Source organism: Gigantopelta aegis, chromosome 4 (genome assembly GCF_016097555.1).
Source record: "Gigantopelta aegis isolate Gae_Host chromosome 4, Gae_host_genome, whole genome shotgun sequence".
In the NCBI taxonomy this organism is placed as follows: Eukaryota; Metazoa; Mollusca; class Gastropoda; order Neomphalida; family Peltospiridae; genus Gigantopelta; species Gigantopelta aegis.
Window position 1 is genome coordinate 106,075,637 of NC_054702.1, and position 72,089 is coordinate 106,147,725.

General features: G+C 38.9%; 2 protein-coding genes across 2 annotated transcripts in view; both read left to right on the forward strand.

Moving 5' to 3' along the window:
- Positions 1 to 12,686: 12,686 nt before the first annotated feature.
- On the forward strand, positions 12,687 to 49,307 carry LOC121370142 (bypass of stop codon protein 1-like; the record flags this gene model as incomplete). The annotated part of the gene is made up of 3 exons (XM_041495255.1): positions 12,687 to 12,772; positions 46,474 to 46,540; positions 49,248 to 49,307. Coding segments are annotated over exons 1-3 (213 nt in total), but the record flags the coding sequence as incomplete, so codon positions are not given.
- A 4,436-nt stretch (positions 49,308 to 53,743) lies between these two features.
- Positions 53,744 to 72,089, forward strand: part of LOC121371673 (potassium channel subfamily K member 1-like) — a 41,750-nt gene continuing 23,404 nt past the window's right edge. The window contains exon 1 of the mRNA XM_041497740.1: positions 53,744 to 53,935. Within this exon, the coding sequence (XP_041353674.1) occupies positions 53,752 to 53,935 (184 nt within the window). The 5' untranslated portion in view covers positions 53,744 to 53,751. The remainder of the gene's footprint in view (positions 53,936 to 72,089) is intronic.

The following is a 72,089-nucleotide window of genomic DNA, read 5'->3' on the forward strand; positions in this document are numbered from 1 at the left end:
GTGCTTACATCCAATTAAAGTTTAAATTCGCTGTTATGGACAGTACTATGCACCTTCAAAGACACACCTACAACTATCTGGGTTATCATCCTACGTCAGACGTCACTGATTTATGGTTAGAGAGAAAGAAATCAGTGTAGCGGTTTTATTCCTCATCACTGAACTGTGCACGCACTCTGGTTTGGAGTCGGTACTGAGATATGAACCCAGCACCTATCAGTTTTAAACCACTGTGTCATCGAGACTAGTTTAATACTACAGATTAAAATTTAGCAAATTCATCGACACTTGTAATACAGAGAGAAATGAGAGCTAATTCGTCGACACTCGTAATAATACAGATACAAATGAGTGCAAATTCATAGACATTGTAATAATACAGATACAAATGAGTGCAAATTCATAGACATTGTAATAATGCAGATACAAATGAGTGCCAATTCATAGACATTGTAATAATACAGATACAAATGAGTGCCAATTCATAGACATTGTAATAATACAGATACAAATGAATGCAAATTCGTAGACACTCGTAATAATAAAAATATAAATGAGTGCAAATTCGTAGACACTCGTAATAATAAAAATATAAATGAGTGCAAATTCATAGACACTGTAATAATACAGATACAAATGAGTGCAAATTCATAGACATTGTAATAATACAGATATAGACATTGTAATAATGCAGATACAAATGAGTGCAAATTCATAGACATTGTAATAATACAGATACAAATGAGTGCAAATTCATAGACATCGTAATAATACAGATACAAATGAGTGCAAATTCATAGACACTCGTAATATTACAGATACAAATGAGTGCAAGTTCATAGACATCGTAATAATACAGATACAAATGAGTGCAAATTCATAGACATTGTAATAATACAGATACAAATGAGTGCAAATTCATAGACATGAAAGCTAATTCGTCGATATTCGTAATACAGAGAGAAATGAGTGCAACTGTATCGAGGTTCGTAATAATAGAAGTAGAAATGGGTACAGATTTATTTACATTCGTAATAATATAGACAGAAATGGATACAAATCCATCGAAACTCGTAATAATACAGATAGAAATGAATGAAAATTAATCGACAAATTCAAATTCATCGAAACTCGTAATAATAGAGAGAAATGAGTGCAAATATATCGAAACGCATAATGATATATAGAAATGAATGTAACTTCACGAGATTTCATGTGATTTCGTTGTTCAGCAAACCCAATCACAAATGGAATCTGCAAACAACCATTAGGCTAGATACTCTTGGTCCCCAGTTACGTTCTTGTTCGTGGTTATTGTCCATGTATTGTGATTACTTCACGTGATTCTGTATGGCGTCTGTACACATAACATCGGTATGGTACACACGGCGAATCTGTGAGAGTGGCTCAATTACTGTCACAGTTCGCCATGCAAGTGTTATTTGTAACACATTCTAGTGTGATTTTCAACCCAAACACGCCCATCAGATGTCATTAGCTGTATACGTGCCTTGGTTTCCCACCGAATTGCAATCAATAAATAATGCTTTATAAACTGAATGTGTTCTGCCTGTATTCTATCAAACAAAATAACGTGTTTAATATATACTGCTCGTAAAATGTAGGGGATATTCCCCCAAAATTATCAAAACTAACATTGAAATGATTTCAACATTTATGGCAACATTAACATATACATAATTTACACGTGTACTGGATTTAATTGGTTACAACAACATGAAATAGGTTTTAAGTCTCACAATAAATGTAATACCAGTCAGGGGTGGGGTCATGAAAATCACATATTGTCAATATCGTGTTGGACCTCCTCTTGTGTCAATATATGCATTACACCTAGGCGGCCTATCTTCATTTGTGGAACCTCATGCCACTCATCCTGCAGTGCCCTGCCTAATTTTACCATCATTCGATGTGGTTGTTGACGCTGTTCAATACGTCTGCTGAGGATATCCCACATGTGTTCTATAGGAGAAAGTTCAGGGGGCAGTGCTGGCCAAGACAAGGTCTATGACAACACAAATCCTGCGCCATGACGATGTGAAAATGGTAGAACATGACGATTGATGATGTTATCTCTGAAGTACAGACCTGTGTCTCTCCTTGACAAACGTGGCGATCTGTCATAGTTATGCCACTCCACACCATTTTCGACCCACTTCCATACCGATTATGAGGTACCAAAGTATCCTCTTGGCAGCGTTCACCTAGCCTGCGCCAAACCCTTACACGGCCACCATATAAGTCCAGATTGAAGCTGGATCCTGCGACGCAAGCACCTCAAGCGAGCACTCAACCAACTGAGCTAAATCCCGCCCCAATTTGTGAATTGAGACATCACATCACATGTTCGTGATCGATAATGAATTGGCTACACTGTGTATAAATTGTAATAAAATATCCTAAATATCATAACATGTCAATGTTATTGTTAAAACTATTTCAACATCCCCTACTTTTTATGAGCAATATAATTTAACGTAAAGCATGACTAATAGCTGTAGGTGAGTCAACGCAGATGATGCTCGTGCGGGTCTGTAATATTTATACATACGCTGAAACGAAACTCCGATGTCATTATTATTACATAAAGAAAATAATCAATAGTGTATCATATGGTATAGTTTTTTTTATGTCTGTTTTAGTGAGAGGATTGTAAGTTGTAAGCTTAAACCGTAATAATGGGAACCAGTGTTTCATTACAGTCTCTTTGTAGTTATTATACACTTTTACTGGTTTCAATCCCAACATCTTCTCTTAAAATGGGACTATCCTGAGTTTTCAGACCTAGAGAGAGAGAGAGAGTACCGTTTAACATGTCTCTATACCACTAAGGTTTCGAGCACCATAGACCTAGAAAAGCTTCTGGTTATTCGCACAACAAAATAAACACACGTCCTTCTTTTTGTTTTCTTTTTAAAAACCCACCTGTCTTACCATAACATGTTTTACATATAAAGCATTATATGAATACATACATTGAAATGATCTTTGTACGCATTAGGCCATATTTCAAATTTACTTTGATCGTTGGAAGAAATAATACATTCGTACGTACGAAATTATTATAGACAAAAATCGATACTAACAAAACGCTACGATATCCAGAAATGTCTTGGTTATTCAGATATTCATATTCTAAGCAACAAAATGTAACTAAATTGTAATTTTAATTATGTAATTTTTTTTTAACAAAAAGTGTGAAAACCTTTTAAAATGGCTATAAACTCAGAACAATCCCTTTAAGACAGTCTTGGACGTGGCAGAAGGAGCAGGAAGAATGTATCACCCCGGGGAGTGGCAGTCCTCATATAGACAAAGCTAATGGTAATGATTCATGTTAGAAGGAAGAAAATATTTTATTTAACGACGCACTCAACACATTTTATTTGCGGTTATATGGCGTCAGATATATGGTTAAGGACCACACATATATTGAGAGAGGAAACCCGCTGTCGCCACTTCATGTGCTACTCCTTTCGATTAGCAGCAAGGGATCTTTTATATGCACCATCCCATAGAAAAGATAGCACATACCACGGCCTTTGATGTCGTGGTGCACTAGCTGGAACGAGAAATAGCACAATGGGCCCACTGACGGGGATCGATCCCAAACCGACCGCGCGTCAAAAAACACAATGGACTCTGTCTTGTGACCCCTGCGCGTGCTGTAACCTCACCGTGGTGCAGGGGTGTAACATTCTCTTTGAGAATGGCCAATACAGCACAAATTGAAGTTTTGAGTAAAAGTCAGTATCTATCTGTGATATTTGTATTTGTATTTTTGCACAGTTCTTTACACTGTTTGTATTTATATCTTGAATTTTTATATTGATGTTAATCATCACCTTATTTGTTTGCATTACCATAGTTTGACACCAATAGCCGATGTATTTTTCGTGCTGGGGTGTCGTTAAAACATTCATTCATTCATTCATTCATTGAATGGGTTTGACATAGCCAAGTGATTAAGAGCTCGCCAGATACGCGTTCAGTGCACCACGGCTGGTATATCAAAGTCCATGGTATGTGATATCCTGTCTGTGGGATGGTACATATAAAAATATTCCTTGTAACTAATGGAAAAATGTATCGAGTTTCCTCTCTAAGACTATGTCAATATTTCCAAATGTTTAACATCCAATAGCTGGTGATTAATAAACCAATGTGCTCTAGTAGTGTCGTTAAACAAACCCAATTTTAACTTTAACTGTCTTGTGCCGGTCTGCCATTTTGTGTACTGCAACGTTCTTGTACTGATGGGCGTAGGTTCGTTTCCTCCTTCAGCGTTTTACGCTGCGTTTTCATACCTCGTTTCGGGCAGGATTTAGCTCAGTCGGTTGAGTGCTCGGTTGAGGTGCTTGCGTCGCAGGATCGAACCACCTCGGTGGATCCATTCAGCTGATCGATGTTGTTGTTTTTCGTTTCTGCCAGTGCTCCACAGCTGGACAAAGGCCGTGGTATGTGCTTTTCGGTTTGTGGGAAAGTGCATATAAAAGATCTCTTGCTGCATTAGGAAATATGTAGCGGGTTTCCTCTAATGACTACCAGTCATAGTTACCACATGTTTGACATCCAATAACCGATGATTAATTAATTAATGTGTTCTAGTGGTGTCTATGAATTCCATTACAGCAAAAGATGCATTTTTACCGACCCGTTTCTCGCGGCATAAAACGGTTAGGTGGAATCGGGCCTCTCCAGCTAAATGTCTACACGATGACTGTGTGATCAGTCTGTGTGTGCTAATTGACAATTCATACAGTGATTGAATACGACTGTCATTCCTGTGAATGCTAAAATTGATTGTAATCACATTATGGTGTGTGTATGGCGTTCCTGACAGCGGAAACTGCAGTACAATACTTCGTGATGAAAGAATAATTACTTCCATACTGTTGCAGTTTTATATCGATCACATTATTTTATTTAGCTATGTCAATACGCTTGAGAGAAATGTAAGACAAAACGAAAAAACTGGTGATGATAGGTTTTGTTATAATACCCCAAAGGATTCGTTTCTGTAAAATAATTGGATCTAGCTCAGTGGGTAGAATGCTTGCCAAAAGGTGCTTCTTTTGTAGGATGGAACCCCTAATACGTTTTTCTTTATCCCTAAAAGTGCCCCACCGCTGTTATATCAGTGATCGTGGAATTTATTGTCATGTCTGTGGTGAAAGGCATATCAGATATCTCTTTCTGCTAATGGAGAGAAACAAAATGTAGCGGGCTTCCTCTGAAAACTACGTGTCAAACTTATTAAAATTAATGTTTGATAACAGAAGACAGATATTTCAAAAACAGCTCATCAACAATGGTCATTTAATGGGCTCTGTCAAATACAATTCTATGCCATAAGTTTCTAGCCTGTATTCTTGTTTTCTCCTTTTGCACATAAAACCGATTCTTCGTTGTCTTTCGAGGACATTGACATATTCCCATCCATTTACCGGTTGTCCTTAAAGATCTTTTCCCGGAATCATGTTATTACTCCGCGAGCGTCCATTAACGAATACAGATAATGTAAGAAAAATCAAATCTGACAGATCCGGATTGATATAGGGGTCGAACCGCCGAACACAGATGATTATGTAGCCTGCGTAAGGCTAATGATTTGTTATTAGTGAAACCGTATGCTTGTTGGCTGGAAAACACCAAGCTCGGCACCACGAACAAATAACATATTAATTCGATCGCGGCTTCTGTCTCATAAAATGTTGAAATGTATTCAACTTGGCAGGTTGGGGTGACGTGGAGGTGGGGGTAGCTACGCGGTATAACTCTTGCCTCAGGTGGGATGAGTCGTTCGACTGACCGCCTTCCGTTTATTCGATTTGTTTCCTTGCCCATGACGACTACACCAAAGGCCGTGGTATGTGCTGTTCTGTCTGAGAGAACACGTGTAGCTTCTTTTTAACCTGTAACCTGTATCAGCAGCGAGTTTCCTATCTAATTATGTAGACCAAGTGATTCAGTAGCAAATGTTAACCACCAACTAGCCATAGTTTAAAATATTCACAAGTGTCGGTAAAACATATCCCTTTCCTTATTCTGATCTGCTTTGAAAACGTGCTCGGAATATCAGCTAGCAATATTGTTAGTGTCATAGTTGGTCTATATTGTCAGAGAAGACACCTGCCATCACATAAATTTCTCCTATTAGCAACAACAAATATTTTATATATCTACTTTCATAAACTTTGCCAAACAAGACAGCATATACCACGACCTTTGATAAACTAGTCACGAAGCACTGAATGGAACATGTAATAACTCAATTGGAGCGTGAATCGTATTTATAACCACATAGCTACATTATATTCCTATCGATCATCTCAAAAGCCACAAATATATATATATTTTATTTATGTTTATTTTTTATTATTATTATTTTTTAAATCAATAACGTAATTTTGCCTCAGCTTTGATCAGAAGTTTTGGAAATAGTACAAAATGTAGTATTTTTCTATGTAATTTACTATTTTGTTGCTAAATTTAAAATATCAATAATTACAACAATAACGAACCGTTTTGTTGTTTCTAATATCTACAGGAAATTAAAATATATAAATCTCCTTTTTTATTCCAACCAACTAATAAAAATATTTTCATTTCCGATGGCTTTTGGTGAAACGACAAAGACGGTTTATTTGTTAACAAAACAAAACTGTAAATTGCACATTACTTCCAAATGTCTGCTTTTCTAATATCTAATTTCTTCTTACTCATTACTCCCCCTCCCTCCCCTATCGAGAAGAATGCAATTCCACATTTAGAAGACACAAACCGCGGATAGAATTTATGTGGTTTGTTCGTGGTGCCAAGCTTGATTTTTTCCCCCGTATTCCCAAAAGTCTAATTTTCTACATTATTATTACATCTGACAGAGCCTTTTTAGAGACTGCGTATTAAATACATTCTCTTGTTTCGAATACCAGTGTCTGTATTTTCAGTGTTTTTGCGGTCGTATGCTAAAGTTTGTAGCAATCATTGTTCTATTTTTATTTAGTAATATATATTTTTTGTACGTACAGAATTACTGGAAGGTAACATCTGGCTTGTGCTGCTATAAACATTATTACGACTACAAACTCTTTGTTTGTATAGACACTGACATTCTAAACAGGGAAATAGCTTCAACATGTAGTTTTAGTCATCTGTCAGTCGTTAACTTGTTACAAGGCCAACAAACTCAGGACAGTCACTTCAAGGCTAGAACAGTCTCCAAGAACACATTTCCTGTAGATGACGAATACTCAAGAGAAAAAAGTTAACAGTTTGTTTTGGTTAATGACACCACTAGAGCACATGTGCTAATTCTGATATATATTCCTAGAGGGAATCCACTACATTTTACAGTTAGTAGCAAAGGGTCTTTTCTACTTACCATCCGACAGACGCAATAACACATACCCAATAGGCCCCACCGATAGGGGGTGATTCTAGACCGACTGCTGGTGTTGAATTGTGTTTGCAATGTTTGTGATAATATCCAAATAAGGTCCCAATACGCCGTTCTGTATACAACCAGGAAGCTTCAGTACACATGGGCTACACAAGACGGCTTTTTATGTCATCTGTTACTCTGTCTTTCTCTGTCTGTCTGTCTGTCTGTCTGTCTGTCTCTCTCTCTCTCTCTCTCTCTCTCTCTCTCTCTCTCTCTCTCTCTCTCTCTCTCTCTCTCTTATATATATATATATATATATATATAGATAGATAGATAGAGATATAGATAGATAGATAGATAGACTACAGTCGTAGAGTACTCTGTCAGTTATCTAAAAACTAACAATATGCCTTTAAAGGGTAATAAGGAGAGAAAAAACCCAGTTTAAGAATATTTAGTATAGACTACTCTACTAACCATAACTGGGTTTGGCTGTCGGCATAAAGTCAATACAACAAATCATGCGATAACACGCACAGTGCAGGAATACGAATTGTGATTTCTCAACATTCAGACCAAAATCCAATGCAATCAAGTGTTGATTTCATTTCATAGTCGTTGGCGCGCAATAAATGATGTTATCTAGCCTAGAGCTCGACGACATAGACCGGATAGCAGAATTCCATTACGCACACGAGTTGCACTTCCGAGGGGACCGTGTTTATCCGTGCATCTTCTATCATATAATACTACGATTAGGCGCAAGGTCCATTTCTCCGTAATCCGTATGCGTATACGTAGACGTAATCGATAATGCATGCAGTAATCGGATACGCAGACACGTACAAAGACATATGAATGGAATCTACTCAACCTATTTGCATTGATAATGATTTTTACGGATTACAGATTCCGCATTACGAATCATCAAATGTTTGACATCCACTAATTAATCTGTAAGCTCAAGTGGTGTCGTTAAACAAAACATATTTTAACAGCAAGAGATCTGTAATAATAGGTTTCCATAGATAGACTAACATACATGACGGCCTTTCATATGTCAGTCATGGACCAATACAGTTCGTAGGCCCTAGTTTTCGCTCGGTGGCGGGGTGCGAACTTACCCGATGGCTTTTTTATGCCCTACATATTTCTGTTAGTAGCAAAGTGTATTTTGTAGGTAGTTCCCCACAGATTTGACAGCTCACACAATGGCCTTTGATATACCAGCCGTGGGATACTGGTTGGGACGGGGAAAGCCCAGTCAAAGAATGCGTCCATCAGGAAGAGTTGATTCAACAACCAAAGCACCTTAGCGACAGGACTGGATCCCACATAATCCTAAATTACCGGCCTCGGTGACGCAATGGTTAAGCCATCGGACTACAAGCTGGTAGGCACATGGTTCGCAGCCCGGTACCGGCTCCAACCCAGGGCGAGTTCTTAAGGGCTCAGTGGGGAGGTGTAAGGCCACTACACCCTGTTCTCTCTCACTAACCAACTAACAACTAACCCACTGTCCTGGACAGACATGTCAGATAGTTGAGGTGTGTGCCCAGGACAGCGTGCTTGAACCGTAATTGGATATAAGCACGAAAATAAGTTGAAATGAAAGATCCCACCTAATCCTAAAATGGATTAAATAGAATTAATGAGAATGTTAAAGACAAGATTATTAAAGACCTACTAACTGGGCCTATTGGTTGGGACGGGCGAAAAAACAACGAGATTCAATCCCACATTCCAGACACACCAGGGAGTGCTATACCGACTGAGATAAATTCCGCTCATCCTTTGCTGTTGATGCTAGTGTGGTTAACTGGGAAGATTAGTGTCACGGGGATTCTATAATTCCCGTAACCGAATAAAACACGATTATCAAAATGTCTCTCCTACTTGTATATCTATTAGATCTCTCTGTAACAGGCTGTTAACCCTAGTATGGCTCGTCTCTAGGTATGATCAGAGATACGATCTTATATAAAGTATATATTATTATAGCACGTTAGTTCTCTAGAAAACACAACAAAAACACAATACACTTTGGAATCTGTATTAATCTACGCTGACAAATGTACAGCCGTTGTAGTTAATTAATAACAGCAATAATAACAACCCAGAACTGATCACTTAATTAGTTAATATCTAGGTGTCTAGTTACACAATATGCGAATCACTTCACCGTTACACCACACCCACACGCGTGACAATTGAGAAACGCTTCCCGGAGAAGTTAATTAATAAAGGAATTACAACACCATTCCTAACTGGTTAATTTTTAGTTAACCCTTACTACTCGTTCAGTAACGTGTGATAATTTAGAAACGCTTGCAGGGGAACTTAATTAATAAAGGAATTACAGCTCTATTCCTAACGGGTTAATTTTTAATTAACCCTTAACTACTCTTTCAGTAATCTTGTAACACAGAATTAATACTTATCACAATAAAGACAATAACCTACAGTGTACCTAGGTCCGCTAGGATGACTGGCTAAGCTTTATATTACCAAATACTCGTATAATGTTAGAACAAAAAGTCTACGATTTACTTCGTCAGATGACCGAAGACACTGTCTAAAGAATATTGGTATAATACAGTATTAAAATATTTAAAGTCACATCAATCACATCAAGGTTATACACAGAGCAGAAATGATATTTACCAAAGTCCAAACGGACTAACGTTCCCTCGGAGACTTCCTAATTCGTTCTCCTCGATATCTCTAAAACACTAGCTATTTATTATAAATCAGGATTTTGCCTGGGTGTACAAGGCGGTACCTCACGTATCATCTCATATTCTACATCTACTAGAGTCGATATATTTCTCTCTGATCGTCAGTCTGGCTGTCGCCAACCGCGAGCAATCTCCTGGCCATAAACAGCACTACCGGAGATATTACGTAACTACTAGCCACATGGCCTCCGCAACTGGCCGAGGGTGTGTATTAGGCGTACCGATCGAGGACGGTCGCGCAGAAGTCTTACGTAACAAGTTGCCCAACTGGGCTACGGGCAATAAACTGCACACGGCCCTCTAACACAATTAAAATCGCCACAGGCGAAACAAATTTAAGAGCATGTTCCGTGACAATTAGTCTTGGACATAGCTTTGTGTGGTCAGAACAGCGTTTATTAATTAGATATAAATACGATAAGCTTGTAACACCAGCATGTGACATTTAATTAAGATCTTAGACACGAATTCTATTTGAACTAATATGTAATAGGTATGAAAACATTAAATACGAAACTGTCGCATTATAAATATTTAAAGACGATTCATAATGTACTTGAGAAAAAAATTACACGGAACACCATGTCTACCATCAATCAATTACACAGCTAACGGAACATAATCAAAGCAGGCCTAATTTTAGGTTTCACTTGCAATTGTGAAAATTGATAGCCACTTACGATAGTCAAACGTGAAATTCTGATTCGTTATTTATTGCTGACAATGTGTTACGAAAAATGTCAGTTATTGACTAACTACAACTGTCAGTGCCGTTACCAATACGTTATATATTCATCCAACCTGCTGCTATCTTGTTATTTTTCATCCATGTGAATGTCGCTTTGGTCTAAGACCATGCATAAAATAAAATTAGATCAAAGTGATATATAGGATCACGCCCCACACGCACCAATCTACCGCCAACCCCGTGTGATTTCCGAAATAACACTCATTAAAAATTGGTGATCCGTGTAATGTATTTGACAATTTACGGACGTTAACGATGTTTTCTCTGTGACAAACGAATGCTATTAAGTTATACAGGCACATCGGGAATATATAGAATGTTTCAGATATTATTAGCTGGCCACCATTTATTATAAAGTTTATGACACTCTACGACTTGTTAATATAAATTATTGTTTTAACATCATCACATAGGTCTTAGAAGTGGCTGTCGAAGATCATCACCACTAACCATCACCATTGCAATCACAATCATAGTCATCATTTTGTTTTATTATTTATCATTATATTCTTTGTTCAAACACTATTTCTCGTTCCAGCCAGTGCACAACAACTGGGATATCAAAGGCCGTGGTATTGTCTATTCTGTCTGTGGGATGGTGCATATAAAAAGAGCGCATGCTACTAATGAAAAATGTGGCGGGTTTCCTCTCTAAGACTATACGTCTAAATAACCAAATGTTTGAAATCCAACAGCCGATGATTAATATCAATATGCTATAGAGAACAAAATACATTGTGTTTTTTCACTGACATAAGCTTGTTGGTGAAGTGTAAGCGAATATTGTCGTCCCTGTGACACATGTTGATACAACAACGTAATCCTGCTGTTTGTGCCAAGATCAATAGAGTTCGGCGAGTTGTCCGTCATCCCCTACGAGTCGCTTGTCGTTCATCGATTGTTTGTATCCGTATTCACTCCATGTCAAGTCCCAACTACCGAGACTCGCCACATCATTCCCATGTGATTCTTTTATTTCCTTTATCAATATACTTAAAGGTAATTCGCGCAAACTCCCTTTTCCCATACGTGCTTAATTTCCGTATTCAGCACAGTCGAGGATCTAAATGATTGTACCAATGTCTACCGTAAACTATTTATTTTTCAATCCATGACATTGATATGCAGGCATTATTGTCGCGTCCAGTGAAGAGTGAATGGCTGTCGCGATGCACTGTTCGTATTACTATTTTGACTTACATATATGTTGTATGTGATAAAATATACTTACAGCCTACTCTTCAGTGAAGTAGATATCTAGCAATGTAACATTTGCATTCTGTGATACAGTATTCGTGATGAATTAATTTATTAAATATCTTTTGACCTAACGTAGAAGCAGGATTTACCTTATTGTACTGGGTGAAAAGCAAAACCTCTCCTTGTGTCTCCTTTTCTGAAACACACACACACACACACACACACACGCGCGCGCGCGCACACACACACACACACCATCACCACCACCACTAAAAAAGGACGTATTTAGTGGACATCAAAGCAATAAACTCTTTTTGATCAACTTGTTCCTAACATCAGGTTTTTATGTATCAAATCATAGTATGTGAAATCTAGGTCATACATGATGATTGCACTTTTATCAAGTCCACATATAATAATGCCACTTTAGGTAATATTGCACTGCTATCATAATAACAACACGTATATAGACCAGAATGCTAGAGACCGACAAGACAGTCACACAATGCAATAATGTCTTCGAAGAACCTCCAACAATAGAATCATGGAGAGCAAGAAAACAAGAGGATATTAACACGATCCTCAGAGGGATGATATGGAAATAGCTAGGATTCCTAGGACACGGTGTGAGAGTGAAGGCTCTAATTCCCGCAATGAAAGCACCGAGGTGGACCTCAGAATGTAAGAGAAAAAGAGACCGTTTAAAAATAGATTGGCGAAAGATTAAAGTTGATGTAAAGAGAGATGCAGGTGGTTGGTTTGACATGAGTGCTGAACCGCTGTAATTAAAATGTATGCGGTAAAAACATAAAGGAAAAAAAAAACCCAATATAGTCCACAGCATAGATAATTAGTCGCAGACACTAATTTTAACCCGTGAAAATAGACATTGAGTTTGGCTGATCTATAAAACCTGTAACATATTTGGATACAGTTACAAGAGAGAGAGAGAGAGAGAGAGAGAGAGAGAGAGAGAGAGAGAGAGAGAGAGAGAGAGAGAGAGAAGAGTGTGATATATTGAAATGGGAAAATACCCATTAAAATTGACTGGGGCTCGTTTTCATAACCGTTAATACTCAGAAGTACGTACGTTTTTAAAATATGAAAAACGCAATTCGTGGTGTTAGAAACACCTGGATGACCAGAAACACTTCGAATGTAAGTAATGTCTGATTACAGTTATGAAAAAACGGTTCTAATTGTGGAAAAAATCGTCATAGTGTTAACAAACACTACGGTCTGCCATTTTAAAAACTCCACGACATTGCCAATTGCCGTGGTTAATTGCAGGCGTTGCCCAGTGCTTAAAGGAACCTAGTTAAACACTTGTATCATCAGACGCGAAGAGGGCCAGCGAATATAATAATACCCACGTACGTTTTGCTTTACATAATTTTGCCTATTTTAGTTCGTAACCATTCTGAACGTCTTGCCCGTGGATGGCCAAATAGCGAAGAAAAGTCGAAGGATCTATTACTACCAGCTGATCTCCAGGGATATCCCTGTTAAACTATTACTTCCAGACTAATAAAGCTGCTGTTCCAAGTTCGGGAATGTGCTGATATCCCTATGTTTCCTCCCACGTTCAAAATCAAGAGTCAAATTTCCACTATATAAAACATGTAATTATTTTCCTCAATTCCTGTCGTAGGCCTATAACAAAAATAGGTGGGGGTTTTTTCCTTAAAAATCAATACAGTAATGATGTCTTAATGGTGTATGAGTACATACTTATCATCGTGTCTATTCTGACCACCTAGGCTTTAATTGGTTTTATCGAATATGCTTTGTTGATGAGCTACTATGGAAAACACAGTTTGCGCATCACTTCAGGGCGGATCTAGGAATTGTATGGAGGGGAAACATTAATGTAGTGTTGTTTAATAGCATTGATAAACAAGACCCCTCATCTTAAATAAAGGCAAAATAAATTATTTAACCAAACAAATTCGGGTCTCTTAGCCCCCACCCCCCCCCCCCACCCCCTTCCTCTCAACCGAAATTCACGTCTGAACACTAGCGTGTGTTTGCAGCAATCACAATAAGGTTGGACATAATGTCCTCATTTTGTCCTTGAGCTACAACATAACAAACGTACAACTGAGTATCGCTGGCTGATGCCAGTAATTGGTGATGCCTGGTTTGTTACCTTCATCCGCTTCCAGTCACCACATTAACCTTTTAACACAATCAAGTCCAGATGACCCAACTCTCACCGTAGTTTTCACGTAGTGTATATCTGCCTGGCGGCTATTAGCGACGTATATTGGTTTCGTGTAATTTGACAGATTGGAATTTGAGTGACTGGAGACACGTACATCAGCTAGAAAGCTCTTAATATTAAGAGTACGTCGACCACTGTCTGTCGTTAGGCAGATACTTTATTAAACCAACAATTCTGGGCGTGGCATTTTATGTTAATGCTGATTTTCATTGAATTTGTATTTTATTAAATTATTTCTTAACAGACAAAATGATCTCGTGAAAGAGGATCTAGGCAGAATTTATTAACGAGCGTCACCACGTGTTTATTTTAGAAATTACGTTTCCATATGTTAAAGTTTGTTTTGTTTAACGATATCACTAGAGCACATTTGGTAATTCTGACATGTGGTCTTTGAGAGGAAACACGCTACATTTTTCCATTAGTATCAAGGGGTCTTTTATATGCACCATTTCGCAGATAGGATAGAACATATACCAGTCGTGGTGCACTGGCTAAAATGAGACTTAGCCCAATGGGTCTACTGACGGCGTTCGATTCCAGAACGACCGCGTTTTACCATTGGGCTACGTCTCACCCACATACGTTCAGATGCGCATGCATATTGAGATGTGTTTATGTTGACTTAACACGGCAATATGCACAAACCATACCTTAGATTTTGAAACAAAGACATTAGGTCGGCTGCTCCACAGTAATGATCTTGATGTCAAAGTCAACTATACACTGAAATTAATATTACCATTGTCGATTTCTTTCGCTGACGTAAAAAGTTTAACTTTGTAAGGGCAAGCGCCGTAAAATACCTTTTATCTTATCTGGAGAAGACTATTCAGTTTCCTTTTAACATGATTTTAAGGACAAGTAAGAAATACATCATTACATTCGTTTACGTCAGATACTATTTCTTTTAAATATTACCCAACTCGCTATCACTCAATGGATGCGTTTTGAAGTATTCTATTTGTTAATCAAATCTGTACTCACCGACAATTAGAGAATACTCAACCAGCTACGAGGCAATACTGTGTATTTTGTACGAGTTAATTCATATTGTCCATTCCGAGCCTTTGACGAGGGAAGGACAAAATCAGTTCAAGAGTATTGCTGAGTAGCGAGTTGGGTATTCTATTTATTACCCATTATCAATCTTTATCATTTATCTGTTATTGAAAACAAGTTTGCAAGGTGAGAACAAGACAGCGTTGCGTCGTAGCTGTGACGTACATATCGCTATTGATGTCAGTTAATCGTTGACATCACTGCTACCATGAAAACTATTCTTGTACTTAATTAACCGCTGCACGCACTAAAATGATCAGCTGACTGTAGTGACCTCAAAGTCTACAGTGAAGCACTGATTATGACGTCAAAACGTATCTAGGGAAAGAAATGTTTGTTTTTTTCTTTCCCTAGAGAAAGACCATTTTTCTTTCCCAACTTCTCTCTGCCCAAATGATGCGCGGTAGGCCTAGGATCAATCCTCGTTAGTATTTCTCGCTACAACCACTGGTCCACACACGGTGTAACAGAGGCCGTACTATCCTGTCCGTGGATATATCAGAGATCCCTTGCTGCTAATCGAAAAGAGTAGACCACTGTGTGGTAGCAGCAGGTTTCTTATCATTATCTGCGTGCTCCTTATAACCATTTGTCCGACGCCATGCAACCGTAATTAAAATATGTTGAGTACGGCGTTAAATAAAACATTCCTTCCTTCCTTCTGTTGGTCGGTACATACGAAACATATTGAATATCCAGACACGTAAGAACCGGGTGAGGGGTGGGGTGGGTGGGTGTGGTTCGAGTGGCACCGACCCCACTCAACGACAAAACTGTATGGGGTTCTTTGGTCCCATTCTATATAAAGATAAAAAATATGACTTGACCACACACCCCTCAGACCACCCCCACCCCATAGACATCTTTGTTATGGTTCTGTTATCTCATGCTGCTAATCAACCGGAGTAGATTACATGACAGTCATGTCTTTCTCTCCGCAAGGCTCAATGGGTAGGTGTAAACCACTTGCACCGACCAGTGATCCATAACTGGTTCAGCAAAGGCCATGGTTTGTGCTATTCTGCCTGTAGGAAGCGCAAATAAAAGATCCCTTGCTGCTAATCGGAAAGAGTAGCCCATGTAGTGGCGACAGCGGATTTCCTCTCAAAATCTGTGGTGCTTAACCATATATCTGACGCCATATAACCGTAAATAAAAAATGTGTTGAGTGCGTCGTTAAATAAAACATTTCTTTCTTTCTTTTCATGTCTTTCTTTTTGAACAGTGGACCAAGTAGCCCAATTTCCTTCTGCTTTACACCTACTTGACACAAATGTCGCTAAATTTTCTCTTTTTTGACGTCTGGAAGATCCAGCGAACAAATTCGCCTTGACAGGATGGCGTGTTTTGGCAGTTTGTATTCGCTTACTTCCGCTTCTTATTTAATTTAGTTCTCCTTAGTCTGCTGCTTCAGACGTAAATGGCTGGTTTAAAAGAAGACCTTCGCAGCGAGGCTGAAGAAATAACGTCAATAAAACAGCTTCCGTTCTTTTTCACTTTTCACGTGAATAATCCGGAAATCGAATCAACAGAGCATACGCGGTATCCGCTGGTGTTTCGTTTGTAACAGACGAATATACGGTGATTGCGTTCAAATTCGGTATGCGATAAATAAATGGGTCATTTACATGTACACGCTATTTTCATCCTATGTATTAGTCTATTTCTAGTAGTAATATGAATACCCCGAGTCTTGTAGTCTTGCATCTGCCTTTGCCAAGATTAGAAACTCGTTTTGACAGTTATTTTGAATAAGTAGTTTATGCCTGTTTCCCCGTGGGTGTTGTCAGCTAACGGTTAAAAGACATGAGTTGTGTATGTTTAGTATGCTGGAGACCCGGTCAGTCTCAGTCTCACATCGATCAATCGGTCGGTCCTATTAGGTACAGTCTGGACCCAGTCCCCTGTCGGTTAGCTTTAAATGATTATATTATCTACGCGAATCAAACTGAACAGTGGGCCTACAGCAGTACATGCCATTCACATCGAGTAGGCTTCCAAGGGTAATTAGATTCCACAGGCTTTTGAAATTTTGTAGTGGCATGCTATACCAGTCTTACTACTGGCTTGGAGTGGCATACTTCTTTGTGGCGGTGCAAGAAGGTTGAAGACTCCAATAAAGGATCTCCTCGGAATGGCTGTCCTCCTATAGGCGAGACATTAGATAGAGATTCGTAGAATCAACCAATGTTTTGCTAAATGCACATTCGACTACGTATTATGCAGAGATACGAGCTTGATCACGTATTACGGTTTTGTTGATCAGATTACTACAGCAATACTGTTTTGGAAAGAATGTTTGTTTAACGTTATCCCAGCACATTTTATTTCACGTCTAACATATGATATTTTTTGAATGCATTTCTCGGATTTTAAATTTGTTGTGTAGTGGAACCAAACGGCATGACTCGAAATTGGAAGAGGCCGTCAGGTGTGATGATCGCCAGGATGTCCTTAGCTTTCTCCGTTAACGGAATGGCATAAAAACCCTTCAATAGGTCCAATTTGGTGATGTATTGAGCATGTCCAACTCGGTCGATGCAATTGTCAAGGCGGGGTAGAGGGTAGGCATCTGCCTTGATGAGTTGATTCACGCGACGTAAGTCAGCACACACCCGAAAACTGTTATCTCCCTTTTGAATCAGTATCACAGGTGATGCCCACTGACTGTTTGATGGTTCCAGAATGTCATGTTCCAACATGTAATCTACCTCCTTTTTCAGTGCCGCACGTTTTACAGGGTTTATCCGATAGGCATGCTGTCGAATCGGTGTAGCGGTGGGTTCCAAGCGCACATCCTGGATTAAGGTATTGGTAACCGTTGGAAAGTCCTGACAAATGGAAACATTATCTTGTATCAACGTAGTCAACTTTGCTCGCTGGGGGCTGTCAAGGTGCTGTAGATAGGAACTCAAGTCTGCTAGAATCTGGCTGTTGGTTAACTTGATCTCTGCAGTCTTGACGTCATCACAGGCAATTGAGTGACTCTCAATTTGGACAGGTAACACTGGAACTATCGGCAGTCTGTCAAAATAACCTTTTAGCAAATTGATGTGACAATACCTACTTTTCCTAACCCTATCAGGAGTGTTGATCAAATACCCTGTCTCATTAACCCATTTGTGCACAACATAGGGCCAGAAATACCTGTTCTGTAATGAACCCCGTTTAATGGGAAGGTACAGCAGCACTTTATCCCATGGTTTAAATTCCCGACTCCTAGCCTTCCTATCAAACACTGATTTTATTTTGCTCTGAGCATGGCTCAGTTGCTTCCTAGCTAGTTCGGTCGCTTCCTAGCTAGTTCGGTCGCCTGCCACCTCCTATCTCTAACTCTCTTATTCATTAACACTCCCTTGTCCATATAATAACCGGACATTTGATCCTCCATCTCACCCTCTGTTAACAATGTAGTGCGAGCTGCCAACAAATTTGGATCAGCCCCTGCTCTAGGATTAACTCTTGTCTATTACAAGGTAAGTCCCCTCTATCAAACACAACTGGTTCATTTACCCTCTGCGGGAGATCAACAGGTTCCACCACATTTAGTTCCTCAGTTGACTTATCTACCATTTTACTGATAACCTCATCCACTCCAATTTCATGGCTCACACACGTATCAGACAAATCACAAATATTCTCTGGGTCTCGTGTTACGCTTCTGGCCATAGCCCTAGTCATTACACACGCAGGATATCTAGTCTCATCAACCTCACACTCTTCTATGGGTAAAGGGCTGTCTTCAATTAACAATTTGTCACATTGCGGCTGGCAACACTGACTAGTCAAATCGTTACCCAACAAAACTCCTATGTTTTCAACAGGCAAGTCCTTCACAACACCCATAACGACTGGTCCCGTCACAAACTTCGAACACAATAAAACGTTATGTAACCGGACAACCATTTTTTCTCCAGTAACCGAGGTTAAGGCCAAACTACGTCCTGTATCTGAATTCCCTATACCAGCTAAATAATCTGACGTTATAAGAGATTGGGTACACCCTATATCCCGATAGATTGATATTGCCTTAGGACACAACTCTTGTTTCACATCACAAACCATACCAGTGGACACATACGGGTTTACTTTCTCTGCCATGGGACTAACCATTAACTCTCTCGCTAACGGAGCTGACCTCACTAAACCGACCACTTGCGCATTATCGCGTTTCCTTTTAAAACAGTCCCCGACAAGATGGTTATCCTTTTTACAGTAACTGCAATGTGGACAAAAAGTTCGTGCATTGGCTGATAATGCAGGTTTATCCTTACTTTGCCCACCAGGTGCATTCCTTGCCTGACTAGCTGACCAACTAGAAGACTCTCCCCGATAGTTACTTTCCCGGGGAAAACCTGGCTGAAATTTCTTCTTATCACCCTGTTGTAATGAGCTACCCTGTACTGCCTGAGCTTTGTGTATTAACACGTAATCATCTGCCACTATGCCTGCCTCCTCTATCTTTTTGACATCACGATCCTCTAAATGAATACGTAAGCTAACTGGTAATCCATTTTTAATGTCCTGTAAGATCAACAACTCCCGTAACTCGGTATATGACTCTACCTGATGAGAAACCACCCATTCATCAAACATCCCTGCCTTCTTAGCCACGAACTCACTATACGACTGACCCTGCGTTTTCTTCAACTCGCTATACCGTAAACGATAATCCTCAGGTCGTAACTCATAAGCCCTCAACACTGCCGCCGTAACTAGGTCGTACTGACTTGCTCGCTCATCACTCATTGAATTATAAGCTACGCTAGCCTTCCCCTTAAACTTAGACACGGCTAACAATGTCCACTTAGACTGCGGCCAATTTAGCTGCTTAGCGGGCCGTTCAAAAAGTTGGAAGAACATATCTACCTCCTGGTCGTCAAATACAGGCACTGATCTATAAACCTCCGACATGTTAAACCCATTTCCTGCCTCCCGTCTAACTTCTTCAGTATTCAACTTTAACTCATGTTCCACTTTTAATTTTGCTAACTGGAATTCTCTATCCCTCTCTCTCTCTCTCTCTCTCTCTCTCTCTCTCTCTCTCTCTCTCTCTCTCTCTCTCTCTCTCTCTCTTCTCTTTATCTCTATCTCTAGCTCTATCTCTCTCTCTCTCTCTCTTCTCTATCCCCCTCTTCTCTCTCTCTCTCTCTCTCTCTCTCTCTCTCTCTCTCTCTCTCTCTCTCTCTCTCTCTCTCTCTCTCTCTCTCTCTCTCTCTCTCTTCTCTCTATCTATATATATATATATATATATATATATATATATATCTAATGCACGTTCTTCTCTTTCGTACTAAAGTGTTTTGAAAGCTAATTGTTGTTCCACACTTAACTCATTTATCTCTATCTCTGGAACAATCTCACTGTCTTCCATAACAGGCCTATCACCAAAAACTTCCTGGATAATAATTGTCTTTATATCACCTAATGTTTTAGCTAATGTTAAATCAATTTCTCGCTCACCCGCGATTTCAACTAATTCGGCCTTACGTGCTCGCTTAATCTACACTACATGAGCGTAGGCCTATCCAGCAAATTCTTATCCATGTTTAGATATGACACACTTATTATTAATTAATTTTCTAGTGAACAACGTTGCTACTTCTGGTAATTTGTAACAATAATTTATAAAGCCCCCATTTACAAACAATACTTTTTAAATATGCATGTCCCGTTTCAGATCCGGGACGAGCGCCCCAATTTTTACTCCTGTTACGGGGATCCTATAATACCCGTAACTGAATAAAACACGATTATCCAAATATCTCTCCTAACTGTATATCTATTAGATCTCTTCGTATCGGGCAGTCAAATACCCGAGTGGCTCGACTCTAGGTATATCAGAGATACGATCTTACATAAACATATATATATAGCACGTTAGTTCACTAGAAAACACAACAAAACATAATACACTTTGGAATCTGTATTAACCTTAAGCTGACAAATATATTTGCCGCAGTTAATTAATTAACAACAACAATAATAATAACAACCCAGAACTAATCACTTAATTAGTTAATCACTAGGTGTCTAGTTTACACGATATTCTAATCACTTCACCGTGATACAACACGCACACGTGTGATAATTGAGAAACGCTGCCAGGGGAACTTAATTAATACAGGAATTACAACTCTATTCCTAACTGGTTAATTTTTAATTAACCTTTTACTACTCATTCAGTAACCTTGTAATACAGAATTAATACTGGTACTTATCACAATAAAGATAATAACCTACAGTTTACCTAGGTTCTCTGGGATGACCGGCTAAGCTTTATATATTTTTAGAACAGTGAAGCCTACAATTTACTTCGTCAGATTACCGGAAACACTGTCTAAAGAATATTGGTATAATACAGTATTAAAATATTTAAAGTCACATCAATCACATCAAGGTTATACAACAGAGCAGAAATATATATTTACCAAGTCCAGTCGGACTAACGTTCCCCGGGAGCCTTCCAATGATTCTCCCCGATTTATCTAAAATCCTAGCTATTTATTACAAAAATCCGAATATCGCCTGGGGGAACAACGCGGTCCCTCACCTATCATGTGAATTTCCACAGCTCCCAGAGACGGTATATTTTCTTAGATGACCAGACATACTGTCGCCAGTTCGCCAGAAATACCCCGGTCATAAAACAGAACTCGCGAAGGTATTACGTAACTACTGGCCACATGGCCTCCACACCGGGTCTAAGTGTGTATTACGACGCAGCTCTACCACCGTCGCGCAGGGGTATTACGTAACCACTCTCCACATGGCCTCCACACCTGTTGGTTGTTTATTAGGGGGTACGGTCGCGCGGAGGTATTACGTAACCAAGCTGCACACAACCCTCTAAAATAATTAACATCGCCACAGGCGAAAAGATAAGAGCATGTCCCGTCACACTGAGGTACACTGAAAAAATATAAGTAAATAAATAAATAAATGATGACAAGATGGGATATTCATCATAATGATGGACATCAGATTTTTAGACGTGTAAAAACAAAAGTATATATATATATATCGTCAACGTCCCTAACTGCGTCCCGTCCCGTCACATGACCTCACATGTGCCAGATCAACAAGGCCAAAGCATTTAATTTTTACGATTTTTAAGACCCCTGTTGTTAGAATTTGTTTTCAGTTATTACATTCGATCTGCAAAAGGTATGCTACATTTTTGTGCCTCTATTGTAGTGAATAATATTCATAATCCATTCATAATAATTGTAAATAATTTTGAGTGTATAAATTGTGTTAATTTTGAATCAATTCATTAAAAAATGATATTTTACAAACTATTCACTGGTATAAACGTAATGCCTATCAGTATTGACATCAAGTTTTAGCGATGTGTGTTGATAAAACGCGGACCGGACCAGAACGCTTGACAAATTTAATTTTTTCGTTTAAAAAAATATTTAACAAAGTGTTCGTCAACTGTGCATAGTTAAGAAACATATATTTTTTCATGTAGTGGCCTTTAAAATGGAAAATGACGAACCACACATGCGTGTTACGATACTTTTTGCAAACGCATGCGCCTGAACGCAGTTAGAAACGTCACACTCTTTCCTGTTTACCGGAGTGTGTTTCACTTTTGTTTACTAGAATGGATTTGTTTTACATCCACATTGTTGATTTTTTTTTACGTTAATTGATTGCAATCTATTTTGTTTCACGTATCGTAGCTGAAAAATGTAAAATAATATTTCCGTAAATATCGTATTCGTGTTTTTGTCATTACGTGAACGCAGTTTGGTGTGTGTGTGTGTGTGTGTGGAAGGGGTGGGGGGGGGGGGGGGGGGTCATATTTGCATTTAAAAACATACATTGTATATAAAAATAAAATAAAATCGTAAAAACATAGATTTCAGCCATGGGACTGTAGTTTTCTGAAAATAACATAAATTTGTAAACATTTGGTCTAGATTAACAACACTGGCAAAAGTCTTTTTCTTTCATCTTAAAAAACGAACAACATATTATATAACGAAATTCATCACCAATGTAGTTATTTGTACATAAAAAAACATGTTCTATTTGTCAAAAGTATTTTTCCCATCTCCCTGGTTCAATGGGATAGTAATGATTCGAGAGTCAATGTTTTTTCCCTTGATTGGTTAAATATGTATGTGATTTAAACAGTGACCTGTAACAAGATGCTTTGGATGAGTTAGCAGTGTCATTGTTCCATGTTTGTAAGAACTGATCATGTGTCGTACAAAATCTAGTGGCAGATAATGAATAAATCAATGTGCTCTAGTGGTGTCATTAAACAAAACAAACTTTGACTTTTAACGTAGTGATTATCCAGGATTTGTGACTATTCAGAACACTTCAGACGATCATGAAAATAAGCATTTACTCATCTCCAGATTAGATTACCAATATTTTCTCTATGGAGTTTGAGACGAGTTATGTCTTGACAACTGTGATTGCAATATTCATGACCGGCGCCACCGGAGAGGCAGAATGTGTTCATCTTTCTCGATCACTTGATATCATCACTGTTTTGACAGTGATTCATGAGTGCTAGTCATCAAAGCTGCACGTACTCTAATGAGCTCTGTCCTGTGCGATTTTTTATTTAGTAAACTAGTCTATGAGTGGCAGTCCTCTTTTGAGCGGTTCAAGAAATTGCTGTCCTCCTGTAGACGAGTCACTAAACAGAGATTGATGGAATCAACCACTACTTTGCCAAAGCCCATTCGACTCTGTAGTATGCAGAGATACGGTCTTGATCAGAGACAACAGGTCAGGTTATAGCGTTTAACGTGCACATTCGGAGAACGCTGTTATAGCGCACGCCTGTCATGGGCGCAGGTGTCGGCCCAAGCCGGTTCCTCCATCCAGGACAGGGAAAGGGTTCGGGGTGGGTGGGAGGAAGGATAGCCTGCGCTGCAAGAGAGCACCAGCAGCCCGACTGGGGGCGGTAGCGGGCGGGGACGGATAACGGTTTTGTCGTTCATATATAAGCCGACAATACAGTTAAAGGGACTATCATCAGTTTTCAGCCCCAGCAAAGACTTCTGTTCATCCCCCCTCCCAATAAATAAAGCACACATCCTGCATTTTCCTGTTTCTTTCTTAAACACTGACCTTAACTTGCCTTAAACAAAACATTATAAACACATTTGGAATGACCTTTGGCCGAATCATTTCAATTTTAGTTTCAAAAATCGATTTTGATATACTACAAAACATCACAATATCCAGAAATGCATTGATTATAGAGATATTATTATTATACAAAACAAGTGTACGTAAATTGTAATTTTAATAATGTAAAAATATTTTATTTACCGAAAATCTTTAAAATGGCTACAAACTTAAGATAGTCCATTTACAGTAAAATTCGCATGACTAGGTGTTGAATAATAACTATTTTAAAGAAGGCACTCAGTTATGGACAGAAATAGCTAACAATATTGCAAAACGATCATGTCTCATTACTGAATGCGAGATTGTTCCTAAAAATATAATACAACAAAATAATTTTACATTATTTTCATTAAAACGAAATATTCCGCATATCCAATAATGAATCTAGGTTTTTCTCCACTCACCCATGCTACTCCTAATTCTACTAATAATCCATAAATCCATCGCATGTAAGAAACAAAAAAGTTTATTTTGTTTAACGACACCACTACAGCACATTGATTAATCATCGGCTATTGGATGTCAAACATTTGGTAATTTTTACATATAGTCTTAGAGAGGAAACCCGCTATATTGTCCCATTAATAGCAAGGGATTTTTTATATCCACCACCCCCACAGAGAGGATAGCACAATTGCCAAGAAAGAGTTCGATGATGACTCAATCTTTGCAGTCTCGCTCTCAACATCATTAAGGGGACGTAAATCTGGACGACTTGTCGGCACACTTTAGACCGACTCGGGATTGCTCAGCTAATTTTAATAGTCCAAGAGTTATGGCGCTTTAATAACTCGTCTGAGGCCAAAATGTTTTAATGATGTTTTCTAACTCAGAATCTTATGCTGAATCCAAACATCTATTTCATATGTCTTTCTGTCTGTTGGGTACAAATAAAACTTTTCTGCGTGCTATTTGTTAAAATTTTCAAACAATCCTTTTTAGTTCCGCTGTGACGCTTTTCTTCTATCGATTTCTCCGACACCGTTCGTCAACCGTCCATCCGTCGATTTATTTTGCTTTGAAGTCTATATTTTCCTAGAATTTTAATTGGATATTTATTTATAAAACTTTAAAACAAATTTTCTACTAAAACTACCTTGAAATTAGAAAGGTACATAATTGGCTTTTTAGAACGTTAGAATGTTTATAATTAAAAACTAAATATTTGAAAATTTGAAAGTTTAACTTCTCCAAAGAATTTTGATCAAATAGATCTTGAACAAATAAATAGTTAGATATTTATAAAATTTCGGAAACTCAGTACAATGATTTTTAGCGGCAGCCTACACATATTAATATAGACAATTAGGAAATTTTGAAAGTTTGAATTTTGATTAAATTTTAAAAAGGTTAAATAGAGATTTAATATTAAAGGTTTAAACGTCTATCTTCCCCTAGATTTTTGTTTTTAATTTTGAACTTTTAAACAGAAATTTAACATTGAAAATTAAAAAATCTGTTTTCTGTGAGAGGTTTTTCATTGGATAGTTCTGAAAATGAACTTTCTCAGGAGCGGTCTTCACAAAATAATCGAGAGACATTTTGGAAATTAGGAAATTTTGAATTTGTATTAAATCCTGTTTTTAATTTAAATTGAAAAATGTAATGATACGATAATTCTCTGGGGCAGCCTCCACAAACTATTGGTGAGTCATTTTTGAAGAACTTTCGACATTTTAAATTTGTATTATATTTAAAATTTAAATATACATTTAACATTGAACATAAAGTCTATCGTCTCCTAGAATTGTGTTATAAAACCCAGTACAGTGATTGTCATGCATAGTCTTCACAAATTAATAGAGATATATTAGAAATTTAGATTTTGTTAATTTTTTTATTAAATAGAAGTTTAACATGGAAAATTTAAAAGTCTATCTTCTTCTAAATATTTGATTGGATAGTTCTGAAACTCAGTGCAGTGTTTTTCAGAGAATAATAGTCTTAACAAAGTAATAGAAAGATATTTAGGAAATTTAGAATTTTTGAAATTGTATTAAGTTTTTAAATAAATTTAATTGTAGCATTCTATATTCTCCAAGAATTTAAAATTAAAACATTTTAAACAAAATTTTAACATTCAAAATTTAAAAGTATATCTTGTCGTAGAGTATTGATCGGATAGTTCTGAATCTGAACGACAAAACCGTTATCCATGATTGAAACCGTATCTCTGCACAATGCAGAGTTAAAGAGGTATTTTGCAAAATAGTTTCACGAATGTCTAATTAGTGCCTCGTCAATAGGAGGGCAGCCACTCCCGATGATATCCTTTACTGGACAGTAGATCATTCCTGCATTGCTCGAAGAGGACTGCCACTCCAAACTAGTTTAATCAAAAGTAGCACAGGACAGAGCTTATTGGAATCAATATAGCTGTGATGATATGCACACATGAACCACTGTCAAAACAGTGATATTACCAGATGTTCGCAAAAGTTGAGCATATCCGAACCCACCGGTGTCATACGTCATGACTACTGCTGTCAAGTCCGTCACTTTGTGTAGTGGTACTTGCAGAACTTGGAAGACTTCCTTCATGTATTGGTCGAAAAATAAGAATAGTTAAGTACTGGTTGAAACTTTTAGAAACAATTAACTGTATTTTGAACTCACTATATGATGGTATGCTCGAATGTCAGAATAGTTCTAATTGGCTTTATCATGTTAAAACATTACTTTCATCACTAGGTTTTGGAGGTGTTTGGCATAATCAGCATGAATGATTTTTTAAAGTGTACAAATACGTTTAACTGATAACTTTATTCAAGAGAGAGAGAGAGAGAGAGAGAGAGAGAGAGAGAGAGAGAGAGAGAGAGAGAGAGAGAGAGAGAGAGAGAGAGAGAGAGAGAGAGAGAGAGAGAGAGAGACTGCTTGAAAACTCTCCTAAAGGTAATGTATATAAGCATTTAATAGATCCGTTTTGTTTGCAGTACTACCTTGGAATACCATTACCAGATTGTTACACTATCTCTTATTACAAAATGTCGTGTTTCATCTCATCGGTTATTTGTTGAACAAGGTAGGGATTATGGTATTGAAAGGTGGCAATGGAATGTCAGATGTGTAATCAGAATGATATAGAGGATGAATATAATTTTTTTAAATGTCCATTATACATGCAATTACGTTCAATGTATATTAAGAAATACTATAGACGCAAACCATCTGTGTTTAAACTTATGCAATTACTATTTGTTCAAAACAGAAAAGAATTATGAAAAATGTGTAAATATCTTAAAAATGCATTATCCTTACGTTCTAACATATTTAACTGTCCATCCTCCATATATGTACCACTTGTAAAATGTTATTGATTTGTGTATGAAATGTATGTCTATGAGATGAAAACGTATGCACAAACTTGGTACCATAACACAACCTAAACAGTGCTATGCTTGATGAAGATATTGGCTTTGTGTGAATGGCTCACATTTGTCCATGTTTACCACTGAATCATTAAGATTTTGTATTACATGTACTTGTAGCAGATAATATGTACGAAGACTTTGAGACAACTCTATTCCCAAATGAACACTCGACAGCATGTGCCAAGTAGAGTTCCACGGTTGCTAGTCGATTCGTACCATGGCCATTTCGTACCATGGTCATTTCGTACCATTGCAAAACGTTATTTCGTACCATAGTCATTTCGTACCATGGTCATTTCGTACCATTGCAAGACGTCATTCCACTACAGCAGCCAAAACATGTAGTATCTTTTGTGTTATTCTTACACACATTTTCACAAATCTCAAAATATGACTCAGACATATTTAAATGGATAATTATTAAACTTGACACACGGATATTCTAAGGTGGTTTAAAAAAAAAAATTAATGACTTATCTAATACTTACAAAATTGAACATTAAAGAGCGGAGCTCTGCAGAATGACAGATATGCCTATCTTGTTTATTTGAGAACGTTACTAAACAAGTAGCTATTTGTGCTATTAAGCCTGTCTATTTTCATGTGACTAATTGGTGTTTCCTCCATGAGTTTGTCTATTTTCATGTGACTAATTGGTGTTTCCTCCATGAGTTTGCAGTTGTTACCCTGTAATTTTATAAAGTTTCTTATTGATTTTCTTTATTTATTACAGTGCGTATATTCCAGCCACGCGAGCATTAAACGATGACAATGTGGCGATTAAGTATAGGGGAATGGCCGAGTAACTCTCCATTCCTGACAAATAATAATGGAGGCGATGCCAGCTAGGGCAGATACCATTATTTTTCACGAATGGAGAGTTATGAGGATATTCCCCTACTTAAAATACAACAATCAATAATTATATATGTGCATACCACAAGTACACCGTTTCATTTGCGGGAAAATACAGAATTTGCGGGAAAATAGAGAATTTGCCGGGGTGTACGAAATGTCACATGACTTGCTCGACTGGTTGTACGAAAATACAAACTGCGGTTGAGACCGACGAAACTTTCTCCAACACGCCTCACTGATTAAATTTGTTAAAATACTTGAATTCATTATGAATAAGAATGAATGAATGAATGAATGAATGTTTAACGACACCTCAGCACGAAAAATACATCGGCTATTGGGTGTCAAACTATGGTAATGCAAATAAATAAAGTGATGATCAACATCAACATAAAAATTCAAGGTTTAAACAAAAACAGTGTAAAGAACTGTGCAAAATACAAATACAAATATCACAGAATTTTACGGACACCGAATTTTACTCTAAACTTCAATTTGTGCTGTATTGGCCATTCTCAAAGAGAATGTTACACCCCTGCACCACGGTGAGGTTACAGCACGCGCAGGGGTATGAATAAGAATACCACAATTCGGTACATTTAATTTTTACTGTTTGTTTGAAGATTTCTTGAGCACGTTTGGCCCAAAAATGTGCCAGATTGTAAATTTTCGCGTATTAAAATCTAATGCTAGAATATAGCATTGCGTAATCAGTTACGTGTTAGAACTTGGGCTAATTATCACGAACATATTTTAAGTAATAACTGGACATGCTTTTTTTTTTACAAGTTCTACAAGTTAGTACAACACGACAAATATTTTTGTTCGGCTGCGGGTGTTCAATTTTGTTTAACCGATAGGATTACAATATAATCGTAAATGTTTACAACACGCAATATAATAAGGCGCTAAAAGTTGTCTCCCTTTACGAAAGACGGGGCTGGAAATGATTTCATAGTAAAACCACCCGGAATCCTTGTTGACACTCTTAATACCCAACAGCTAACAAAAAAGCTGTAAATATCTTGCATAGTAACGAAGTTATTTGTTTACAAAAAAAAAATCCAATATATTTTGAAGAATTTGATGTTATGTTATTATTAAACTCAAACTCAAAATGTGTGTGTACCTTATTTAAAAGTTTGTCTATTAGTGTAATTTTAATTTAATTATAAAATAAAGATTTAAAACGTAATAAAATCGTTATGCAGTTTTTTGACATGCGTACGCCTCCAAAATCTGTATTTCCTTCGGCTGCATCTCAGGGAATACAGATTTTGTAGGGTGTACAATCCCGTACACCTGTCAAAAAACCCGCGTAACTAATAGTACATGTTTTATGGCAACGTGCGCGAACTTTTCATGTGCAAGCTAGTGCTGACGTGCATTTGGACATTACTGAAAGGTAGTCCGCATACTTTTAAAATGGTTCAATAGTTTGCAGTTGCAAGCAACCACTTTGACAAATCTGACAAGTAATTTTTTTTCTCTCTCTCTCTCTCTCTCTCTCTCTCTCTCTCTCTCTCTCTCTCAAAAAAACTCATTGACTCATTTGTTTTTAATTTTTAGTATTTCTATTTTATATTCTATTATCCCATTAATAATAGATCCCCCAAAAATGAATCTACAACAAGCACGTTCTATGAATGGCCTGGATTAAAGGAATGCTACATCTTATATATCGTGTACATTGTGTTTCTAATGACATGTTGTTTATTAAGTTCAAAACTACGTTTTGTCACATTTACGGACAGTGCATTAATAATAAATAAGGATTTTTCTCTTTGGGGATTTAAGAGTAAAATTAGTAATCTGTGTTAGACATCTACGAAACCAGGGATTGATGCACTGGACTTTAACTATAAATAACTTGGCGACGTTGTCTTTTTCTACGTTTACACTAACCCCCACTTCTTTTTTGTTTTATTTCTTTTTCTTTTTCGCCCCATTTTTTGGTTTTGTTATTACGAGATACCGCGTAGCATTTTATTAACATTTATCATTGTACACTATAACATAAAATATACTGTCATTGTATACAAGTCATTTCTTACGAAATTACAGATTATAAGATAAAATACATCTTATATATAAAATATAAAATCTTATAAAATATATATATACATTGTATATATATATATACACCAGCATGCATAAGCGCATACGTCACACAAGCACGTCTATTTCAAGTGGAGAACATTAAACTTTAAATAAAATAATTTGAGAAACCCGCCCACAAATGTCTACTCTTGTGAACTGATTAGACAAGGAAGCACACTGGTAATTATTTCTATTCACGATGAAGTACACCCACAATTAGTAAAAGTCAGCAGCTGAGTACGAGAGTAACCACATGTGTACTGGATGACCAGTTGAACACAGAATGGCGATACGCCCACCAGCTCGTCAAATCGAACTCATCTGGTCACATATATTGGTGACGACAATCGAAATAACAAAAATAAACAGACAAACAGCATACAGACAAACAAGTCCAAGCCTCAAACAAATCGTCTTTACTAACAGGCGCCATTGCTCCACGACTAGTATATACAAAACCTTGATATATAATGTTTGTTTTCCTCTCTATGGGAACATGCATGTATGTAGCAGTATCAGATTTTTCACATTTCTCAAACACAGAAAGGAAAACAGCTACGGGTGGGTCCAGACAATTTATTCGATGTCACACAAAATGAAGACAAGGAAAAACACCCTACAAGCACAATAAAACAACAATAAATATCACATCATAGAATACATATAGAATTCATGTATGTGACCAAGTAAAATAATTTACGTATACATATAACATTTATATCACAATTTAAGTAAATGTATATCTTTTAATCATATTCATCTCATCATAAAAATAATGTAAATTGAATCATCCTGCTTTAAATCCTAAGTATTTAATGTCAAACTATAAAACATTTGATAACATAAAGCAAATAAATATAATAAGTACACTTGATGAACATGACAAATACAACTGGTCATATACCACAATTATACATGAAAAACTGATATTTGATAAACATAATACATAAAAACTCATACCAGGTAGATGACGCCTGGGTGTAAGATAAACTGGATTCTCCAGCACACAGAAAGAGAACAGGACAATCTACAATTCAAATACAAGACATATAAAAGAAACTATTGACAATCACATATCGTTAAACACGATGAACTAAAATACATACACATACAAATACACATACACAATTAACATGACATTCAGATTGTAGTTTTTCTTTAAGCCAGCTATCTTGAACAAATATTAATTCAATGTAATTTAATCTATATACCCAATATAAATACTCATTACTTTATACATTCATAAAGTAATTAAACAATAACTAGCCACAGTACTTTCTAAGGGTGTTAACTAACAATGCATGTATACAAAACATACATATATTAAATAAAACAAAATACAGACTAACCTTTCAGATAATATCCACTTTTAAATAATACTTTCAGTTCCACCTTTAAAAATGAAATCTGGCCTGACAATATAATCTTAGCAGGAGAAATAAACCTGAACACTAGAGACAAGTTGTTTTATTCCCTGATGGGCTTGGGAGAGGAGTTTGAGAACAATAGTTAACATGCAGGGCAAGTAACGTGCGTTAGTACAGTGTAAGCTGAAAGAAACGATTACCACAATTACAAGTTACCAGCCTATTGTTTGACATAACCTGGCTAAGGATAAAATAAAACATTAGTTACACAATAAGCTGACAGCAGGCAAGCTGTAAATAAAAACATACATTAATTACAAAAGCTGATAGCAGGCAATATCTGCAAATAAAACATTAAATACAAATCCTAACTAAAACAAATACCACATACTTCCACATGTATATCAAATATCCATAGCTGTTTTTCAATAGGAGCAGCCTATGTGATGACAGCGAGTTCTAGTCTCTCTTAATTCTCGCTCCATCTCTCTCTCTCGCTCTCTCTCTCTCTCTCTCTCTCTCTCTCTCTCTCTCTCTCTCTCTCTCTCTCTCTCTCTCTCTCTCTCTCTCTCTCTCTGTGTGTGTGTGTCTGTGTGTCTCCCATCTCTTTATCTCTCTCACTCGTCATCTCTTTCTTCTCTCTCTCTCTCTTCATATCTTTCTTCTCTCTCTCCATCTTTTTATCCCTGTCACTCGCTGTCTCTTCATCTCATTCTTCTCTCTCTCTCCATCTCTCTGGCTCTCTCTTCATCTCATTCTTCTCTCTCTCTCTCCATCTCTTTATTGCTCTCTCTTCATCTCTCTCTCTCTCTCTCTCTCTCTCTCTCTCTCTCTCTCTCTCTCTCTCTCTCTCTCTCTGTGTGTGTGTCTCCTATCTCTTTATCTTTCTCACTCGTCATCTTTCTTCTCTCTCTCTGTTCATATCTTTCTTCTCTCTCTCCATCTTTTTATCCCTGTCACTCGCTGTCTCTTTATCTCTTTCTTCTCTCTCTCTCTCTCTCTCTCTCTCCATCTATCTGGCTCTCTTCATCTTTCTTCTCTCTCTCATCTCTTTATCGCTCTCTCTCTCTCTCTCTCTCTCTCTCTCTCTCTCTCTCTCTCTCTCTCTCTCTCTCTCTCTCTCTCTCTCTCTCTCTCTCTCTCTCTCTCTGCACCTACCTACCTACCTACCTGTGTCGTCTATATATCTATTTATCTGTCTATTTATGTATCTGTCTCTGTGTGTCAAAATTTAACCATATTTTAGACATCAAACAGCAGTACTTTTAAATGTGCCAAGGTGTGGTTAAACACTTATTTCGTGTTCTACTAGCAGACGTCCACTAGATACAGATGTAAATTAAATGTTTATGTATTCTGAAGGAATATGTCTCAAGTGTCCTTTATAGATACTGGTAGTATGTATACAAGGTGGCTCTCGTGGCATGCTCGACTGTAGGCAGATCACTGGCTTATGGGTGATATATTGTAATGCCGTAACATATGGTGGGGGGGGGGGGGGGGGGGGTACGTCGATGTCAGACAAGGTGATGTCTTACCACTAGCACGCCACGGGTGTAGAGATATATTGGCGTCTACGTGTTCGCCTGCAAACCTCGATTCTAACATCACAGAGTATATTGTTTAAAATATCTGTTAAAGGTACATAGTCTCCTGGAAACAACGTAACGTAATTCTGATTACAGGTTACAGCTACTTGCTTGGATATAATGTCTATACATTAAGTATGTTTCGGCTTGTTCCAATGGCTATAGAAGCTCCGGATCGTGTTTTGTTGGACCCTTTGGTGAGTTCCTAACGTTCGCTGGTGCTAGGTTTTTGTAAATAGTTTTTTTTTTTAAATATATCATATTGAATAGAGTGTATGCGAATTTCGAATCACTAGCGTAGCCAGACGAGGTGGGGGTAAGCATGGGAGCCATCCCCTAATTACACCCCCTCTCCCGAAGATTGTTTTATATTTGCATGTCGCACCATAACACGACTCTGAGACAGTGTGGCTGCCTCTGCTCCCAATATAAAATGATTTTAAATCCTATCTGTGTCAATGTTAAGAACTTTCACAAAATATTCGACTGGTCCCCAATGTGGTCATTTGGTTTAACGCTAAGCGCATAAACCAGTCTAGAGTACATTCCTCTGCTCGGTGTGGCTGAACTCGGCCCAAATATTATTTTTAAATGAGGTTCGTGGAGGGCCGGACGAATTTTTCGAGATTTCACACTCAACCGGCCTCGATGGTGTCGTGTTTAAGCCATTGAACATAAGACTTCTAAGTACAAGGTTCGCAGCCCGGTGCCGGCTCCCACCCAGAGCGAGTTTAACGACTCATTAAAGACCACTACACCCTCTTTTCTCTCACTAACCACTAACAACTAACGCACTGTCTTGGAAAGACAGCTCAGATAGCTGAGGTGTATGTCCAGGACAGCGTGCTTGAACCGTAATTGGATATAAGCACGAAAATAAGTTGAAATGATGGATTTCACACTGAACATGTGGTAGATGAGGGTTTTTAGGCAAATATACTATACAATATTATAAACGACCAAGTATCTTTAATAGATATATAAATTTACAACATCATAAAACTACGAGTACTCTAAAACTCCACGTGTACTTCTGAACAGATCACTTGAACCTTGGTATTCACTCAACTCACAGCACGAACAGTAATTGTCACATTGGTAAAAGTAACATCATTAGGGATACCGTGGATCGACTGGTTGGGTCTGGCGCGTCTTAATCTGTAATCCGAAATGATTAAGTCGTCTTAACCTCATTGGCGTGATGGTGAATAGCTTTGTTTTGCACATCATTATGTTCAAAAAGTGTCATACCACGCCGGGGCAGCCGCACTTGTTCTGCGTCATTTCATCAACGGTGGGGTCGGTTAATGTTCGGACGAGTGACCGTTTGTCAAGAAAGAAAGAAATGTTTTATTTAACGACGCACTCAACACATATGAGGCACGTGGTTAAGGACCAAACAGACAAACAGAGCAAACTAACTTCCGCTACTCTATACAGTACTCGTTTCAAACACCGACCTTGGTGGTGTCTTGGTTAAACCATCGGACATAAGGCTGGTAGGTAAAGGGTTCGCAACCCGGTACCGGCTCCCACCCAGAGCGAGTTTTCAGACTACTACACCCTCTTCTCTCTCACTAACCACTAACCACTAACCCACTTGAACCTTAATTGGATATAATCACAAAATAAGTTGAAATGAAATGAAAATGAAAGGATTGGACAGACAAAGAGAGGAAACTAACTTGCGCTCCTCTATGTCGTACTCTTTTCGATGGACAGACAAAGAGAGGAAACTAACTTGCGCTCCCCTGTATCGTACTCTTTTTGCTGGGCAGACAAAGAGAGGAAACTAACTTGCGCTCCTCTGTATCGTACTCTTTTCGCTGGGCAGACAAAGAGAGGAAACTAACTTGCGCTCCTCTGTATCGTACTCTTTTCGCTGGGCAGACAAAGAGAGGAAACTAACTTGCGCTCCTCTGTATCGTACTCTTTTCGCTGGACAGACAAAGAGAGGAAACTAACTTGCACTCCTGTATATCGTACTCTTTTCGCTGGACAGACAAAGAGAGGAAACTAACTTGCGCTCCTGTATATCGTACTCTTTTCGCTGGACAGACAAAGAGAGGAAACTAACTTGCGCTCCTCTATATCGTACTCTTTTCGATGGACAAAGAGAGGAAACTAACTTGCGCTCCTCTATATCGTACTCTTTTCGCTGGGCAGACAAAGAGAGGAAACTAACTTGCGCTCCTCTATATCGTACTCTTTTCGCTGGACAGACAAAGAGAAGAAACTAACTTGCGCTCCTCTGTATCGTACTCTTTTCGCTGGGCAGACAAAGAGGGGAAACTAACTTGCGCTCCTCTATATCGTACTCTTTTCGATGGACAGACAAAGAGAAGAAACTAACTTGCGCTCCTCTATATCGTACTCTTTTCGATGGACAGACAAAGAGGGGAAACTAACTTGCGCTCCACTATATCGTACTCTTTTCGATGGACAGACAAAGAGAAGAAACTAACTTGCGCTCCTCTATATCGTACTCTTTTCGATGGACAGACAAAGAGAGGAAACTAACTTGCGCTCCCCTGTATCGTACTCTTTTCGATGGACAGACAAAGAGAGGAAACTAACTTGCGCTCCTCTATATCGTACTCTTTTCGATGGACAGACAAAGAGAGGAAACTAACTTGCGCTCCTCTATATCGTACTCTTTTCGCTGGACAGACAAAGAGAGGAAACTAACTTGCGCTCCTCTATATCGTACTCTTTTCGCTGGACAGACAAAGAGAGGAAACTAACTTGCGCTCCTCTATATCGTACTCTTTTCGATGGACAGACAAAGAGAGGAAACTAACTTGCGCTCCCCTGTATCGTACTCTTTTTGCTGGGCAGACAAAGAGAGGAAACTAACTTGCGCTCCCCTGTATCGTACTCTTTTCGCTGGGCAGACAAAGAGAGGAAACTAACTTGCGCTCCTCTGTATCGTACTCTTTTCGCTGGGCAGACAAAGAGAGGAAACTAACTTGCGCTCCTCTGTATCGTACTCTTTTCGCTGGGCAGACAAAGAGAGGAAACTAACTTGCGCTCCTCTGTATCGTACTCTTTTCGCTGGACAGACAAAGAGAGGAAACTAACTTCCACTCCTGTATATCGTACTCTTTTCGCTGGACAGACAAAGAGAGGAAACTAACTTGCGCTCCTGTATATCGTACTCTTTTCGCTGGACAGACAAAGAGAGGAAACTAACTTGCGCTCCTCTATATCGTACTCTTTTCGATGGACAAAGAGAGGAAACTAACTTGCGCTCCTCTGTATCGTACTCTTTTCGCTGGGCAGACAAAGAGAGGAAACTAACTTGCGCTCCTCTGTATCGTACTCTTTTCGCTGGGCAGACAAAGAGAGGAAACTAACTTGCGCTCCTCTGTATCGTACTCTTTTCGCTGGACAGACAAAGAGAGGAAACTAACTTGCACTCCTGTATATCGTACTCTTTTCGCTGGGCAGACAAAGAGAGGAAACTAACTTGCGCTCCTCTATATCGTACTCTTTTCGCTGGGCAGACAAAGAGAGGAAACTAACTTGCGCTCCTCTATATCGTACTCTTTTCGCTGGACAGACAAAGAGAAGAAACTAACTTGCGCTCCTCTGTATCGTACTCTTTTCGCTGGGCAGACAAAGAGGGGAAACTAACTTGCGCTCCTCTATATCGTACTCTTTTCGATGGACAGACAAAGAGAAGAAACTAACTTGCGCTCCTCTATATCGTACTCTTTTCGATGGACAGACAAAGAGGGGAAACTAACTTGCGCTCCACTATATCGTACTCTTTTCGATGGACAGACAAAGAGAAGAAACTAACTTGCGCTCCTCTATATCGTACTCTTTTCGATGGACAGACAAAGAGAGGAAACTAACTTGCGCTCCCCTGTATCGTACTCTTTTCGATGGACAGACAAAGAGAAGAAACTAACTTGCGCTCCCCTGTATCGTACTCTTTTCGATGGACAGACAAAGAGAAGAAACTAACTTGCGCTCCTCTATATCGTACTCTTTTCGATGGACAGACAAAGAGAGGAAACTAACTTGCGCTCCTCTATATCGTACTCTTTTCGCTGGACAGACAAAGAGAGGAAACTAACTTGCGCTCCTCTATATCGTACTCTTTTCGCTGGACAGACAAAGAGAGGAAACTAACTTGCGCTCCTCTATATCGTACTCTTTTCGATGGACAGACAAAGAGAGGAAACTAACTTGCGCTCCCCTGTATCGTACTCTTTTCGATGGACAGACAAAGAGAAGAAACTAACTTGCGCTCCCCTGTATCGTACTCTTTTCGATGGACAGACAAAGAGAAGAAACTAACTTGCGCTCCTCTATATCGTACTCTTTTCGATGGACAAAGAGAGGAAACTAACTTGCGCTCCTCTATATCGTACTCTTTTCGATGGACAGACAAAGAGAGGAAACTAACTTGCGCTCCTCTATATCGTACTCTTTTCGATGGACAAAGAGAGGAAACTAACTTGCGCTCCTCTATATCGTACTCTTTTCAATGGACAAAGAGAGGAAACTAACTTGCGCTCCTCTATATCGTACTCTTTTCGATGGACAAAGAGAGGAAACTAACTTGCGCTCCTCTATATCGTACTCTTTTCGATGGACAAAGAGAGGAAACTAACTTGCGCTCCCCTGTATCGTACTCTTTTCGATGGACAGACAAAGAGAAGAAACTAACTTGCGCTCCTCTATATCGTACTCTTTTCGATGGACAAAGAGAGGAAACTAACTTGCGCTCCTCTATATCGTACTCTTTTCGATGGACAAAGAGAGGAAACTAACTTGCGCTCCTCTATATCGTACTCTTTTCGATGGACAAAGAGAGGAAACTAACTTACGCTCCCCTGTATCGTACTCTTTTCGATGGACAGACAAAGAGAAGAAACTAACTTGCGCTCCTCTATATCGTACTCTTTTCGATGGACAGACAAAGAGAGGAAACTAACTTGCGCTCCCCTGTATCGTACTCTTTTCGATGGACAGACAAAGAGAGGAAACTAACTTGCGCTCCTCTATATCGTACTCTTTTCGATGGACAAAGAGAGGAAACTAACTTGCGCTCCTCTATATCGTACTCTTTTCGATGGACAGACAAAGAGAGGAAACTAACTTGCGCTCCTCTGTATCGTACTCTTTTCGCTGGGCAGACAAAGAGGGGAAACTAACTTGCGCTCCTCTATATCGTACTCTTTTCGATGGACAGACAAAGAGAAGAAACTAACTTGCGCTCCTCTATATCGTACTCTTTTCGATGGACAGACAAAGAGAAGAAACTAACTTGCGCTCCTCTATATCGTACTCTTTTCGATGGACAGACAAAGAGGGGAAACTAACTTGCGCTCCACTATATCGTACTCTTTTCGATGGACAGACAAAGAGAAGAAACTAACTTGCGCTCCTCTATATCGTACTCTTTTCGATGGACAGACAAAGAGAGGAAACTAACTTGCGCTCCCCTGTATCGTACTCTTTTCGATGGACAGACAAAGAGAGGAAACTAACTTGCGCTCCTCTATATCGTACTCTTTTCGATGGACAGACAAAGAGAGGAAACTAACTTGCGCTCCCCTGTATCGTACTCTTTTCGATGGACAGACAAAGAGAAGAAACTAACTTGCGCTCCCCTGTATCGTACTCTTTTCGATGGGCAGACAAAGAGAAGAAACTAACTTGCGCTCCTCTATATCGTACTCTTTTCGATGGACAAAGAGAGGAAACTAACTTGCGCTCCTCTATATCGTACTCTTTTCGATGGACAGACAAAGAGAGGAAACTAACTTGCGCTCCTCTATATCGTACTCTTTTCGATGGACAAAGAGAGGAAACTAACTTGCGTTCCTCTATATCGTACTCTTTTCGATGGACAAAGAGAGGAAACTAACTTGCGCTCCTCTATATCGTACTCTTTTCGATGGACAAAGAGAGGAAACTAACTTGCGCTCCTCTATATCGTACTCTTTTCGATGGACAAAGAGAGGAAACTAACTTGCGCTCCCCTGTATCGTACTCTTTTCGATGGACAGACAAAGAGAAGAAACTAACTTGCGCTCCTCTATATCGTACTCTTTTCGATGGACAAAGAGAGGAAACTAACTTGCGCTCCTCTATATCGTACTCTTTTCGATGGACAAAGAGAGGAAACTAACTTGCGCTCCTCTATATCGTACTCTTTTCGATGGACAAAGAGAGGAAACTAACTTGCGCTCCCCTGTATCGTACTCTTTTCGATGGACAGACAAAGAGAAGAAACTAACTTGCGCTCCTATATATCGTACTCTTTTCGATGGACAGACAGAGAGAAAAAACTAACTTGCGCTCCTCTATATCGTACTTTTTTCGCTGGACAGACAAAGAGAGGAAACTAACTTGCGCTCCCCTGTATCGTACTCTTTTCGATGGACAGACAAAGAGAAGAAACTAACTTGCGCTCCTCTATATCGTACTCTTTTCGATGGACAGACAAAGAGAGGAAACTAACTTGCGCTCCCCTGTATCGTACTCTTTTCGATGGACAGACAAAGAGAGGAAACTAACTTGCGCTCCTCTATATCGTACTCTTTTCGATGGACAAGGAGAGGAAACTAACTTGCGCTGCTCTATATCGTACTCTTTTCGATGGACAAAGAGAGGAAACTAACTTGCGCTCCTCTATATCGTACTCTTTTCGATGGACAAAGAGAGGAAACTAACTTGCGCTCCTCTATATCGTACTCTTTTCGATGGACAAAGAGAGGAAACTAACTTGCGCTCCCCTGTATCGTACTCTTTTCGATGGACAGACAAAGAGAAGAAACTAACTTGCGCTCCTCTATATCGTACTCTTTTCGATGGACAGACAAAGAGAGGAAACTAACTTGCGCTCCACTATATCGTACTCTTTTCGATGGACAGACAAAGAGAGGAAACTAACTTGCGCTCCTCTATATCGTACTCTTTTCGATGGACAAAGAGAGGAAACTAACTTGCGCTCCTCTATATCGTACTCTTTTCGATGGACAAAGAGAGGAAACTAACTTGCGCTCCTCTATATCGTACTCTTTTCGATGGACAAAGAGAGGAAACTAACTTGCGCTCCCCTGTATCGTACTCTTTTCGATGGACAGACAAAGAGAGGAAACTAACTTGCGCTCCCCTGTATCGTACTCTTTTCGATGGACAGACAAAGAGAAGAAACTAACTTGCGCTCCTCTATATCGTACTCTTTTCGATGGACAGACAAAGAGAGGAAACTAACTTGCGCTCCTCTATATCGTACTCTTTTCGATGGACAGACAAAGAGAGGAAACTAACTTGCGCTCCTCTATATCGTACTCTTTTCGATGGACAAAGAGAGGAAACTAACTTGCGCTCCTCTATATCGTACTCTTTTCGATGGACAAAGAGAGGAAACTAACTTGCGCTCCTCTATATCGTACTCTTTTCGATGGACAAAGAGAGGAAACTAACTTGCGCTCCTCTATATCGTACTCTTTTCGATGGGCAGCAACCGGTCTTTTATATGCCACACCCCACAAACAGGATAGTACATAGCATGACCTAATTACACCAATTGTAAGTACTGGGATCGGTCACTGGTCAAGCCAGAGACAGGACCCAGTGTGGGCATGCCTGAACCTTGCGTGGATATAGGCATGTACACCTCACCTGACCAATTGTAGAACACGGACTTGAACGAGAAAGAGTCCAATGGACTCGCTGATGGGGATCGATCCTAGACCAATTGCGCATCAGGCACGTGCTTTACCACTGGGCTACGTCCCGCCCTCGTTTGTGAAAATCCGAAACAATATGAATGGTACACCACGAATTGGTATACCCGAAATCATATGTTATGCATATGTTAAAGAAGGAACGGCTGAGTGCTCGCTTGAAGTGCTTGTGTCGCAGAATAGAACCACCTCGGTGGAACTATTCAACTGATTGGGTTTCTCTCGTTCCAACCAGTTCGCAACAACTGGTGAAAGGCCGTGGTATGTGCTTTCCTGTCTGTGGAAAAGTGCATATAAAAGATCCCTCGCTGCATTAGGAAAAATGTAGCTGGTTTCCTCTGATGACTGTCAGAATCGCCGATGATTAATTAATCAATGTGCTCTAGTGCACGACACGTTAAACGAAACAAACTTTTTAACAGTTGTGTTTACTGAGAGAATAATCGGTGTACATATTGGCCTGGTACTGCCCTATTGCGTCTACCGACATAGTCAAAGGTGTGGGCGTACGTCCACACCACACCCCTATCCCAGTCACACATGTATCCCACCATCATCTATAATTGTCTGTCGCTCTAACTCACAAACAATGATGAAATCATTAAAACTGACAGTAGGTGGGAACCAGTACCTATACCATCGGTGCCGATAAACTTTCTAAACACCAATCTACACACCGCACTATTGCTATAATAATAAATATATACATACTTTTATCAGTACATGTTCTATTTTGAGATAACAGCTATCAATACCATGGAAATGTCCAAGTGCTTTGGCACTTTTAGAACATCAGACAGTACGGTCAACAGCCTGTAGAGATGAGTTTTAAAACTGTAGAAAAGTAATCAATATTTTCATATATGAAGCCAATAAACGTGTTGGTTATACACGAATACATGTACATTGTACTATAAAAAGATGTAACTATAAAGAGAGTCGTGTTAATTAGTGTCCCGAGCGATCAGCTTTAGATACTATATAGATCATCTATTGTTGTATATTACAGCGGGTATATTACACTGTAAACAAACATGCACTTTTCGGCAATGACTAACACAGCTATATACGAATCTAGAGGTGGATACAAAAAAATGTCCTGTGCTCGTGCAGACGTACTACATTTTCACATGAATTATGGTTAAAATCTGGTTACAATTTCTCTTATTGTCATTAAATCTGAACAACAAAACCGTTACTGCAATTTCTCTGCACAAGAGCGAGTCAAATTATGTTTTGACAAAGTCGTGACTATTCAATCATTTAAAGGCTAGCTCAAATCAACCTTGCGATTACACAAATCAGACCATGTCGGTCGGAGTGGGGAAAAAATACTCTCAAGGTCAGAAGTGGGGGAAATCGCAGTCTGATGCAGAACATTCAGTCGGCGACTGATCTATGTAAAGTCGAACTGAGGTAACCTTAATAAATGACCTCGACCTGAATCCTCTAATGAACGGATCAATGTGCTCTTGTTGTGTCGTTAAACAAACTTTTTTCTTCTTTTTTTCCCCCATTAATGAACGGCTTTCCAATTCGGTATGGATTTTAATCAATTCAATGGTTAGTACACGTTTTCACCGCCATAAATGTAACCCCAGGGTAAGTTAAAGGTTATTTAGAACTAGGTTAATGCCCCATTAACAGTTCAGTAATTGCTTTTAACTCTTGAGTCCTTTAATGGGTAGGTATCACATTGGGTATCATTGTTCATTAGGTTAATCTTTCACCTGCACATCCCAGTTCCAATAACGCGAACCCAGGGAAAGAGCAGGGTCATTTAAATCTTGGGTAAATGTTTCTCTCAATTTGTTTTATTATACCGCGGTTGGCAAGATACCCATTACATATTTTAACTCGATCACAATGTATGAATGAATGAATGAATGAATGAATGAACTACGACACGTAACACGGAAAGTATGTGAACCACTGGGTGTCAAAGAAAGGTGTATAAAATAATGAAATGTATTAATTAAAATGTTAAATAAAATAAAATATATCTTTTAATTCTTATTTCAGGGCAAAACATAATACAGAATACGTATTGTGATATAAATGATAACCTTAGGAGAACTTATCTAGTACTAGTTACACAGTGCATCATAACATGCTAGTCATACTGACTTTGTCGTACTAGTTATGTTATTAATGATAAGGACATCAGAGTCACATGCTAATTTCTGAAACAATCCTAGTCGAATCTAGTAAAAATAGTCACCTGTACAAGTTGTACATTTAGGAAATAATCTTAAAATTATTTCATCCAAAACGAAATTCGCAGACTCAACAACTATTACAGACAATTAAGCAGTAAAATAAATATGATATTTGTAAATGATACAGCTTTAAAACTCAATTTTGTTATTGTAATGTAATATTATTTTAATAATTTTTAATGAGTTATGCAATATTACAAGATTGCTTTGTGCATAAAAATACAGATTACATGTTACGTATACATTTATTATTATCGTTCCATCAGTGCACCACGACTGGTACGTCAAAGGCGGTGGTATGTGCTATCCTGTCTGTGGTTAAAGGTTATTTAGAACTTGGTTAATGTCCCAAAAAAGATTTCACTACTTCCTTTTAACTTTTGTGTCCTTTAAAAGGTAGGTATCGTATTGGGTAGCATTGTTCATTAGGTTAATCTTTTAACTGCAAATCCCAGTTAAGCAGTAAAATAAATATTATATTTGTAAATGATACCTTTTTATAAATCAATTTTGTTATTGTAATATAATATTATTTTTATAATTTTTAATGAGTTATGCAATATCACAAGATTGCTTTCTGCATAAAAAAATACAATTACATGTTCCGTATACACGTTATGTATACATTTATTATTCTCGTTCCATCAGTGCACCACGACTGGTACATCAAAGGCGGTGGTATGTGCTATCCTGTCTGTGTGATGGTGCATATAACAGATTCCTTGCTACTAATGGAAAAATGCAGTGTGTTTCCTCTCTAAGACTGTATTTCAAAATGACCAAATGTTTGACACCCAATAGCCGATGATTAATATATCAATGTGCTCTAGTGACAAAACACACGTTAACATTTATTATTTGTCATTATGCGAAATTGTGTATATACTGTAACATCAGCGCTCTATCGATTTCATTCCACTAAATATGCTACAATGTAAACACGATTGTTAGATTTGATGGCAGTGTCAAAAGGAATATTCCTGCACATCGTTATTCAATAGGTGGAAATTGCTACCATAGAAATAAAATAATAACGACGCCCCCTCTTAGTGGAGAAGTTTCGTGACCATAAGTGTATTCGGTTCATCACGACTGATGTCATAAAAACAAGTGTCGCTCGATGGCCGCTTTTCGACAATTATCGCCTTTTGTCACCGCCATGGCAATGATGGCTGTCGACATTTACGATAACGATACATATTGTCCCGCAATCACTTGGTAAATATGTGGCAGTATTGTCATTATATTATTAATCATACTGACATGTTTGCTGGAACGTGTGGCTCAGTGGGTAGATTGCAATCACATGGTAAATATGGTGGCAGTATTGTTCTGATGTTATCAATCATTCTGACATGTTTGCTGAAACGTGGGGCTCGGTTGTGCGTTGTATTGCGGGTTGAGAAGAAATAGCTGTCAGTAGGCTGTTCCGGCATGAACGCAAATGTCTCTTTGAAATGATGACATTTTTCACAAGCTAAACAAGTGGCTCCTTGGAGATACTCACACTTATCCCTTTAGCCATAGCCCACAGGGTAGTAACTAGAGGAGTACAAGATTTTGTATATTTATAGAAATTTAAAGAAAATATTAAATTTAGAAAGACTTATTTAACTAAATTTGTGTTGTATTATTCTTATATAACCAATATAAGATATGTGTCGTTATGACGGTTATTCCTTTAATCATAGCTCATCGGACAGCACTAACAACACCACGTGGTCATTGGAGCTATCCCTCCCAGTCACACCCCTTTTCCTCCACCACCGTTTATACTGGTATTTACCTGTTGTCCAATAGCACTACTCGTAGTGTGGGTAGCTCCCTCCACCAATATCGGTGCCCCTCCCAGTATTAAATCCTGACAACGCCAGTCCAGGAGAGCAATACAAGAGTCAATATGTCAATATCTATATATGTTCATGTATGCAAACTGATATTCTTATTTGTGATTCATCTACAATACCCATATGTATGTCAAAATGCATTTATTGCTGCTTCTACGACTGTTAGTGCTGCTACTACTGTTAGTGCTATTACTACTGTTAGTGCTACTACGACTGTCAGTGCCACTACGACTGTCAGTGCCACTACGACTGTTAGTGCTACTACGACTGTTAGTGCTGCTACTACTGTTAGTGCTATTACTACTGTTAGTGCTACTACGACTGTCAGTGCCACTACGACTGTTAGTGCTACTACGACTGTTAGTGCTGCTACTACTGTTAGTGCTATTACTACTGTTAGTGCTACTACGACTGTCAGTGCCACTACGACTGTCAGTGTCACTACGACTGTCAGTGCCATTACTACTGTCATTGCTACTACTACTGTCAGTGCTACTACGACTGTCAGTGCTACTACTACTGTTAGTGCCACTACTACTGTTAGTGCAATTACTACTGTTGGTGCTACTACGACTGTTAGTGCTACTACGACTGTTAGTGCTACTTCTCCTGTTAGTGCCACTATTACTGTTAGTGCTACTACTACTGTTAGTGCTTCTACTACTGTTTGTGCTCCTACTACTGTTAGTGCCGCTACTACTGTTAGTGCTCATACTACTGTTAGTGCCGCTACTACTGTTAGTGCCACTACTACTGTTAGTGCTATTACTACAGTTAGTGCCGCTACTACTGTTAATGCCGCTACGACTGTTAGTGCCTCTACTACTGTTAGTGCCTCTACGACTGTTAGTGCTACTACTACTGTTAGTGCTACTACTACTGTTAGTGCTTCTACGACTGTTAGTGCTACTACGACTGTTAGTGCCACTACTACTGTTAGTGCCTCTACTACTGTTAGTGATATTACTACTGTTAGTGCTACTACGACTGTCAATGCTTCTACTACTGTTAGTGCTACTACTACTGTTAGTGCTACTACGACAGTTAGTGCTTCTACTGTTAGTGTTACTACTACTGTTAGTGCTCCCACGACTGTTAGTGCTCCTACTACTGTTAGTGCTACTACTACTGTTAGTGCCACTACGACTGTTAGTGCCACTACTACTGTTAGTGCTATTACGACTGTTAGTGCCACTACTACTGTTAGTGCCACTACTACTGTTAGTGCCACTACTACTGTTAGTGCCACTACTACTGTTAATGCCACTACTACTGTTAGTGCAATTACTACTGTTAGTGCTACTACGACTGTTAGTGCTACTACGACTGTTAGTGCCACTTCTCCTGTTAGTGCCACTACTACTGTTAGTGCTACTACTACTGTTAGTGCTGCTACTACTGTTAGTGCTATTACTACTGTCAGTGCTACTACGACTGTCAGTGCCACTACGACTGTCAGTGCCACTACGACTGTTAGTGCTACTACGACTGTTAGTGCTGCTACTACTGTTAGTGCTATTACTACTGTCAGTGCTACTACGACTGTCAGTGCCACTACGACTGTCAGTGCCACTACGACTGTCAGTGCTACTACGACTGTTAGTGCTGCTACTACTGTTAGTGCTATTACTACTGTTAGTGCCACTACGACTGTCAGTGCCACTACGACTGTCAGTGTCACTACGACTGTCAGTGCCATTACTACTGTCATTGCTACTACTACTGTCAGTGCTACTACGACTGTCAGTGCTACTACTACTGTTAGTGCCACTACTACTGTTAGTGCCACTACTACTGTTAGTGCAATTACTACTGTTAGTGCTACTTCTCCTGTTAGTGCCACTACTACTGTTAGTGCTACTACTACTGTTAGTGCTTCTACTACTGTTTGTGCTCCTACTACTGTTAGTGCCGCTACTACTGTTAGTGCTCATACTACTGTTAGTGCCGCTACTACTGTTAGTGCTATTACTACAGTTAGTGCCGCTACTACTGTTAATGCCGCTACGACTGTTAGTGCCTCTACGACTGTTAGTGCTACTACTACTGTTAGTGCTACTACTACTGTTAGTGCTTCTACGACTGTTAGTGCTACTACGACTGTTAGTGCTACTACGACTGTTAGTGCTACTACGACTGTTAGTGCCACAACGACTGTTAGTGCCACTACTACTGTTAGTGCCTCTACTACTGTTAGTGATATTACTACTGTTAGTGCTACTACGACTGTTAATGCTTCTACTACTGTTAGTGCTACTACTACTGTTAGTGCTACTACTACTGTTAGTGCTACTACGACCGTTAATGCTTCTACTGTTAGTGTTACTACTACTGTTAGTGCTCCCACGACTGTTAGTGCTCCTACTACTGTTAGTGCCACTACGACTGTTAGTGCCACTACTACTGTTAGTGCTATTACGACTGTTAGTGCCACTACTACTGTTAGTGCCACTACTACTGTTAATGCCACTACTACTGTTAGTGCAATTACTACTGTTAGTGCTACTACGACTGTTAGTACTACTACGACTGTTAGTGCTACTTCTCCTGTTAGTGCCACTACTACTGTTAGTGCTACTACTACTGTTAGTGCTTCTACTACTGTTTGTGCTCCTACTACTGTTAGTGCCGCTACTACTGTTAGTGCTCATACTACTGTTAGTACCGCTACTACTGTTAGTGCCACTACTACTGTTAGTGCTATTACTACTGTTAGTGCCGCTACTACTGTTAATGCCGCTACGACTGTGAGTGCCTCTACTACTGTTAGTGCCTCTACGACTGTTAGTGCTACTACTACTGTTAGTGCTACTACTACTGTTAGTGCTTCTACGACTGTTAGTGCTACTACTACTGTTAGTGCTACTACGACTGTTAGTGCTACTACGACTGTTAGTGCCACTACTACTGTTAGTGCCTCTACTACTGTTAGTGATATTACTACTGTTAGTGCTACTACGACTGTTAATGCTTCTACTACTGTTAGTGCTACTACTACTGTTAGTGCTACTACGACAGTTAGTGCTTCTACTGTTAGTGTTACTACTACTGTTAGTGCTCCCACGACTGTTAGTGCTCCTACTACTGTTAGTGCTCCTACTACTGTTAGTGCTACTACTACTGTTAGTGCCACTACTACTGTTAGTGCCACTACGACTGTTAGTGCCACTACTACTGTTAGTGCTATTACTACTGTTAGTGCCGCTACTACTGTTAGTGCCACTACTACTGTTAATGCTACTCCTACTGTTAGTGCCACTACTACTGTTAGTACCAGTACTACTGTTAGTGCTATTACTACTGTTAGTGCCACTACGACTGTTAGTGCCACTACGACTGTTAGTGCCTCTACTACTGTTAGTGCTATTACTACTGTTAGTGCCACTACTACTGTTAGTGCCACTACTACTGCATGTGATTCTGCTGCTTCTTCTTCTACTACTACTACTACTACTACTACTACTACTACTACTACTACTACTACTACTACTACTACTACTACTACCTACCACTACTATTACTACTACTACTACTACTACTACTAATACGATTGCTACTACTACTGCAACTACTACTATTACTACTACTGCAACTACTACTACTCCTACTACTTCCTACCTACTACTACTACTACCTACCACTACTACTACTACTATTACTACAACAACAATAACTCCTACTACTACTAGTACTACTACCACTACACCATGTCTCCCCTTCTCTCTCTCCTCTTTTCTCTCTCTCTCTCTCTCTCTCTCTCTCTCTCTCTCTCTCTCTCTCTCTCTCTCTCTCTCTCTCTCTCTCTCTCTCTCTCTCTCTCTCTCTCTCTCTCACAGATTCTGCCTCTGTTGTTTTCAAGATAAAATTCGTGTGAGTTAATCCTAATTAGGTTCCCTCCCGCCGGCGGCCTGTCTGTGTGAGGAAGTGCTGACAGTCGTCACTTGACCTTCACGTAGTGATCCCTAGTGACCACCTCGGGGCGCTCCTCGGGGGAGGTAACTCGCGTGTAGGTAGACTGCCGCTGTTAATAAACGTACAGACGTAGTGTAATAACATAAATAATTCTAGTGGTGACATCCATCAGACGTTGGGTGGGCGGGGTGGTGTGTTAGTGGAAGAGCGCTTCTCCGAGCCACAGGGTCTCACGACTTCATGGGTGGTGGGTATAGGGTGGTTTCAGTTTTCTTCTGGGTGGTGGCCTTTAAAATTTTAAGGTCATGACAACACCATATGAGATTCACGCATTAGTTCTGAACTTACTAAGTCAAGACTTTAACATTTTATAAACCCGGGCTGTCTGCTCTAACTTTAACATGTTTTTCTTACAAACCCGTTGGTGAGAACATCATTCGTTATTTTTGATAACACATACTTGTTTACACATGTCGACGTGTGTTAACAATTTTAAGACATGCGACTGGCTGCTCCAAGGTAATGACCTGGTTACAATTTTCCAAACTATCTTAACGTTACGATATCGTAAAACCGTAGTAAGCTATGACGTGACATCGACACATGCCATAGCCTACGGCGGTCTTATGATATCGTAGTGCTAAGATATCTTCGAAAATCTGGGCCCAGGTCACAAATGCCATACATCCAATGAAAAACAGGACGATCGAACTCGATTACACTGTGACGTATAGTTAACCTGACAATCATTTGTCTGTGACGGTAAGTTCAAGGGCTGTAAATAGCTTTTAGTTGAAATATATGTTAAAATGTGCTTAAAACCTGTTTTTTTGAAGATATATAAGAAATAGAATAATACATTCGTGTCCGTTAGATACCATTTATCTTACAACTCGTTGTTTAAAAACGTATCAAACTCGCTTTCGCTCGTTAGATACATGTCAAAACAACTCGTTGTAAGATAAATGGTATCTAACGGCCACTCGAGTATTATTCTCCATATAAAGGACACCTTGAATAGTCTCTTCTAGGATGTACGACGACTTTGCCTTTATTCCCAGCAAAACTGAGATACGTCCACCTTTTGAACACATTTTAATACGATAAATGATTACCAGCTATACAATACTGTTAATAATAAGACCATGCAAGAATTGGGTTTTTTAGGGAACTAATTTGAGAACAATTTTAGTAGAAGGACCTCTATGCATTTAGCTTCACGCCTATGACGTATGTTGCTGTCGATCACGAAGGTACATTTTCAGAGACCAAGCACGTTTTCCGGTTAGAGAAACGCATGTGTTCAGTTGTGGACATAACACTAGAAATAACCGCGAACACAGCGCACTGGTGTAGCTCAGTGGTGGAGGTACCGCATGATGGCTCGGATGGTCATTCCATATCAGTGGCCCCACTGGCTTATTTCCCATTCCAACCCGTGGTGTATGACTGTGTCTATAAATTACCCCTTGCTGTTAATCGGCGGAAGTAGCCTGTGTAGCGACCATGCTTTTTATTATTTATTTATGTACTTATTCATTCATTCATTTGTTCATTCATTCATTCATTCTTTCTTTCTTGTTATATTTGTTTAGTTTTGTTTTGAGTGTTTTCTTTCTTTCTTTCTTTTTTCATACTTTCTTTCTTTCTTTTCTTTTCCCCCTTAACATTCTGTAGCCACGTATTAGACATCGATTAAGCGATGTATTGGGGGATCTTTCAGCATACTTTTCCCCTTCTTTTACACAAATTACTCAAAATTACTTATAACTTTAAATATAACATCAAAGTAATTGTAGCGCCACGCCCGCCATTGTTGCGATATGTGACATCTTGTTGCCAGAAAGTGTTGTTTCATTACTAGCCAGTACATTCCTATCATTGGATTTCAACTAGTACTAAATATAGGTATTATTGAAACATGTGCTTAAAACATGTGCGGTGTGCCAGTTAAAGAGAGAAACAATATTTGAAGGGATAAAAGAGAGCTTTATTACTAAGCTAAAATATGCAAACTCCAACTACAAAAAAGTGCACTCATAAACAACATCAATAATAAACGTAATGAACTGTCAGCGCCATTATTATACAGGTTGATGTATTATCCGCACTCATAGCATACCTATTGTATAATGTTATACATAACTTACAATCTCTACATAAATTCCCATGTACTGTACCGAATGGCCAAGATAGATGTATCAAGCGCGCGCATTTATTGTATCTAAGTAAATTCCACTACAGTTAGGATTACATGTTTGTGCGTCCTCTGAAATGCGAAACTAGCAGCATCCCTGCATTGTTTTCTGATTTATTGTAATGGTGGGAGGTTGTAGATGTTGACTGTATGAAGCAGCATAAGTCTTGTATGTTACTATTGTCGTCTGTGGTATTGAATTGTGTGGTGAATACCCAGTATTACTATCCTGACTACTGTATTAAACCATAGATACGACGGTAGCGTTATTAAGGCATACGGTCGTTTTTTATGTATTCGGTTTTTAACGCGGTTACCAAAACCCGCACCGCGTTTCCAATAACAACCATAGAATCATTTCTTGAAACGTCTATTTACCGTGTCCTGCACCGGTACATACCACTCTGCATAAGCGTACGAGCGCCCATTTTTGCCAGAATTTAAAAAAGCCCGAATCTGGATAACAACATTTATTCACATTAGCATTACTACCAAACAGCTATACAGGGTTGCATATGAATCACAACGCATTTTTATATGGATTACAAATAACTGGGGTAAAATGGTGGAAATACATGGTAAAAAGGTTTCAGGTTAACATATATTTCCCGAATATCTGCATAATTTTATCCCGAATTTGAGCCTTGGACACATCCACCGGGGAATCTCTGAGTATGTACCCAAGACAGTCGTACTTGAACCTTCAGTGGATGTAAGCACGAGTCACATTGATTGACGTACAGACCCAGCCCCGCGCCACCAAGCTGTCATATGCATGGAGAATGACCCTTAGACTCTGAGATTATTTCAAACAACCAGCGTACAGTGTCACGTCAAATCAAAGGGCAATTACCGACATTTGTGCACAATCTTAGCTAATTACCACCTAATAGGTGTTTAATATGTGATGACTGGCGAGGGTGCAAACGAAAATTGCTTAGCGCACTGCACAGGGAGGTTAATGCCTCCCCGTTTCTTAGCATAGATGTAAACACTGACATTGTAGAGTCATATTTGTAGATTTCTGGTCTAGAATACGTTATATTGGTATCGGTGGTGTAGTGTTTGGACTATCGGCCTTAAGGCTAGGATACTAGTGGAAATAAATAAGGGATCACATAGATAGTAATAATAAATTGTTATTGCAACCAAAACCCTAATCCGTAATCTCTATCTCTCTAACCACTAACCGTTAACCCACGGTCCTGAACAGACAGCCCAGGTGTGTGTGTGTGCCCAATATAGCGTGCTTGAACGTTAAATGAATATATGCACAAAAATAAAATTGAAATATACACCCATTTATTCCTTCTTTATTTTTCTGTTCTTTTGCATATTACAATTTCGGGGTTACCATGTCTATGCCATGTTGACAACTTGTAATTCTATTATTGTAAAATGTTGGCTTTAGGCGAATCCGAAAAGCGCTTGTTTTGAACAGTAATAAAACTATGTTTGAACCAAATAATATTGTACACACCCTGAAGAAAAGCTGACTTATTGCTAAAATAACTTACGATCGGTCGTCAGCGACTAGAACCGTACATATCACCGCTGGAGGAAGTCGCTAATGATAATTAGCAACACGACTTCGTCTCCTATTGTTTGATGCTATTCTCGGTAGTCATAATTATTAGCAACCACTTAACGCTGACCGCATAACATTCGGCATCTCAGTAAAATTATCACTAGGAAATTGCTACGTATGATACGAAAACAGATGCTGCATCGTACGCAGGTAAAAGCCAACAGGTGTAACGTAACAGCCGATTAACCGCGAGTCGGTTGTTGTCGTCACCTGCGCTCAGCCAACGACCTCATGTCGCAAAATAATTTTAAAGAATAAAGAGACATCACCGAATATTAATGTTAATGCACACGACAGATAAACTAGAAAAAGTATCGAGCGACAGGAACGTGTCCTTTCAATCAACACGACCGATCAAACCCCCCGAGGATAGAATAGACTAGCCCGAAACGACAATGAACGGTGTAGAGTTGATGCAGCGCTCGTCAACTACAACGCCCGTGTCAGGAATGGAGAACGGCTGTCTGTGTAGCACGACATGCCGCTTTACCATCCTGTGTGTGTTTATGGTGGCATACCTATGTTTCGGTGCTGCCATCTTCAGGTTCCTGGAGGGACCAAAGGAGGACAGTATTGTCCTGGATTTGCGACTGGAAAGATCTCAGTTTTTACACAGTCACAACTGTTTAACAGGTAAGCGTAAAACAATGGTAAACAGCTGCACATAAAGTAACTTTACTACCGGTATATTTTTTTTTTCACTTTTAACCGAGTTAAATTTAAACATCACTCTACAATAATGTGGTAGGGGTGGGGGACAGTAATATAGGATTTTCCCCACCTACATAAAAAGTCAACTTCTAATTATGCAGTAACAGGCTCGAGACAACCCTGTTCTAGTGATAGCTGGCCAAGAAATAGGAAGGGAAATGGGGAGGGCACGTGGGGCTAGTGGTTCTGCAGGAAATGGTTTCAGTGTCGATAATGAAATATTTAATTTTATTGTATAGGTATTGATATATATATATATATATATATATATACACCTCACACGCCCCTCTATGTGATATTTTCTGGAACCGCCCTGGCTTATTTCTGGATACATCATGCTCTTTACAATGAGGTATACAAAGGTTTGCTCACGAACACGATTATCTCGTGTTAAATGAATATTTTTGACTGATCAGTCAATTATTTTGTTAGGTTTGGTGTCAATTTTAATTGTATATTCTATGCAGTATAACATTATAAGCAAACCTTTGTCTGAGGAAGGAGCGAACAAAAACGTGTTGACGGGTTTAAAAGCCGTTTTCATGTGCGTAATTTCTTGGCGCGGTAGGCGGATAATGCATATTAAAGCCGTGGTCACATAGCCGTTAGTGGACGTAGTTGAACGTAGTGGAGGCTAACGTAGTTGAACGTAGTGGAGGCTAACGTAGTTGAACGTAGTTGAACTTAGTTGAATGTAGCTGAACGTACCGGCATCCGTACCGTACCGTATTTGTCCTTCATGCTAACTTGGTATTAACTTGGGTGAGCCGTGATTTCCGATTTAATTTTTGGACATGTTCAAAAGAGCGGTACGTTATAGGCTGAATTTGCATCCGTGAAGCTAACGTACTGTGGTGAAGTATAACGTAGTATAACGTACCTCTTAACGTACTCAACCGTACTCTAGCGTACTCTAGCGTACTTTGATCTGTTTGAAAAACAAGCGCACAATGGCCGTTCCACGCCGCGTGCAGGATTTTAGACTCCGTGGGTAGTTGCTAAATATAATGTAGTTGGACCTTCTTTAGTGTAGTCTAGCGTATTCTAGCATAGTATAGCGTACATGCTACCGTAGTCTACTGTACTCGAGCGTTGTCTTACGTACCACTCCGTACTTGACCGTGGGCGAGCCGGACTCTTAACTAGCGTAGTCTAGCGTAGTTTATCTTACTTTAACGTGGTGTACCTTACTTTAGCGTATTTATCCGTACCCTTCGGTGGCTCATCAACCAAAACCTGCCGTACCTTAACGTATTTCAACGTAGTTTAACGTACTTACACCACGTTTGACCCACGGTAATCTATCCTACGGATCACTACGTCCACTAACGGCTATGTGACCACAGCTTAAAGGGACATTGTGTGCTGCATTGTAAGATGTTTCCGACTAATAAAATATTTCTACGATTAAACTTACATATTAAATATATTTTCTTGTTTAGAATAACAGTGTCTGTATATTCAATGTGTCTCTGGTCGTCTCAGTATTTGTAAGTAGTCGAAACTGGATTTTGTCTTCAAATAATTTCGTACGTACGAAAAAACATATTTTAGGAAATAAAATGAAATTTAACCTAGTACAAATATTAGAACGACCAGAAATACATTTAATATAATGCCACTAATATTTTATGCATGAAAATATATTTGATATGTAATTCCAATCGTTAAACAGTCTGTTAGTCGATAACATCTTAACAATTGCAGCAAACTCAGGAATGTCACTTTAAATCATCGAGTGTAAGTGAGCCGTTTCCCCTGTGCACGGTGGATCAGTTGGTTTCGTTATTCTGTGTACACCACTTGTCACCCATTAAACAGACGACAGCCGCCCATTAAACAGAGTATTGCATAACTCACTCAGTCCCTGGCGTCTTGTTGCACATATTTTATTTTTATTTCATTTCAACTTAATTTTGTGTTTGTATCCAATTAAGGTTCAAGTACGCTGTTCTGGGCACACATCTCAGCTATAGGGGCTGTCTGTCCAGAACAGTAGGTTAGTTGTTAATTGTTAGTGTTTACTGAGAGAGAAGAGGGTGTAGTGTTCTTACACCTACCCATCGAGTCATTAAAACTCGCTCTGGGGTGGGAGCCGGTACCGGACTGCGAACCCTTTACCTACCAGCCTTAACCACGACGCCACCGAGGCCGTTTTTGCACATATTGATATATCGCTCTGTTACGTTAGTACCAATAACTGTGGTTTGGTGGATTACTGACGTAGTTAGCTTGGCTATTGACGTTCATATTTGAAACTGTCGGACGTATTTGCTCTATGACAAGTTCTATTGCTTCTGTGTTGTCATCATATTCTACAGAAAGATACATGGCGTATATACTTTATAGCTACTATACATAGTGGCATGGCATCTTCGGTTTTTCATCTAATTAATTTAGGTGCCGTTTTTTTTTTTTTTTAATTTAGGTTATTAATAATTGCTACTGAAACGTACGATCATATCACGTCTTAGACGACGCGCTGTTTTTTTATATTATTATTTTATTGGTTCCCTTGTATATTGCGGGGTTGTATATTTTAAAGGTGGGTCCAGTGGCATACGCTTTGTAATGAACGACATGAACGTACTATACAAGAACGCTTTATATCTGCCTTTCATGTTTCATTTAAAAGTAAGTGTATGTCTATAACGGCCAGTGGGAATCGCACCCAGTATTCACGCTATTATCTATCATTACATCCAAGCCCACAATGCTAGGTTCGAAACTCCTGGGTCTACTCTCTCTTACTATATATCAGAAGTTAATGGAGTCGTACCAGAGATGACTATAACGACTATCGTGTAGGCCATTCTTACTATATATCAGAGGTTAATGGAGTCGTACCAGAGATGACTATAACGACTATCGTATAGGCCATTCTTGCCCTGTTAGTCAGGCGTCTTGTATTGGCGCTTTTATGCAATTAAAATATCACGGAGGCTAGGACGAAAAAGAGTCCAACATATCTTTTTCTTTTCTTTTCTTTTTTCTTTTTCTCTGATACTGTTTAGTTTCACGTTTAACCCTTTCTCCACAACTCTGAACTGATGTGTCAAAGGCTGGTGGCTAGTGCGTTATGTTGTGTATTTGAGAATATGCACATAAAAAGCCTCTCTTCTGGCACTGAGATACTTGGTCATAGGATATGTGCTGTTCTGTCTGTGGGGAAATGTAGCAGGTTTCCACTGAAGACTATGTAACTATCAGAATATCTGACATTTAGCAGTCGAGGGTCGGGACGTAGCCTAGTGGTACAGCGCTCGCTCGATGCGCGGTCATTGTGTGATCGATCCCCGTCAGAGGGCCCATTGGGCTGTTTCTCGTTCCAGCCAGTGCACCACGACTGGTTTATCAAAGACCGTGGTATGTACTACCCTGTCTGTGGGATGGTGCTTATAAAAGATCCCTTGCTGCTAATCGAAAAGAGTAGCCCACGAAGTGGCGACAGCGGATTTCCTCTCACTATGTTTGTGGTCGTTAACCATATGTCTGACGACATATAACCGTAAATAAAATGTGTTGAGTGCGTCGTTAAATAAAACATTTCTTTCTTTTTTTGCTAGCAGTCGATGATTAATTAACCAGTGTCCTGTATAGTATAATACTCTTTTCTTTTTACGTGAACTAAATATCATTGGACAACTTTTAATACCTGCTGGCAGCTGATTAAACAACGTCCTCTTATATTAAACATGGTATCTCATTCTCATTGCAAAACCAGTTCTATACTTTTAGAAACCCTCTTCTTTTGTTTTTGTTCTGGTAGCATTTGTGTTTTACGTGCGTTTGATGAAAGTTAGTTTGTTTTGTTTAACGACACCACTATAGCACATTAAAGAACTAATACAGTATACTCATAATGCATGTAGGCAGGAAAGGAATATTTGCTGAACGAAACACTGGAACATATATGTCTTTATTATGTATAATCCAATATAATTATGACTACTTTAAGTTATATTCCCTGTTGTCAAAAAGAAAAGAGAAAAGACCCTTGTCCAACCCATTGAACACATCAAATTCAAACAACTGACTTAAACAATTGTTTAGGGGCGGGACGTAGCCCAATGGTAAAGCGTTCGCTTAATGCACGGTCGGTTTGGGATCGATCCCCGTCAGGGGCCCATTGGGCTGTTTCTCGCTTCAGCCAGTACACCACGACTGGTATATCATCAAAGGCCGTGGTATATGTCATCCTGTCTGTGGGATGGTGCATATAAAAGATCCTTTGCTGCTAATCGAAAAGAGTAGCCCATGAAGTGGCGACAGCGGGTTTCATCTCTATATATATGTGTGGTCCTTAACCATATGTCCGACGCCATATAACCGTACTAAAATATGTTGAGTGCGTCGTTAAATAAAACATTTCCTTCCTTCCTTAAAAATTGTTTGTACGAATCATGCTTGACAAAAAACAAAACAAAAACAAAAAACAAAACCAACAACAAAAACCCCAACAACCATAAAACATGTTTCTGATATTCAAAGAATTGACCGAAATGGCGTTAGTTTCAAATGTTTTATCATTGAATCCACAATACACACGTGTGATTTGTTACCTAGAGGAACACGGTGTAACAGCTGGCTCCTCTTGTGTGTTATGTCCACAATGAGATGGACCTATTTTATCATACATTAACATTTCTCTATTGTTGTTATTAAAATACATATAATCATCCAAATAATGAAGCCATACAGAGTATTTATTTCATTTGGAAAGAACATTACTGTGTGTTCGACCCGGGGGTTTGGGCCTAGGAATGGTATCAAACTGTTTATTGCGCACTGTGTATACTAATCAGAACACGGTAAGGGCCAGTATCAAATTTTACCGTACTTAATAAAAAATCAGGCGCGGTGATATATAATGAAAAGTAGGTTACAGACTTGAATAAAGTATTTTAGACTGCATGTACACGAGCCTTTTACTCACAGCTTTGTTGGGTTGCCATTAGAAATCGTATGGCCGAAGAAAAACAAAATCCAAGATTGTTTGACTTTTTAAAAGTGACCTGCCTGAAAACTGCATATGTTGCACTTTGTTTATGTTAACACTTTTCATGTTTGATCAGGGTTGGGAGGCTATACATTTGTTTGAAAACTGGCTTCGGATAACCATGCCACCAAAACCTAAACTGAGCATTCTGGACTGTGGTCAAGCCCTGTCATGTCTGAATGATGGCACATCCATGAGACAAGTAGCAAGATGGCTGCAAGTGAGCGTTATTTCGAATTGGCTACCCTCTCAGGCGCAGTGTCCACGTGACCCTTAGCTTCTTGTAACTAGTATACGTTACTCTATGCATAATGTGCTATTTATCCAAATTGCATAATGACGGTTTCCGTAAAGGTTATATCTTGAACTGCATAAAAATTTGAGCCGAATAATTTCATTTACTAGTAGAAACAAAGACATTAATTTTACCCAAAAAAATCGATAGTGTGTGACCGAATTCTTCATGGCGATTAACTAGCTGTTGTTTGTATGGATATGTGACATATAATCATATGTTCCTGGTTACTTCTTTCTTTTATCAAGGATTCTAGAGAAAGCCCCTGTTTATGCCGAGTAGCAGCTCATTACAGTTATGCATATATTTTGTGTTAAATCGATTCATTTAAAATTATTTATTACCAATAAATTGATGGGTGGTGGTGGTGGTGGGGGGGGGGGGGGGTAGTGTGGGGTGGAGAACAAAATATGGCATTTGAAACTATGGCAATTGTACGTTTTATTCCCGAGAAGGCTCCTGTTTATGCCATGTAGCAGCTCGTTATAATTTTCGTATTAATTATGCAAAGATTTTGTGTAAAATTGAATAATTTTAAATTAATTATTGCAAATTAATTATTAGTGAAAAAGAAAAGAAAAAGTCATTTGTAACTATGGAGGACAGGACTTAGCCCAGTGGTAAAGCGCTCGCTTAATACGCGATCGGTCTAGGGTCCCCTCGATGGGCCCACTGGGTTATTTCTCGTTCCAGCCAGTGCACCACGACTGGTATATCAAAGGCCTTGGTATGTGCTATCCTGTCTGTGAGGTGGTTCAACTAATGGAAACATCTAGCGGGTTTCCTCTCCAAGACTGTGTCAAAAGTACCAAATGTTTGACATCCAATAGTCGATGATTAATATATCAATGTACTCTAGTAATGTCGTTAAACAAAGCAAACTTTTACTTTGAAACTATGGTAATTGTACCTTTTATATGTATGTTTAAATTTTATTACATGCTTAAGGATTGTGTTGCTTTTCATATTACTGGGTTATCTACATTATTAAACCTATTCAAGCATTTGTGAAACATACTTTCCTTCGTTAAACAATGTGCGCACATTTAGTTGTGTTCATAAGGCTATGAAGTGACGTTAGTCACCATTACACACAATTGTTGGCTGTGAAAACATGATAATTGACGATAATTGTTTTCTGTATTATATGAACTTTAACACATAATTACGAAATATATGAATCACATACTAGTAATTACGAAATATAATTATTGGCTTAACGTTGCAAAAACTACCACGTTAAATAGCACATGTAGCCTCGGTGGTGTAGTTGTTAAATCACTTGTAGGTACTGAGTTCGCTTCCTGGTACAGGTTTCCACCCAGAGCGAGTTTGATAGGTGTGAATTTACTACACCGACTTCTCTTTCACTAACCACTAACCACTAACCAGAGGCGGATCCAGGTGGGATCAGGGGGACGCGCCGCCCCCCCCCCCCCCCCCCGCACCAAAAAAACAAAAAAACAACATTTTTCAAGTCCCCTCAAAATGTTCAAGTGCATTTTTATCTGCATGAAGTTAAGTTGTGCGTGTATGCGCAAGTTTGCAGATGTGTGTCTGTGTTACGGACTTTCAATGGAGTTCACCACATTGTCTAATGAGTAATGAGCACCTTAAAGTTGCGTGATCTAAGTTGCATAATGATAGCCTAATAGTTTTTGGTTTGAAATTGTATAGATTTTCAAAACTACTAATGGACAATAGGCTCTATCATTTTTATGTATATCTGCCCAACCTAGACAGCTTTTTCTAGAATAGTTATAACTGATAGTAAAGTAAATCAATTATAGACCAATGTTTAAGACTTTTTACACATAAATATGTTAATTTTGAGTAATAAAATTTAAACATCGCTTAAATGTTTAATGGAACGAAATGCGTTATTATGTGTACTGTGTTCTGCAATGTTAAAGTTACACGAACTAAAGTTACCCCTAACAATAAGTCGTTAATAAAACACAAACCTTTATCATTATTTTCTTCACTCGTGATAGCAAGATTTGTCATTTCGACAATACCAATATCCGTTGTCGGTTTCACACATAAAAATCCACTTCATTAGAAAACCAACTCGACTTCAGCAGGAATCTGCAAATATAATTCTAAAACTTAGAAATTAAAGAGTATTCGGTTAAGTCAATGCCATTAAGGTATTTTAAAATACTGCACTTTCTCGTAATGTCATTTCTCCAAATCAAAACTATTTCAAAAAGTGTTGATCATAGATAAAGATTTCCCTGCTAAGAATTTACCGCTTGGACACAAAATACCAGGCAAGCCCACGGTTGAGCATTCGTGTCACGGTTTTACAAAAGCACTTTTTAAAGAGTAATAGGGCATTGACTAGTCGAGAATTGTAGGATCCTTACCATGCTTGTAAATAACAATAGCTTCACTCCAGTCAGAAGGGAAATTTCCAGCAACCCAGAATTTAGAAATTATTAGAACCATCCAAGATGATTTAGATGTTTTAGTTACTGATAATGTATTTTATCTCGGTTTACTAAAGCATCGTGAATTCTACAAAGCGCATCCTGCAACTTCTTAATAAATAAGTGTCTGTGTCTATTTTCAAACGCAGAATTGCTATGATACATTTCACCTTTAATTGTAACAGTTCTAAAGGTGTCTGTATCGAAAGACGAAAAGAGCTGTATTAAACGTTGTCTACTAAAGCGTTGGCAATGTCACGTTGAAATGTGTTATTCACGTCATTAACAAATGATGGACCATATTACTGGATTGTTTCTTCCTTTGATTTTTTGTATTCCAGACAGACTTGACGAACGTTTTGGGATTCGGTTTGCAGACGTAGTTTCTCCAAAATGATTTCTTACGCTGTCTGATCTCTTTGCAATCCTTAGTCTCAGCAATGCGATAAGCGTTCAGATAATCTCTGAGAGTTCTCACTTAAATATATCAAGTATCCTATTTTGTTCCTGTCTTGCATGTTCGCACGTAAAAGAAAAGGATGAATGTTTTATTTAACAACGCACTCAACACATTAATTACGGGTTTTTTTTTGGGTGTCAGACATGTGGTTAAGGGCCACTCAGACAATAAGAGAGGAAACCCACTGTAGCCACTTCATGGACTACTTTCCGATTATGCAGCATCTCACACATACCACGGCCTTTGTTATACCAGCTGTGGTTGGAACGACAAATAGCCCAATTGTCCCATCGATCCTAGACTGACTGCTCATCAGGCGACTGTTCTTCCACTGAAATATGTCCGCCCTTTCGTATGTACGTAGAATTTTGGATGAATCATCAGAGGTACTACTACTAATACTTACACTACTACTACTACTACTACTACTACTACTACTACTACTACTACTAACACTACTACTAATACTAACACTACTACTAACACTAACACTAACACTAACACTAACACTAACACTACTACTAACACTACTACTACTACTACTACTACTACTACTACTACTACTACTACTACTACTACTACTACTACTACTACTGCTAATACTACTGCTGCTGCTACTACCAGCGCTGCTGCTACTGCTGCTGAAGCTACTACTGCTACTACTTTTGCTACTCTTGTTGTTGCTACTGCTACTGCTGTTGCTCTTGCTGTTGGTGTTGCTGCTGTTATTGCTGCTGCTGCTGTTGCTACCGCCATCACTACTGGAAATATTATCATTAAAAGGCTGGTTTTCCTTCAATGGTTAAATCGACGATCTGAACGTATAAGTGGACGCGCATTAATCTGACGTGTAAGGTTCTGTGATCAAAACATCTCGGTATATAAGTGGGTTTCCAACAAATGCATACCACTAAAGTACCGGCCTCGGTTGCGTCGTGGTTAGGCCATCGGTCTACAGGCTGGTAGGTACTGGGTTCGGATCCCAGTCGAGGCATGGGATTTTTAATCCAGATACCGACTCCAAACCCTCAGTGAGTGCTCCGCAAGACTCAGTGGGTAGGTGTAAACCACTTGCACCGACCAGTGATCCATAACTGGTTCAACAAAGGCCATGGTTTGTGCTATCTTGCCTGTGGGAAGTGCAAATAAAAGATACCTTGCTGCCTGTCGTAAAATAGTAGCCTATGTGGCGACAGCAGGTTTCCTCTAAAAACCAGTGTCAAAATGACCATATGTTTGACGTCCAATAGCCGATGATAAGATAAAAAATCAATGTGCTCTAGTGGCGTCGTTAAATAAAACAAAACTTTACTTTTTACCACTAAAGTCGCAATATTATCTCTGCCACATGTCGACTCGCTGCTGCTAAATACAGCAGAGGGTTTCTTCTCTCTTCTCTAGATTCAGATTTCTATTAACATGTCTAACATAGCCATATGTTGCAGGTGATGCATCGTTAAATAATAATAAAGCTAGAAGAGCACATTGAGTACAAATACGGACTAGGTTTCTGTGTGTCTCTCTACTAGCTACAGGCTAGCAAACATTAATCACGCACTGCGGTGCTTATATCCAAATAAACCTGATACAGGGAAAGCAACCCGCTACACTAGGCTACAGCCATATAGAACAAGAAGGAAAGATAATGGTTTATTTAACGACGCACTCGACACATTTTATTCACGCTTATACGACGTCAGACATATGGTTAACGACCACACAGATAGTGAGAGAGGACACGCGCTGTCGCCACTTCATGTACTACTCTTTTCAATTAGCAGCAAGGGATCTTTTATATTTACAATCCCACAGACAGGATAGCACATACCACGGCCTTTGGTATACCAGTCATGGTGCACTGGTTATCCACAGAAGAAAACAAAGATATTCTTAACGACAACTCTTAATTACGATTATATGATATCCTAATTCAACAAGCATATTGCAACAGACTAAATGGTGAGAGGAGAAACCAGCTTCCGTCACATAGGGTACTCCTACATACCACGACTTTTGATCTTACTATTCGTGGTACACTGGTTTGGAACTGAAAAACAGCCAATAGGTTCATCGAGAAGGATCGATCCCAAGACACATGGTATCGGAGCTTCCAATCATTTATCTTTATCCTTCTCACACGACTGCTAAATTAAAAGCCATCGTATGCGCCGTCATGCCTGTGGGGAAAATGCATATAAAAGATACCATGCTGCTAAAGGAAAAATGTAACAGGTTTCCACTTAGACTACAAGTAAGAATTATCAAAAGATGGACATCCAACTTTAACCTGCCCAGTCAAGGTACCACGGGTTGTAGACTTAACCCTCTCGCTGATCCTAACGGATTTTTATGCCGGTCCAGTCAATGCCTCACGGTCGTGTTATTTGCGATCTTGTTTATGATAAGGAGCATATACAAGATCCCTTGCTTTTTTTTACGGTAGTAGTAGCTTATATAGGGCGGGACGTAGCCCAGTGGTAAAGCGTTCGCGTGATGCGCGGTCGGTCTAGGATCAATACCCGTCAGTGGGCCTATTGGGTTATTTCTCGTTCCAGCCAGTGCACCACAACTGGTATATCAAAGACTGTGGTATGAGATCTCCTATCTGTGGATTGGTGCATATAAAAGATCCCTTGCTAATGGAAACAGGTAGCGGGTTTCATCTTTAAGACTATGTCAAAATTACAAAATGATTGACATCCAATAGCCGATAATTAATAAACCAATGTGCTCTAGTGGTGTCCCAAAGGGATGAATTCTAGACCGACCTCGCATCAGGCGAGCACTCTACCACTGGGCTACATTCTGCCCCCTAGGTATGAAGGAAACAGAATGCAAAACTTATTTATCTTGGAATGATGTACTGACGGTGAATGATGTATCGTCCGTGGTGACAGAATCAGTCAAGTACAGCTGTATTGTTAGGCGGTGCTCTACAGGTATGAGTAGAATTTCACATTAATCACGGTTTCAGGTAGTGGTACATCGACGGCAGGTTGGAAGAGAAACGTCGACATTTTACTATAATCAATGCCAAGATTGTCATCTGCTGTTAGATATGTTCCCATATTTTAAGCAAGTTTTTTTTGTGTGTGTGGTAATCACAAATATTTATGTTTTAAGCTGTACTGTGTTTCTTTTTTATTATTAATTTAATATACTTATTTTCGTTTTTCTATTCAATTAAGGTTCATGCACGCTGTCCTGTGCACACACTTAGGCTATTTGGGCTGTCTGTCAAGGACAGAGAGTTAGCATGAGCGGATCCAAAATTCTGTTGGTTCTGTTACAGTGTTTTTATGTGATACATAGAGAATAATACATTCGTGTCCGTTAGATACCATTTATCTCACAACGAGTTCTTTTAAAATGTATTTAACGAGCGAAAGCGAGTTTGATACACTTTTAAACAACGAGTTGTGAGATAAATGGTATCTAACGAACACGAATATATTATTCTATTTCTTACATATCCTCAAAAACCTGGTTTTAAGCAAATGTTAACATCTTTTTTTTTACTAAACGTTATTTACAGCCGTTGCACTTGTAGCTGACTTACGCGTCACAGACACATGAATATCAGGTTAACTATACGTCACAGTCTAATCGATTTCCATCGTGTAGTTTTTCATTGGATGTATGGCATTGGTGACCTAGTCATCACCTAGGAGCAGCCAGTCGTATGTCTTGAAATTGTTAACACACGTACGTGTGTAAACAATCATGTGTAATAAAAAATAACGCATGGTGTTCTCACCAACGGGTGTGTAAGAACGTTTCTGAGTAGGATTGCACAATTCGTCTTGTATTGTTATTTTGACAGACTGACTTATGTTTGTCCGAGCTCTAAAACTAACAATGACTTCCATAGAAGCGGTAACACACAGACAATCGACGCAGATCGACACAGATCGAGTCTTCGTCGATTTGCGGCCGTTAAATCTTTTATGGAAATCAGGCTTAAAATGTAAAGCTGGAACATCCCTTAAAGGGACATACGCTAGTTTTTAAACACTAAGACATATTTTTTATTATTGTAGCCGTTTTCGATAACTGAAATCATGCTTTACTTAGATTTTTATGGTTTAGATTATCAATTTCCATACATTCGAAGTGTTTTTAGGTCGTCCTGGTGTTTTAATATCACAAAATGCATTTCTCATATTTTTAAAAACGCACGTGCGTATGAGAAATAACAGTTATGGAGTCGTGTGTTAGTCTATTTTTAGAGGATATTTTACCATTTTAAAGTCACATAATCATGTTTTACTCAATTGCAACGTTATCCAAATGTGTTACAGGTTTGTAGATTAACTAAACTTATTGTTAATTTTCACAGGTTGAAACTAGGGTCTGTCCCTTTAATTGGGATATTGATACAAAACTTCTCTTTTTTCATCCATGACTAAAAAGGATATTGTAATTTGTCGGTTACCAAGTCATACAATTTACCTGACTTTTGTTCACAATCAGTTCCCCAAAATTGCATATGTTATTTACAAATAGTTACTAACTGAAGAGAACTTTATTAACACGCAGGTCGTTCTACAACAATCTGGTTTATAATACCCGCCGTCGTGGGAGTCCCGGTAATCATGTGATCCACCGTGTCACACTAATCACACATGCTGCTGGTACTGAATAAGTCCTAGATTAACACATCCTCGTGCAAATGCAGAACTGTATTTTATGCACGGATTCAGTTTCACTATTGAACAATAATTCATCCACACCATTCCCACCACTGCTTCCAACTGTATATTAATTGTGCTAAAACAGAAGCTTTACGTTTATTTATGTATGTATGTATGTATTTTTGACTTGCAAAATTCGAATGAACAGAATAAGGCCCGTTCAGTTGGCCTTCTGGTCGCGTCATTGTTTGGTTGTAACCGGCATCGGTGGTGTAGTGGTTAAGTCATCGAATTTGAGGCTGGTGGGTACTGGGAACGCATCCCAGGTTCAAATTACCCCCCGGTTCAGGTTACCCCCCGTAGTTTCAAAATACCCCCACCCAACAACCAGTAAATCTTCACAAATAGGGTATATTTTTTACATCGAAACGTTGATATATATATTAAGTATTCCTATAAAATAAAGAAATTATTACACGAGCGGGTGTGTCATACTGATTTTACGAAATTCGTGACAGATTTCATACAAAGAAATCTGTCACTCGTTTCGTAAAATCAGTATGACACACCCGCTCGTGTAATAATCTCTATTTCTTGTATACTACTACCAAAGTTCAGATATAAACTGTTAATAGTCAATACGTAAATAATAGAACACATAATATGTCTGTCCTATTATATTTTACGTATAGCCCCTTCCTGCGTCGACATCACGTCGTCTGTGTATATACACGGACGTGAAACAATGATTCAGTCACTCACCATTTTTCTCCCCAGGAAATATCACTATGTAAAATTAATCTAATTCACAACACGTTCATGAATCGCTGTCTAGTTTGAGATATTAAATGGGTTAATCCGAAATTTGGGGTAATTTCAAACTACCATATATGTTCAAGTTACCCCCCAGTTTCAGGCTACCCCCGGGGGGTCGTTTGAAACTAAGGGGGGTAGCTTGAAACTAGGTTCAAACTACCCCGGGGGTAATCTGAAACTAGGTTCAAACAACCCCCGGTAATCTGAAACTAGGTTCAAACAACCTCCGGTAATCTGAAACTAGGTTAAAACAACCCCCGGTAATCTGAAACTAGGTTCAAACAACCTCCGGTAATCTGAAACTAGGTTCAAATTACCCTGGGAGTAACTTGAATACGGGAGGAATTTGAAACTGGGACACCGATTCCGGCTTCCACCTAGACTACTTTCTCACTAACAACTAAACACTAACCCACTGCCCTGGGTAGGCAGCCCAGATAGCTGAGGTGTGTGCCCAGGACAGTCTGATTGAACCTGAATTGGATACAGCACGACAATAAGTATAAACGAATGGTAGGCTATAGTTCTGTATTTTTTAAATTTCCAATTGTTTTGTGATCACTTTTATCGATTATTTTTAATTCTTGCTTTATAAAAAAGGAATAATATTTCTACAATTGCTTGAATCGTTTAATGAGTGGAGAGGACTTTCCTATTGTGTGCGATTGTTTACAAAGTGGCGACTAAAGGCTCATACAGACTGGATGCGGCGCATGCGTGCGGTCCGATTGTTGCGTCTGATCGTCTGCGACTTGCGTCTTGGGCATGTACACCATATACGATTATTTCATTGTGACTGCCCACATGTGGTTTGCAGACAAACGCATCGCAAGCATCCAGTGTAGACGCTCTCATTGAAATAATGCATTTCTATTTCTCACCACAGTCCCCCCCCCCCCCCCCCCCCCCCCCATTCAGTAGGTATTATAGCCACTGTTACCACGGAAACAATACTGGAAATATTACACATTTGAAAACTTGTACTTCCGCTTGGAACAAATCCGCAGTAAAGTGTAAACACAACTACTAGCAAGCAGTAACAACTACAATACAAAACAGTCAGTCATTCCATAGTAAAATTATACATAGGTGTTAACAAAACCTGAGCAATGTTACGTTTAAAACGATACAGTCAAACCTGTTCATAACGTACATAGATGGTCTTGGATTGCAGATTGCCGTTATATGCAGTAACTGTAGTTTAGGTCACCAGCATATTTAAACCCACTGATTTGCCGTGCCTGGGAACATTGGTTTTAGCGTACCTAGCTACTTCAAAGTGATAATTGTTGTGTGTGTAAGTGATAATTGTTGTGTGTGTGTGTGTGTGTGTGTGTGTGTGTGTGTGTGTGTGTGTGTGTGTGTGTGTGTGTGTGTGTGCGTGGTACTGTTATTTTAATGTTTAATCACATAACAGGCTTTAACAAATACAGACGGAAATCCGTTGTGCGCAGTAGCTGCGAGCACTTTCGCCATTATACATTACTTTGCCAGACGCATTGCTGTTTAGAAAATCGTGTTCTTAATTGAACTGCTAATGAACTGTTAACAGGTGTATCGTTATACGAATGTGGCTTGGTCGTTACGACTGTGAGGGATTTGAACGTAATCTACACCCACATGGATATTAAAGGATATTAAAGTTGTCAAGTTGCTGTAGTAACGGTTAGAGTCATTATGTAACACATCGCTAATTAGGTGGTAATACGTAAGATGCCAAAACGCGTTTCATCAGGACAATGATATTAAAATTGTCAAGATTTCAAGATTTATTAAACAACAGTCAGACACATTACAATGTTTAACAAGAGGACAATTCAAATACATAATGAACATGCATGCCAAGAACAGGCGTCAACACAGAAATATCTATAGTTAACATAGAACAGGCGTCAAGACAGAAGTATCTATAGTTAACATAGAACAGGCGTCAACACAGAAGTATCTATAGTTAACATAGAACAGGCGTCAACACAGAAGTATCTATAGTTAACATAGAACAGGCGTCAACACAGAAGTATCTATAGTTAACATAGAACAGGCGTCAACACAGAAATATCTATAGTTAACATAGAACAGGCGTCAACACAGAAGTATCTATAGTTAACATAGAACAGGCGTCAACACAGAAGTATCTATAGTTAACATAGAACAGGCGTCAACACAGAAGTATCTATAGTTAACATAGAACACAAGATATGCAATCAAAATAGCTAAACTATGCGGAGAAACGTCAGTTCACAAGACTAGATAATCTTTTTAATAACTATAGCTAGGTTTTTCAATAATGATGCATTACATAATGACAGCATACCTTTAATTTTAAAAACGCTAGGTTTAATTCTATAATATTGTTTTATATATTTTCTTCTAATGTTTTCAATATTATCATTTCTAGAACTGAATAAATAATGATATTCATCTCCAATATCAGTATAATAAAGTTTGCATATTCTATTTTCTCTAGGAACGTTAAACCATCTGCCAGTTTCGATTGGCAATCTTAAATCTATTTTGGTACGATAATCTTGACAAATAGGTTTCGAAGTAAAATTCTGTTTTTAATAATGTATAGAATTGACCCGTAAAAGACTTTGTAATGTCCAAAAACCATTGTTGTATAAATTGATCGCAGAGGTTTTGTTTTAATTCTTGTCCTGCAAATGATTACATACTTGTGAGTCCTTTTCAGTATCATTCCGACCCAGTAAAACAGTAGTAGTATAAACAAGTTCTGAAATATATCAAAATTAGCTTTACTTTTGAATAAAATAACGTACACATTTGGAATTTAAGTTCAATTATTAATGCAAAACACGGTCTTGATGAGAAAAAAAGAAGCAATTGACAAACTTTGAAATTTATGACGTCTTAAGTTTAAAAAGTTTGTTTTGTGAACGACACCACTAGAGCACATTGATTTATTTATCACCAGCTATTTGGATGTCAAACATCTGGTAATTTTTACATTAATCTTTGATAGGAAACCCGCTACATTTTCCCATTAGTAGCAGCAGCTGGAGCGAGAAATATCCCAATGGGCCCACCGAAGGGGATCGCTCCTAGACCGACCGCGCATCAAGTGAGCGCTTTACCACTGGGCTACGTCCCGACCCTCTTAACTTATTAATGACGCCTAGGATTTGTTTTAGACTACACCACTTGTTCTGACCAGCTGGTGTATTCCCCTTATTAATGACGCCTAGGATTTGTTTTAGACTACACCACTTGTTCTGACCAGCTGGTGTATTCCCCTTATTAATGACGCCTAGGATTTGTTTTAGACTACACCACTTGTTCTGACCAGCTGGTGTATTCCCCTTATTAATGACGCCTAGGATTTGTTTTAGACTACACCACTTGTTCTGACCAGCTGGTGTATTCCCCTTAAAAAGTCGCCATGTCAGACATTAGATTTCGAAAAAAAAAGCTTTACGTGCAAAACAGTGCAATCCAAAATGGCCGCCAGTTGCTTTTACCAGGGTGAAATCTGAGTGTATTGTGAAAGAGTCACTATTGCTGTAAACTACACGACAAACCGTCTATCATGTTACTATATTCGTTTTCAAGAAATCACTAAATTATAAAACAGCCCAAAAAGAAGAAATTTGAAATTGTGTGTGCAATCCACAGTGATCGGTATATACAAACTCGAATGATATAAATGTTGTTTTACCACTATTAGGTAAGTCATCCCTCTATCATACCACCAAAATTCAGGAGTTTTAAGCAATAACGTTTTGTTTACTTTTGTATACTTTCTCTTTGTTAACACTGGTAAGTTGGTAAAACACTATAAACGCCCTAACTCTCTATTGACATTAAGAGGAATGTACCTAATGCTCTTGATGCCTTAACTCTTTGTTGACTTTGTAGACTTTGTAGCAAAACACGGGGTGGGGGGGGGGGGGGGGGGGGGGGGGGGGGAGGGGGTATCCACTGAATGCTCTGGGTACTTCCGTTTATTAACACTGTAGCAGGTGGGTGAAGTAAAAATACTAGAAACGACCTGAATCTCAGTTGACACTCAAATGAATGTACCTAATGCTCTTAACTGTTAGTTGACACAGCAGCAAAGAGGTTGGGGGAAAATGCACCGAATGTTCTGCATAATTCAGTATATTAACACTGTAGTAAGTAACTGGGTGAAGTGAAAAATACTAAATATTTCCTAACTCTGTTGACATTCAGGGGAATGCACCTAATGCTCTTGATACCTTAACTGTTAGCCCACACTGCAGCGTGGATGTAGGCGAGGAAACTACAGCATGCTGTGGCAGCTTTAATTATTTGTTCACATGACATTCAGATGATCGGCGGGGCTGGCTGACTGTATCATTATTATACACAACAATAATCGATTGGTCAGCTGACATAGCTTATTTGATCGCGGATATCGGTTTACTTGTTAGATTTATTTCAAGATCTTTCCAAGACATG